Source organism: Hordeum vulgare, chromosome 7H, assembly GCF_904849725.1.
Source record: "Hordeum vulgare subsp. vulgare chromosome 7H, MorexV3_pseudomolecules_assembly, whole genome shotgun sequence".
NCBI classification, from domain to species: Eukaryota; Viridiplantae; Streptophyta; class Magnoliopsida; order Poales; family Poaceae; genus Hordeum; species Hordeum vulgare.
In genome coordinates, this window is record NC_058524.1 from 5,533,207 (window position 1) to 5,604,596 (window position 71,390).

At 44.9% G+C, this 71,390-nt stretch overlaps 5 protein-coding genes and 1 long non-coding RNA gene across 8 annotated transcripts in view; 5 read left to right on the top strand and 1 right to left on the bottom strand.

The window, feature by feature from the left end:
* Window positions 1–10,257, top strand: part of LOC123407950 (polyubiquitin-like) — a 13,078-nt gene extending 2,821 nt beyond the window's left edge. The window contains exons 2-5 of the mRNA XM_045101195.1: window positions 4,475–4,494; window positions 7,032–7,645; window positions 9,802–9,856; window positions 10,158–10,257. Coding sequence (XP_044957130.1) covers window positions 4,475–4,494; window positions 7,032–7,645; window positions 9,802–9,856; window positions 10,158–10,257 — 789 coding nt within the window. The remainder of the gene's footprint in view (window positions 1–4,474; window positions 4,495–7,031; window positions 7,646–9,801; window positions 9,857–10,157) is intronic.
* A 10,800-nt stretch (window positions 10,258–21,057) lies between these two features.
* LOC123410540 (disease resistance protein RGA4-like) lies at window positions 21,058–25,029 on the bottom strand. Its single transcript, XM_045103488.1, has 2 exons — window positions 23,717–25,029; window positions 21,058–23,344 (listed from the first exon to the last, which is right to left on the bottom strand). The coding sequence occupies exons 1-2, from the start codon at window positions 24,937–24,939 to the stop codon at window positions 21,430–21,432; spliced, it is 3,138 nt and encodes a 1,045-aa protein (XP_044959423.1). The 5' UTR covers window positions 24,940–25,029; the 3' UTR covers window positions 21,058–21,429.
* A 5,466-nt stretch (window positions 25,030–30,495) lies between these two features.
* On the top strand, window positions 30,496–31,187 carry LOC123413335. Its single transcript, XM_045106278.1, has one exon. It carries the CDS (start codon window positions 30,547–30,549, stop codon window positions 31,030–31,032), a length of 486 nt encoding a protein of 161 aa, XP_044962213.1. The 5' UTR covers window positions 30,496–30,546; the 3' UTR covers window positions 31,033–31,187.
* A 1,091-nt stretch (window positions 31,188–32,278) lies between these two features.
* Window positions 32,279–34,741, top strand: LOC123413336. The gene is made up of 2 exons (XR_006613726.1): window positions 32,279–33,510; window positions 34,415–34,741. It is a non-coding gene; the product is annotated as an uncharacterized LOC123413336 (long non-coding RNA).
* Window positions 34,742–37,777: 3,036 nt separating this feature from the next.
* On the top strand, window positions 37,778–43,117 carry LOC123413337 (disease resistance protein RGA5-like). Of its 3 annotated transcripts, none has more exons than XM_045106280.1 (4): window positions 37,778–37,886; window positions 37,972–38,647; window positions 38,732–38,880; window positions 39,808–43,117. In XM_045106280.1, the coding sequence occupies exons 2-4, from the start codon at window positions 37,988–37,990 to the stop codon at window positions 42,623–42,625; spliced, it is 3,627 nt and encodes a 1,208-aa protein (XP_044962215.1). In that variant the 5' UTR covers window positions 37,778–37,886; window positions 37,972–37,987; the 3' UTR covers window positions 42,626–43,117. The 3 variants fall into 3 exon arrangements, 2 of the variants coding, with proteins under 2 accessions (XP_044962215.1, XP_044962214.1); XR_006613727.1 differs by having other exon boundaries at window positions 37,972–38,880; window positions 39,808–42,813; window positions 42,901–43,117; XM_045106279.1 differs by having other exon boundaries at window positions 37,972–38,880.
* A 20,315-nt stretch (window positions 43,118–63,432) lies between these two features.
* LOC123407951 lies at window positions 63,433–64,608 on the top strand. Its single transcript, XM_045101196.1, has 2 exons — window positions 63,433–64,245; window positions 64,347–64,608. Exons 1-2 carry the CDS (start codon window positions 63,433–63,435, stop codon window positions 64,353–64,355), a joined length of 822 nt encoding a protein of 273 aa, XP_044957131.1. The 3' UTR covers window positions 64,356–64,608.
* Window positions 64,609–71,390: the final 6,782 nt, after the last annotated feature.

A 71,390-nucleotide genomic window follows, 5' to 3' on the forward strand; every position in this document is an offset into this window, starting at 1 on the left:
GCTTCACAGGAGTTGTGCAGGTCATCTTCCTGGTTACCAACATTTGGCTTCAGGCCTTCAACTCTTCACCCCAAACCTTTTGCTTTATTAAATTATCTACGAATGAATGACCAAATTAGATTGATAAAATCAAACTACATAAACAGAACACCAGAACAATCAAATGTGTAATCCAAAGATAAATGCTTAATTAACAAATCAATTCTGATTTCTGTATCACTAAAATCAGATATAATCCAGATGGATCTAATATATAATACAAAAGAGAACTGGTTTACATAGTAGGTTGAAGATTTTAAGAAAAAAAATCTTTTTTATAGCAGGTGTGTTTGCAAACTAAATGATTTGTATTGCGATTAAACTTGGCATGAACATCCTTGGTTCAGTTCATGCGGCAATGGCACATTCACAAGCCTTTATGCCGGATGCTCTACTAAAGTGGTTTGTGGTTTGTAGTTCAGTTTTATCTCCTTCTTTCTGAGGGTAGCAAATATGCACATGATTTAGCATTTTAGTGGATCAAGAACTTTCCTATGTGAGATTGAGAAAACAAACAGAAAGAAGAGATTGAAAGGGACAGAGATGTCAAGCAGCAGACCGATGTGGGGGGGGGGGGAGGGAGGGAGACAGGAGGGCGTCTCTGGCAGCAGGGAGGTGAACAACGGCAGGGGGGAGACCGATGCTCCGCACGGCCTAGTTTTCCATCGACTGACCGCCCCACGTGTGTCCATGTCCCCAGCGGCGGCGACCTAGCAGAGGACGAAGCGGTTGATCTCCTACCGAGGTCCACACACAAAATTCAATCACGGAAAGAATCAGGACGGAAAGCTGTAGTTTAAAGACTCGTTCGGTAATTCACCCGCTTTTTAAAATTTAAGAATCAACGGAGCATCTCTGCAGCCGCTCCTCAAATTTGAACTACATCTGTGTCCACTCCGGGAGCGGAGGGATGGCGAACGGGCCCTAAATAGCAGAGAAACTAACATAAAACATCCGACCAGCGAACACAAGACTCCTGGTTTCACTTCCAGAATCCAGAGGCATCATCTTTCATAGCATTTGTAGAGTATGTCCATGCAAGGGCAAAATAATGCACTGTATGCCTTGGTTAAGTCCTTTTTGCCTTCCTCACTTGGAGAGTTGTACACTTCAAGCACTTCCTCGTAAAAAGGGGAAAACTAAATTGATGAGTAAAGATTAAAGGTGGCTGTGAAAAGATGAATAACATCATACCTTCTTTGAGCAGGTCTTTGAGATAATTCCAGTGATGCCCTCTAAGAGCATCTCCAACAGACGCCCAATATTAGCGTCGTGCCCAAAAAATCGCAAGTTTAGCGCGCGCGGAGTTAAAAATTACACTCCAACAGACACTGTATAATAGAGCACGCCGTAAAAAATGTTGAACACGCTGGGGAAAACTGAATCGGACGCAGTATATTTCGTGCGCGAGCTCGTGCGCGCTGAAACTCCTTTCCGTGCATGCGCCCGCTGCCCGGCAACCTCGCGTGCGCGCGCCAGCCTGCCAGCCGGCCACGGCGGCGGGGCGGAGCAGGTCGCGGCGGGGCGGAGCAGGTCGCGGCCATGGCGGGGCGGAGCGGAGCAGGCCGCGGCGGGGCGGAGCAGGTCGCGGCCATGGCGGGGCGGGGCGGAGCGGAGCAGGCCGCGGCGGGGCGGAGCAGGTCGCGGCCATGGCGGGGCGGAGCGGAGCAGGTCGCGGCGGGGCGGAGCAGGTCCCGGCCATGGCGGGGCGGAGCGGAGCAGGCCGCGGCGGGGCGGAGCAGGTCCCGGCCATGGCGGGGCGGAGCGGAGCAGGTCGCGGCGGGGCGGAGCAGGCCGCGGCCATGGCGGGGTGGAGCGGAGCAGGCCGTGGCGGGGCGGAGCAGGCCGCGGCCATGGCGGGGCGGGGCGGAGCAGGTCGCGGCGGCCCGGTGGGGCAGGGCGTGGCCATGGCGGGGCAAGGATGATTTTGGGCGTCCGCTGGAGATGGCGGGGCGGGGATGATTTCGGGATATTTTTGAGCGTCTCTTGGAGATGTTCGGTCATCCGATGCTGTAAAACGCTATTTTGACACGGTAAAATTTTTTAGCGCGCGTCTGTTGGAGATGCTTTAATCATGAAGAGGAAAATATGTTCACCATGGGCTGCCACCACGCCCGTTGCAGCCCACAACCATGTCACGACCAGAGCGACCGTTGCTGAGCGGTTTGCTGCCTGCGTGTCAGGACTAACTTCAGTTATAGTATCAGTTTCAGTTATTACAAGAGAGTGCAAGGAAGCCAACGGCTGGGATCACTCCTCGCGTACCGCTTCGGCGCTGGCCGTTGATTAGTTACTGTAGTAATTCTGTTGTCGGTTTATCGTGGTTTAAACCCTTCGCTTATAAAGCAGCCGGGCTGTGGCTGACCTGGTATCGAATCTTCTATTGTTCTGTCCTTCGTGCAAAAGCATATACTTTATAGCTAATGCAAATCAGATCTGAGATGAAATTTCCCAATTTCTTGCATAAAATCCTCCTATAGATCAGTCGAGTCCTGACACTGCGGGCGCGGAGGACCACCTGCGCTTCTGCGTGAACGTCGAGCCGACCGCCGGGTCGACCAGCTCCTACAACCCAAGCTTCCCCGAGGTGGGAACGGCGGGACGCGCTCCTTTGCGGACACCACCATCGGCCGTGTTGTCGCCGACGACGGGTGCTCCTTGTGTTGGTGCAGTTCCCTGCACCTAGCTCTCTCTTTCTCTCTCACGGCTGGAGGTAGAAGAAGAAGTATGAACAGACACAAAAAATGGTGGTTCCCGCGCATGTATGCCCACCGCACGAACGGCTTCTTTCCCTCAAGCTCGAACTCGAGTCCCACGCTGTTACAACGCCCGCTGAGGCTTCTTATAGCCGAGACGCACCAGGGTATGACCCACGTCCCAGCCCACGTCGAGCACTCGGTCCACGCCCGCTCTGCTCGCGCCCACGATGCGCACGCACGCGCCTGGGTCGCAGTGAGCCCGCGGGGTACCGACTCAACGCCACCCCGCTGATCTTGCTAACAGACTAGGTCTACTCCACGTACACTCCGCGTTGGCTCACGCACGCACGTACGTACTAAACGGCCACAGCCACATGACCCGGCTGCTAACCAACTAACCCGGCTGCTAATCAGCTAACCTACCACTAGTGGGGACAGGGCCTATAGCCCCGGCCCGTAAGGGGCTTTAGTCCCGGTTCACCAATCGGGACTAAAGGGGCGGGACTAAAGGCCTAACCTTTTCGTCCCGGCCCTCTTACACGCCGGGACTAAAGGTGCTCCACGTGGGCGCCTCGTAGCGCCCCAGGGGCAGGCCCTTTAGTCCCGGCTCTTTACACGGACCAGGACTCAAGATTTTCAGATTTTGCTGGTTTTTGGCTTTTTTTTTGAATGAAATTATTTTTGGGTTTTAGGGTTTTTAGGGTTTAGGTGTTCAGGAGATTAACGTGATGCCTCGTTTTGTGTTCGGGAATTAGTTTTCATATAATTTAAAATAGAAATAATTATGCATATATATATATAAGATTAACTCATCTTACAAGCGATCATATACAATTATATGGAGATCTGAATTATCGGGACTAGAGCCCGTCTATTCGATTACATGGACGAACATCAGTAATGGCCCTTAGCTACACTATAGCTTCCGTCCTCAGAAATCCCGCAAGCTCCTCTGCAACAGCAATCGCGCGTTGCTTTGGTAGGACCTTCGTCCTCATGGCCTTGTGCTATATAAGAAGAGGAGATGAATATGAATATCAATCATGATAACAAAGAATGACGGGTAAAAATAGAGGTGTGAATGTTCATTGCTTACGTCGATTCTGTGCTCCTTGAACTCAGAGGTAAACGTGCGAATGGTCTCGCAAACATAGTATCCGCATAGATGCGTTCCCCGTGGCTGCTGGTCGCACTTTACGAGAATGGAATATATATAATCAAAATAATAATCTAGCATCATAAATGTATTGAAAATTAATAGAAGTATATCATACTACTACTTACCTGAGCCGCTCTAAAGGTCAGCTTCTCAGTAAAGTTACCGGGAGTCACGCACTTGAATCGATTCCAAACCCTGCCCGACAAGGATAATGATTTGCTAAGTTTTTCATTAATTGATATATCAGAAAATCATCGAAAGATACCGATAGAGCGCAAGAATGATTAAAATTACCCTTGGAGCATGTCCTGCAGGCTTTGGAACTGTTCCAAGGGTCTCGATAATGGGTCGAAGGCATCAACTCTTCCCTTATCAATTTGAATGTCCAACAGAATCCAATGCAAGCTGCACATGTATATATATATATATGTGTGTGTGTGTGTGTGTGTGTGTGTGAGAGTAACTTATCAATTAAACTTATAAGTGAATGGACACAACAGAGTAAAGACCCTCACCTGAAGTTGTATGGAAACAGTATGTGGTCACAGAAATTTTGATCTATTAGAAACCTTAGAAGGTTTTCCTCCGTCTCCTTGGGATAATTAGTTAGCGTCGCTATATGTATTTTATCTGGATCAATAAACCCAATATTTATGATGCTCTTACTTTTACACTCCAGAATCTTCATTCTGCATAATAGAGTACAAGTTAATTATATATAGACAATGAATTGAAATAACTAAACAAGTTATATGTAGACAACGAATTGAAAAGCTTACAGACAATAGCAACTCATAAGCGATTTGTCGAGGGCGTCGCCAATGTACATCTGGAAGAGTTCATCAAAGTCGATATGAATTTCTTTGGAGCGGCCGTAGTACTCCTGTGGGACACTCAGCACGATCATCGTTCTCCCATTCTTTGATTTACTTAAGTAGCATTTATGCAAGTAACGCATATTTGTTGGGAGATCATCTTTGCTGACCAAAGGCTCTCCCATGACAAACTGTGGCTTAGGGGCTACCACAGCCTTGGGTATCCTGTCGTCTTGGGAATTAGCCAGCAAATTTTCAACCGAGATACCACATTCATCCGCCAACTCCTTTGCGTTTTCAAAAGCTTGGGAATTAGTTTGCGCTTTGGGGAGCTCCGTCGCTTAGAAATCATCGACGAAGCGTTCTTGCTGGCACGCTTCCGCTTAGTATCATGTGCGGGCGGCGGCGAAGACGGACGACCCAAGTCCGGCGGCGGTGATCGAGATGGACTCGTGTTGTGCTGGCCGACCTCATGTGGAGGGCTTGGAGGTAATGGAGGTGTAGGTGACCTGCGACGACTCGGAGGCGGTGTTGTCCTTGGGGCCGAGCCTGGAAGCTTGATGTAGTTCTTGTCCCATAGGATGACTCCACCCAGTACTTCTCCGAGTGTCCTCTCATCTTCGGGTCCAGCTATGTCGAGCTCCATATCATTAAACCCCGTCATGATTTCATCCACCCCGACTTTAGCAAAGCCAGGTGGAATCTCACGGCCATGCCAGCGTGCATCAGGGCGAGAAGGTAAAGCTTGTCTGACGGCCACCTTCATGGATATGTTCTTGAATTTCTGATGGAGTTCACATGATGTTGACTCCTTGATTCCATCCACGGGGTAGCCGGGACCGCCCTCTATCATTCTTCGTTCATCGTCGGGCGGGGCCTCAGATTCAGCCACGCTGCTTTTCCGCTTAGATGGGGCGCTGGTAATATCAACTGCAGGATCTTCCTGGCGCGGTACTCCTCTAAGCTCATCAATCTGCTTCTGTTGCTCGTTAATCCTGGCAAGCAACTGGTTGAACTTGTCATTCTCCTCATCCTGCTGCCGCTTCTTTGCTCTCTCTCGGCTTCTGTAAGTGTCTTGGTCTCTGGCAAACCCAAGCCACCACGGGTAAGAAGGACCGAAGCCTCGCGTTCGTCCTCCATGTTCGTCATTGCCGAGGACCAGTGTGAGCAAATCTTTCTCTCTATCTGCAGTGAACTTTCTTCTTCCCTCCTTAATTTCTTTCACTATCCTTTTCCAATTCTCCCTGGGTATCCTAAGATTGTCATTGCAGATGAGGTCCCCTGTTGTTTCGTCGTACGACCCATCATGCGCAAGGAACCAATTTCTTGCTCTCAATTCCCAATCATCACGGAGTGGTTCAGGTACGACGCCTTTAGCTATCAGATCTTGCTCTTTCTTATCCCACTTTAGAATGGCAGTCTCATAGCCCCTGGCCCCAGCTTGTGGTGATATATCTTCTTGTCGGCATTTATCTTGTTCTTTTCTGATAATGCCTGGGCATCTTCTGACTCCTTGTACTCTTGAAATGCCTTCCAGTGATTCGCCTGCTTGGCTAGATACCCCTCGAATACTGGCACTTTCTGTGTCTTCAGATAGTTTTTCCATAGCTTCTTCTTCCAGCTATGGAACAGTTCGACAACTTCTTCAGAGTCCACTGCTTGACTTTGGCCCTCAGTTTGTCTGCGGCGTCTTCATTCTCACATTCTGGCAGGTTGAAATGTGACATGAGATCATTCCAAAGATTATCTTTGTACCTTTCGGCGACATAGTCATTATCGGTTGCCCCTTTGCGCTTGTTCCACTCCCGAACGCTGATCGGGAAGTGATCCCTAACGAGAACTCCGCATTGCTTCTTGAATGTGTCAGCAGCATTCTTAGGAAGCTTGGGTTCGCCCGTAGGAAATATCACCTCAAATGTGTAATGCGTCCGTGCATCCAACTTTCTAGTCGGGCCTCGTTTCGTAGTTTTGCTCGATGTGGAGGCCTAAGAGGGAGAAACATTTGTCAAATGAATATATATGTATACAATATAGAGCTATCTCCAATATTTTTCACATATTACAAGTAATTGTCGAACTTCATATGTATACCTCGCCGGACTTCTCCTCTTCACCGGCTTCTCCATCAGTGGAGCTATCACCTTCTCCGTCATTGGACCTATCTCCTGCCCCATCGGCTTCATCTTCGTGTCGCTCGACCTCCATTCCAATGTCCTGGTTTAGATATAACGATGGAGATTCAGCTGGTTCAACGTCGGGGCCGTCTTTGATTATATCTTCCAGAAGTTCTTCCTCTTCTGACACGATCTTCTGACACGTTGGCATGCAGATTTTCGTGAAGACAACCATTGGTAAGACCACCACTCTCCTGGTGGAGCCGTCTGACACGATCGACGTCATTAAGGAGAAGATTCAGGGCAAGCAAAGGATCATCTTGGATGGGAAACAGCTAGATGGTAAGGGCACCCTTACTGATTACAACATTAAGAGAGGCTCCACCCTACACCTTCGTCCCTGCAAGCATGGTGAGATGCAGATTCTTGTGAAGACACAAACAAGCGAAAACATCAGGCTCATGTTTAAACTTTCTGACACTATTGGTGATGTGAAGGCAATGATTCAGGAGAAGCAGAGGATCATGTTTGAGGGCAGGAAGCTAGACGATGTGCGGTCTACCCTCACAGATTATGATATCCAGGAAGAGTCCACCTTACACCTTGACTTTGGCATGCATATATTTGTGAAGACACCCACGGGCAAGACCATCACTGTTGACGTGGATCGATCTGACACAATTGACAGCGTTAGGGAAAAGATTCATGGAAATCAGATTCTCCTCTTTGGTGGCAAGGAGCTTGAAAGTGGACAGACACTTGAGGATTATGATATCCAGGGAGGGTCAACATTGCATGTTGAGGATCGTCTTACTCAAGGCTGAGTCCATTGGTACCACTAGAACTGTGAATGCTGCTACGATCATATGATAAGGTCATAAGGTGGCTATTCCCTCATAGTTCGTGTTGCACTTGTCCTTGTTTTGTCTGGGAATATACCCAGAACTAATGTGTCATCCTGGGCCACTATCCTTTTATTAACCTTGTGCTTCTTTGTTGGACTGCATCTTTATAATATTAATTGAACCGGAAGGAGTATTGGCTTTGAATGCCCGGGTTCGTGTATGCCAACTTGAGTTATCTATGCTTGTAACTATCAAGTCAGCATCTCTCCCGCATGGTGCATGATGCCTTCTCAGTTCTCATCTCCATGATATCAACCCTTATAAAATGAAATTGTGTCTAGAAAGCAATTTGGTTGTTGTGAGGTATATTTTTTATATAGACTACTTTTTCTCAGAAGTGAATTAGTTGGATGAGTAGAGTTTGTGTGAGGGCAAACGATGAAAACAATAGCTATTTCAATAAAGGTGAGTGGTTATGGTAAGGGACCCTTTGTCTCCCTTGATGTTCAATTTAGTTGTGTGTTCACCAATCACTAGTAGAAAACAGGCCTTTGGTTCGACCCATTACTCCCGGTTGCTTTTTGAATCGGGACTAATGCTTCCATTAGTCCCGGTTCATGAGGCTAGGTTTTAGTCCCGATTTATTAGGAACCTCTAGTCCCGGTTTGTGTTAAAAATCGGGACTACCTGGGTGATGGCATGGTTAGCTCAGGCTGGTGCCCACATGCGAGGGTCATTAGTCTCGGCTGGTGGGACTAGAGATAGATCTTTAGTTCTGGTTTGTATCACCAACCGGACTAAAAGTATCACTATAAATAATGCTTCATCCAGCCCGAGCCCAAGCTCTTTGTTTTTCCTATCTCCCCTTTGTTATCTTTCCTTGCTCGAGTTTATCCTCAATTTCTTTCTAGATTTATCAAGATTTGAAGCACCTCATCCATCCAAGTGTTCATAAAGGTTAACAACTTTGTCCTTTCATCTCTGATTGCTAGATTAGCTCGTGCAATGCTCTATAATTATAGTGATTTGTGGGTTTTAGTTTGGGAGTGATTATGTGGGAGTTTATTTGATTTATATGCAATCTGAGCTCAAATTAACTTTTTAGTTTGCATATGTGTAGGTGTGTTTTACTTAGTGCCTTCCGGTCCACGTTCTAACCACTGTTGATCGCCCACACCGTCTCGTCGCCGGCACCACCTTGGTGATCTCTTGTTCTTATCCTTTTTATTCCAAAAAATCCTATTTGTATGATTTAGATAATTTTCTTACATGTATGATTGTTTTTATACATAGTGTCATGGTTTTGATATCCGTCCCCGTCGGCCCGCGTCCGGTTTATGATTTGGATGTGGTATATTCTCTTTTATAACTACTAGTAAGTATGCACGTGCAACGCACGTCTCGATCAAAGCAGCATGTGAAATTCATATGGTATTGAATTCGGAATTCGTATTAAGATTAATTAACTTTCATGTAACAAAGCTCTCCTGCTTGAAATGAATCTTACTGTGTACTGCCCCTTCGTTTACGAAAAAGATCAGTACAGAGGGAGTTCTGTTTACAATAACACGTGAAAAATAGTGATAAATTCATGTAATAGCATCCATGACAACCATATAGAGTTTTGAATGAGAACAAAAAAGAATGATAAAAAGAGCCTGCATAAAGCAATACACTGCTATATGATCGTGGAACAAAGTAAACATATTTGTGATCTTTAATCTTGGCACATAGCGTTGGCCTAGCTTCACAGGAGTTGTGCAGGTCATCTTCCTGGTTACGAACATTTGGCTTCAGGCCTTCAACTCTTCACCCCAAACCTTTTGCTTTATTAAATTATCTACGAATGAATGACCAAATTAGATTGATAAAATCAAACTACATAAACAGAACACCAGAACAATCAAATGTGTAATCCAAAGATAAATGCTTAATTAACAAATCAATTCTGATTTCTGTATCACTAAAATCAGATATAATCCTGATGGATCTAATATATAATACAAAAGAGAACTGGTTTACATAGTAGGTTGAAGATTTTAAGAAAAAAAATCTTTTTTATAGCAGGTGTGTTTGCAAACTAAATGATTTGTATTGCGATTAAACTTGGCATGAACATCCTTGGTTCAGTTCATGCGGCAATGGCACATTCACAAGCCTTTATGCCGGATGCTCTACTAAAGTGGTTTGTGGTTTGTAGTTCAGTTTTATCTCCTTCTTTCTGAGGGTAGCAAATATGCACATGATTTAGCATTTTAGTGGATCAAGAACTTTCCTATGTGAGATTGAGAAAACAAACAGAAAGAAGAGATTGAAAGGGACAGAGATGTCAAGCAGCAGACCGATGTGGGGGGGGGGGGGGGAGGGAGGGAGACAGGAGGGCGTCTCTGGCAGCAGGGAGGTGAACAACGGCAGGGGGGAGACCGATGCTCCGCACGGCCTAGTTTTCCATCGACTGACCGCCCCACGTGTGTCCATGTCCCCAGCGGCGGCGACCTAGCAGAGGACGAAGCGGTTGATCTCCTACCGAGGTCCACACACAAAATTCAATCACGGAAAGAATCAGGACGGAAAGCTGTAGTTTAAAGACTCGTTCGGTAATTCACCCGCTTTTTAAAATTTAAGAATCAACGGAGCATCTCTGCAGCCGCTCCTCAAATTTGAACTACATCTGTGTCCACTCCGGGAGCGGAGGGATGGCGAACGGGCCCTAAATAGCAGAGAAACTAACATAAAACATCCGACCAGCGAACACAAGACTCCTGGTTTCACTTCCAGAATCCAGAGGCATCATCTTTCATAGCATTTGTAGAGTATGTCCATGCAAGGGCAAAATAATGCACTGTATGCCTTGGTTAAGTCCTTTTTGCCTTCCTCACTTGGAGAGTTGTACACTTCAAGCACTTCCTCGTAAAAAGGGGAAAACTAAATTGATGAATAAAGATTAAAGGTGGCTGTGAAAAGATGAATAACATCATACCTTCTTTGAGCAGGTCTTTGAGATAATTCCAGTGATGCCCTCTAAGAGCATCTCCAACAGACGCCCAATATTAGCGTCGTGCCCAAAAAATCGCAAGTTTAGCGCGCGCGGAGTTAAAAATTACACTCCAACAGACACTGTATAATAGAGCACGCCGTAAAAAATGTTGAACACGCTGGGGAAAACTGAATCGGACGCAGTATATTTCGTGCGCGAGCTCGTGCGCGCTGAAACTCCTTTCCGTGCATGCGCCCGCTGCCCGGCAACCTCGCGTGCGCGCGCCAGCCTGCCAGCCGGCCACGGCGGCGGGGCGGAGCAGGTCGCGGCGGGGCGGAGCAGGTCGCGGCCATGGCGGGGCGGAGCGGAGCAGGCCGCGGCGGGGCGGAGCAGGTCGCGGCCATGGCGGGGCGGGGCGGAGCGGAGCAGGCCGCGGCGGGGCGGAGCAGGTCGCGGCCATGGCGGGGCGGAGCGGAGCAGGTCGCGGCGGGGCGGAGCAGGTCCCGGCCATGGCGGGGCGGAGCGGAGCAGGCCGCGGCGGGGCGGAGCAGGTCCCGGCCATGGCGGGGCGGAGCGGAGCAGGTCGCGGCGGGGCGGAGCAGGCCGCGGCCATGGCGGGGTGGAGCGGAGCAGGCCGTGGCGGGGCGGAGCAGGCCGCGGCCATGGCGGGGCGGGGCGGAGCAGGTCGCGGCGGCCCGGTGGGGCAGGGCGTGGCCATGGCGGGGCAAGGATGATTTTGGGCGTCCGCTGGAGATGGCGGGGCAGGGATGATTTCGGGATATTTTTGAGCGTCTCTTGGAGATGTTCGGTCATCCGATGCTGTAAAACGCTATTTTGACACGGTAAAATTTTTTAGCGCGCGTCTGTTGGAGATGCTTTAATCATGAAGAGGAAAATATGTTCACCATGGGCTGCCACCACGCCCGTTGCAGCCCACAACCATGTCACGACCAGAGCGACCGTTGCTGAGCGGTTTGCTGCCTGCGTGTCAGGACTAACTTCAGTTATAGTATCAGTTTCAGTTATTACAAGAGAGTGCAAGGAAGCCAACGGCTGGGATCACTCCTCGCGTACCGCTTCGGCGCTGGCCGTTGATTAGTTACTGTAGTAATTCTGTTGTCGGTTTATCGTGGTTTAAACCCTTCGCTTATAAAGCAGCCGGGCTGTGGCTGACCTGGTATCGAATCTTCTATTGTTCTGTCCTTCGTGCAAAAGCATATACTTTATAGCTAATGCAAATCAGATCTGAGATGAAATTTCCCAATTTCTTGCATAAAATCCTCCTATAGATCAGTCGAGTCCTGACACTGCGGGCGCGGAGGACCACCTGCGCTTCTGCGTGAACGTCGAGCCGACCGCCGGGTCGACCAGCTCCTACAACCCAAGCTTCCCCGAGGTGGGAACGGCGGGACGCGCTCCTTTGCGGACACCACCATCGGCCGTGTTGTCGCCGACGACGGGTGCTCCTTGTGTTGGTGCAGTTCCCTGCACCTAGCTCTCTCTTTCTCTCTCACGGCTGGAGGTAGAAGAAGAAGTATGAACAGACACAAAAAATGGTGGTTCCCGCGCATGTATGCCCGCCGCACGAACGGCTTCTTTCCCTCAAGCTCGAACTCGAGTCCCACGCTGTTACAACGCCCGCTGAGGCTTCTTATAGCCGAGACGCACCAGGGTATGACCCACGTCCCAGCCCACGTCGAGCACTCGGTCCACGCCCGCTCTGCTCGCGCCCACGATGCGCACGCACGCGCCTGGGTCGCAGTGAGCCCGCGGGGTACCGACTCAACGCCACCCCGCTGATCTTGCTAACAGACTAGGTCTACTCCACGTACACTCCGCGTTGGCTCACGCACGCACGTACGTACTAAACGGCCACAGCCACATGACCCGGCTGCTAACCAACTAACCCGGCTGCTAATCAGCTAACCTACCACTAGTGGGGACAGGGCCTATAGCCCCGGCCCGTAAGGGGCTTTAGTCCCGGTTCACCAATCGGGACTAAAGGGGCGGGACTAAAGGCCTAACCTTTTCGTCCCGGCCCTCTTACACGCCGGGACTAAAGGTGCTCCACGTGGGCGCCTCGTAGCGCCCCAGGGGCAGGCCCTTTAGTCCCGGCTCTTTACACGGACCAGGACTCAAGATTTTCAGATTTTGCTGGTTTTTGGCTTTTTTTTTGAATGAAATTATTTTTGGGTTTTAGGGTTTTTAGGGTTTAGGTGTTCAGGAGATTAACGTGATGCCTCGTTTTGTGTTCGGGAATTAGTTTTCATATAATTTAAAATAGAAATAATTATGCATATATATATATAAGATTAACTCATCTTACAAGCGATCATATACAATTATATGGAGATCTGAATTATCGGGACTAGAGCCCGTCTATTCGATTACATGGACGAACATCAGTAATGGCCCTTAGCTACACTATAGCTTCCGTCCTCAGAAATCCCGCAAGCTCCTCTGCAACAGCAATCGCGCGTTGCTTTGGTAGGACCTTCGTCCTCATGGCCTTGTGCTATATAAGAAGAGGAGATGAATATGAATATCAATCATGATAACAAAGAATGACGGGTAAAAATAGAGGTGTGAATGTTCATTGCTTACGTCGATTCTGTGCTCCTTGAACTCAGAGGTAAACGTGCGAATGGTCTCGCAAACATAGTATCCGCATAGATGCGTTCCCCGTGGCTGCTGGTCGCACTTTACGAGAATGGAATATATATAATCAAAATAATAATCTAGCATCATAAATGTATTGAAAATTAATAGAAGTATATCATACTACTACTTACCTGAGCCGCTCTAAAGGTCAGCTTCTCAGTAAAGTTACCGGGAGTCACGCACTTGAATCGATTCCAAACCCTGCCCGACAAGGATAATGATTTGCTAAGTTTTTCATTAATTGATATATCAGAAAATCATCGAAAGATACCGATAGAGCGCAAGAATGATTAAAATTACCCTTGGAGCATGTCCTGCAGGCTTTGGAACTGTTCCAAGGGTCTCGATAATGGGTCGAAGGCATCAACTCTTCCCTTATCAATTTGAATGTCCAACAGAATCCAATGCAAGCTGCACATGTATATATATATATATATGTGTGTGTGTGTGTGTGTGTGTGTGTGTGTGAGTAACTTATCAATTAAACTTATAAGTGAATGGACACAACAGAGTAAAGACCCTCACCTGAAGTTGTATGGAAACAGTATGTGGTCACAGAAATTTTGATCTATTAGAAACCTTAGAAGGTTTTCCTCCGTCTCCTTGGGATAATTAGTTAGCGTCGCTATATGTATTTTATCTGGATCAATAAACCCAATATTTATGATGCTCTTACTTTTACACTCCAGAATCTTCATTCTGCATAATAGAGTACAAGTTAATTATATATAGACAATGAATTGAAATAACTAAACAAGTTATATGTAGACAACGAATTGAAAAGCTTACAGACAATAGCAACTCATAAGCGATTTGTCGAGGGCGTCGCCAATGTACATCTGGAAGAGTTCATCAAAGTCGATATGAATTTCTTTGGAGCGGCCGTAGTACTCCTGTGGGACACTCAGCACGATCATCGTTCTCCCATTCTTTGATTTACTTAAGTAGCATTTATGCAAGTAACGCATATTTGTTGGGAGATCATCTTTGCTGACCAAAGGCTCTCCCATGACAAACTGTGGCTTAGGGGCTACCACAGCCTTGGGTATCCTGTCGTCTTGGGAATTAGCCAGCAAATTTTCAACCGAGATACCACATTCATCCGCCAACTCCTTTGCGTTTTCAAAAGCTTGGGAATTAGTTTGCGCTTTGGGGAGCTCCGTCGCTTAGAAATCATCGACGAAGCGTTCTTGCTGGCACGCTTCCGCTTAGTATCATGTGCGGGCGGCGGCGAAGACGGACGACCCAAGTCCGGCGGCGGTGATCGAGATGGACTCGTGTTGTGCTGGCCGACCTCATGTGGAGGGCTTGGAGGTAATGGAGGTGTAGGTGACCTGCGACGACTCGGAGGCGGTGTTGTCCTTGGGGCCGAGCCTGGAAGCTTGATGTAGTTCTTGTCCCATAGGATGACTCCACCCAGTACTTCTCCGAGTGTCCTCTCATCTTCGGGTCCAGCTATGTCGAGCTCCATATCATTAAACCCCGTCATGATTTCATCCACCCCGACTTTAGCAAAGCCAGGTGGAATCTCACGGCCATGCCAGCGTGCATCAGGGCGAGAAGGTAAAGCTTGTCTGACGGCCACCTTCATGGATATGTTCTTGAATTTCTGATGGAGTTCACATGATGTTGACTCCTTGATTCCATCCACGGGGTAGCCGGGACCGCCCTCTATCATTCTTCGTTCATCGTCGGGCGGGGCCTCAGATTCAGCCACGCTGCTTTTCCGCTTAGATGGGGCGCTGGTAATATCAACTGCAGGATCTTCCTGGCGCGGTACTCCTCTAAGCTCATCAATCTGCTTCTGTTGCTCGTTAATCCTGGCAAGCAACTGGTTGAACTTGTCATTCTCCTCATCCTGCTGCCGCTTCTTTGCTCTCTCTCGGCTTCTGTAAGTGTCTTGGTCTCTGGCAAACCCAAGCCACCACGGGTAAGAAGGACCGAAGCCTCGCGTTCGTCCTCCATGTTCGTCATTGCCGAGGACCAGTGTGAGCAAATCTTTCTCTCTATCTGCAGTGAACTTTCTTCTTCCCTCCTTAATTTCTTTCACTATCCTTTTCCAATTCTCCCTGGGTATCCTAAGATTGTCATTGCAGATGAGGTCCCCTGTTGTTTCGTCGTATGACCCATCATGCGCAAGGAACCAATTTCTTGCTCTCAATTCCCAATCATCACGGAGTGGTTCAGGTACGACGCCTTTAGCTATCAGATCTTGCTCTTTCTTATCCCACTTTAGAATGGCAGTCTCATAGCCCCTGGCCCCAGCTTGTGGTGATATATCTTCTTGTCGGCATTTATCTTGTTCTTTTCTGATAATGCCTGGGCATCTTCTGACTCCTTGTACTCTTGAAATGCCTTCCAGTGATTCGCCTGCTTGGCTAGATACCCCTCGAATACTGGCACTTTCTGTGTCTTCAGATAGTTTTTCCATAGCTTCTTCTTCCAGCTATGGAACAGTTCGACAACTTCTTCAGAGTCCACTGCTTGACTTTGGCCCTCAGTTTGTCTGCGGCGTCTTCATTCTCACATTCTGGCAGGTTGAAATGTGACATGAGATCATTCCAAAGATTATCTTTGTACCTTTCGGCGACATAGTCATTATCGGTTGCCCCTTTGCGCTTGTTCCACTCCCGAACGCTGATCGGGAAGTGATCCCTAACGAGAACTCCGCATTGCTTCTTGAATGTGTCAGCAGCATTCTTAGGAAGCTTGGGTTCGCCCGTAGGAAATATCACCTCAAATGTGTAATGCGTCCGTGCATCCAACTTTCTAGTCGGGCCTCGTTTCGTAGTTTTGCTCGATGTGGAGGCCTAAGAGGGAGAAACATTTGTCAAATGAATATATATGTATACAATATAGAGCTATCTCCAATATTTTTCACATATTACAAGTAATTGTCGAACTTCATATGTATACCTCGCCGGACTTCTCCTCTTCACCGGCTTCTCCATCAGTGGAGCTATCACCTTCTCCGTCATTGGACCTATCTCCTGCCCCATCGGCTTCATCTTCGTGTCGCTCGACCTCCATTCCAATGTCCTGGTTTAGATATAACGATGGAGATTCAGCTGGTTCAACGTCGGGGCCGTCTTTGATTATATCTTCCAGAAGTTCTTCCTCTTCGAGGTTCCTGATATGTGGATCCATAGTTCTGCAAAAAACGGATTCTCTTAACCTTTGTACCAAAAACCAAAGTAGGAGTACTTTTCCAATTTGAGACTCCTAGATTTCTGCATAGTATTCAAAGTAGGAGTAAATTTCCAATTTGAGCATTCACTAAGCAAAACCAAATCGTAAAATAAAGTAGTATTCAAATTAGCATGCATTCAATTATAAGCTAATACATCATCACTTTTGTCCGTACATCGTCGAATATTATCATTAATACTCCTCGAATACTATCATACATATAGCATCACTAATACATCTAGAACCGTAGCGCCCGACGGGTATCGGCGCGGGCGGTGGACACCCAAAGAGAAGGAACCATCACAGGATCATAGCTCCAGTGAGATCCCCGAAGAACCTGCCAGGTATGCTCGAACCTGCCCTCCAACGCAACCATGTAGCAACGGACGTGCTCATCCTCCTCGCTGACACGGTGACGTACCACCTCCGCGGTGTCCGGAAGCCTCGGCACCCTCACTAGCCCACGCGACCGCCACCAAACAAGGATCGGGTCAACGACGGGCTGGCTCCTCACCAACTACGCCCCCCGGAAGGTAGCACCTCCCAATACCAGCCGGGCGGAGCCCAGTCCCGGACAGGGCCCCTCTGATCAAGCAGGTGTCCTCCGCCGAGTCGATGACGAGGATGCGGGATAGGCATCGTAAAATGAACTAAAAAAATAAACTAGTTCTATTAATTTTCTTGCTAAAAATAAACTATTAACACTTAAGCATATACAATAGCAAAATTAAACTATTAACACTTATTTTTATTTTTCTTCTCCTCCTCTTCTTTCTTCTCTTCTCCTCCTCTTCTTTTCTTCTCTTCTCCTCCTCTTCTTTTCTTCTTTTCTTATACACTATACACTATAGCAAAATTCCTCCTCTCCTTATACACTATACACTATATACACTATACACTTAAGCATATACACTATACAATATACACTTTTTCTTCTTTTCTTCTCCTCCTCTTCTTATTTTCATTTTTCCTAATCTTATTTTCTTATTTTTGTTCATATTTCTTCTTCTTGTAACCCTAATAACAATAGGAATTAAATGACAAAAAAATCTTTTCTTTTTCTTCTTTTCTTCTCCTTTTTCTTCCTTTCTTCTCCTTTTTCTTCTTCTCTTCTCCTTTTTCTTCTTTTCTTCTATACTGGCCGGAGTGTTGGGGAGGAGGGGGCGGGGGGCTTACTGGCCGGAGTGTTGGCGAGGAGGACGGCGCGACGGCGAGGAGGATGGCGCGACGGCGAGGAGGACGGCGCGACGGCGAGGAGGACGACCGACGGCGAGCAGGACGACGGGCAGCCTGACGGCGTCGGTTACGTTCATCGTTGTGCCGCGCCGGGCAGGAGAACTAGAGGAAGAAGAAGAGAAATGGACGAATTGGGTTGGAAATTTTTGAAGCCCCGCTTATATAGGTGGATCTATAGTCCCGGTGCGTGGCTCGGGCCGGGACTAAAGACCCCCTTTAGTCCCGGGTGGTGCCACGACCCGGGACTAAAGGCCTCTTTTCGGGCAGACCAGGAGGCGGGAAGCAGGGGGTCTTTAGTCCCGCGGCGTGTCTCCAACCGTGACTAAAGGGGGTCTTTAGTCCCGGGGCGTGGCTCCAACCGGGACTAAAGACTCTCCTCAGCTGCACGATAAGTTTAGTCCCACCTCGCCCAGCGAGGGGGACTAACACTTGTTTATAAGCCCCGTCGCAGCTTCTCCATCGAGCTCCTCTCTAAAGCAGGCTTACGGGCCTAAACTCACTGAAAATTGTAATTATATTAGAAATTATAGGGAAAATTCAATCTAAATTCAAATGAGAATTTAGGTTGAATTTTCTCTATGATCTCGAATATAGTTTCAATTTTTTTTATTTTCATAAGTAATAATTTTGACTATCCAAACTATTATCTATTTTGTTATTTTCAATTAAAAACTATGTTTATTAAAAATTCTTTTTGCATATTTGAGAATTCCTATTCTCACAAATGACGAGCACTCAATATTTCCTACTTTATAGCGCACGCCATGCCAAAATCCACTGACATGACCTTTTCTACAAACAGGACATATCGAGCGTCTGAAATTTGCCGGCACAAAAATGAATGAACATGCGGCAAAACATAGGCCACTCGGAGGTGTTCCCTGCAAAATCATACACACATATCCAAATAGACAAGCAATAGAGACGAAAAAAATTTGCAAAAAAATTTTGCACCTACATTTTTTACTAACAAATTTTATTACTAAATTTGATACCTAAAGATTTCTTATAAACCATTCCAATACATTTATATACCTCAAAATTCCTACATTCTATTGTATTGAAAAAACCTATTCGCTACCTCAAATTGTGTGTTCTATTGAATAAAATAGACAATTCAAACCTATAACATCTATTGTATTGCAATACATTCTATTGTATTCCAATACATTTCTATACCTCAAAATATAAAAACCTATTCTATCCTATTTTAAAAAACCTATACACCATCTTATCCTCTACAACAAAAGAGGGAGGAGGGAGGGAGGGAGGGAAGTGAAGGGGAGGAGAGAGGGAGGGAAGTGGAGGGAGGAAGGAGGGTGGGAAGTGGAGGAAGGAGGGAGAAGATATGAAGGGAATTGAAGGAAGGGGCTACCTCGGCGGGCGACGACGGTGGGCGAGGGAGGGCGTTGGCGGCCGGGCGCATGAGGGCGATGACAACGGGCAAAGGAGGGCGACGACGACGGGCGCGGGTGGAAAAGAGTGTGAGTGGAGAGAGAGTGGGAGTGTGGGAGTGACAAGGGGGCAGCCGAGGAAGAGGATAAGGCGGGCTTAGCAGCAACGCGGGTCAAGGAACCACACTACTGCTAAGCCCATAAGCAGTAGCACATTTGGAGGACCGACGCCACTGCTATGTGGGACATGCAAGCTTGGCCCGTGTTGGCATAGTAGCAGCGCGGGGCACGGCCCCCGCTACTAATGGGCTTAGCAGTAGCATGTGTAAACGTCCAGTGTTGTTAGTGTGGCCATCAGGTGAGGGCACTGTGTGGCCAGCTTTGCGGTAATGCCCATTAGTCGGGCACGCACTACTGCTAACTATCAATAGCGGCGCCGATCTATCTTAGTGCTACTGCTAATTAGCAATAGCGCTGCCTATAAACCCACGCTAATGTTACTTGCCTACCTATAGGGCTTTCCTGGAGGCCAAGAGCGGACCGACATCCATATTACTACCTAAGTGATAAGTGTCACATGTGTGGCATAAACTAACATCGTCCTTATGTTTTTACAACTAAAGTTGTCATAGAAAAACCTAAAAACGAAATTTGCCACCAAAGAGAAAGTTTTCATGCTTTACAACTAAAGTTGACATCCTTAATTACTAAACTTGCCATCGAAAAACATCAGGGCGGAATTGCTTCGTGCAACATGTGTATCACTTATAACGGTCCTATTACTATTCCTGTGAGTCTTTTAGTCAGCGCACCGCACATGCGTTTTCCTTTTTCTCTCATAGACCCATTTATTGAAAATATTTTATCTCTTAAAACCGTGCGTATAAATCTCAAATTGTTTTCATCGCGGATTCCTTGCATGGTGATTTTAAAAACTAGATCTTACGTTGATAGATTTTGACCATTTTTCATAAAAAACGGACAAAAAAACCAAATCACGAGCATGTTTTTACTTTTCGAATAGACAAAACCATACCTCTCGCGGAAGCAAATCTACGTCTCCACAAGAAGCAAATATGTACCTCCCATGAGATAATGCATTTTTTTTATTTTTTTCGACGGCACATCGGTGTCTCTCGCAAAAACAAATATGTGCCTCCACAAGAAGTAAATCTATACCTCTCATGAAAGAAGAAAATGTGGTTTATCCTTTTTCGAGAGGCATGATTGTGCCTCTCGCGAAAGCAAATCCATCCATCCACAAGAAGTAATATGTGCCTCTCGCGAACGAAAAAATATTTTTTTTGAGTCGCAAAGGCAAATTTGTGCCTCAATGAGAAGTAAATTTATGTCAATGAAAATAGAAAACATTTTCCAACACAATTTGTTTTAAATTTTTTTGACCAAAAACCTAAGAAAACCCGGGAGCAAGCCGAGAAAAACATAAAAAATCATCAAAAAAAGGAAACGCATACAAAATAAACGAATGAAGCATCTAGAGCGTGATACATGGCGGAAAGCGACCTAGTCCTGAAAGAGTACCGGCTGAATACTTTCAGGTTAGTTTTTGTTTTTTTGAGAATTACTTTCAGGATGGTTGGTATATTCCTGGCGTGGGGGTTTGAGCAGACAGTACAAGCCGAAGTAGAAAACCAGTTTCTAATAGACGTGCAAAAGAAAAAGAAAAATCAGTTTCCAGTAGTGCACAACAAAAATGTGTACCCCTAAATTCGCAGAAAATAAAAAAAAAATCTGAAAATTTCAAACGTTTTACGTGCTTACAAAAATTCGTAAAGGGAGAGTGCTACATGTAGTTTTAGCATGTTTGCTATTTTTAGATTACAAAACTTCCTGTGGGTACACCCGGGAGTAGAAAAACCACTGTCTTTCAGAACAGGATGCACATAGAAGAAGAATAACAAATATATATACACTCATTAAAAGATACTCTTTCCATTCCTAAATATATGTCTTTTTAGAGCAAAAATAAGTGAATTTACACTCCAAAGTATGCTCATATTTAGGAACGGAGAGAGTAGATTACAACAATAGAAGACGGACTCTCTGTCCCTGTCCCAAAAACAATCTACATAACTTGGAAAAGGTATATTGACCAAAGTGATCGTGTTTCACAACCCAGCACAGGACAGGAGAACCTCTTGTGTAAACCAAGACTGCAAAGCATATACAAGACTGCAAAGCATATACACGTGAAAAGGAACAATACCTCCAGAAAGAAGGCATGAATACAACGAAGAAGACGGGCAAAACGAACCTTGGCGTTGCTTCAAGAATCAGTAGTCACTGAAGCAGAACGTCGGGCCTCTTAGGATGGCCCCTTGCAGCTTCCTTCCATGCATCTTTTGTTCCTTGATCGACCGCAGAATGGAGCCTGACTTCCTTTAATCCTTCTAGGCGTCTGATTTCGATGCCGGCAAGACCATCTAAAGATTCGCAGATCATATGAAGCGAGGTAAGATGCGGCAGAGTTCCAGTCGCTACGTCGTGCAGGCTCTGTGCGCCGACGAGACATATCCGCCGGAGGCTTGGGAAGTGCTCATGTCGTATTTCAAGAGGCCCGATGTTGTCTTCAATGAGCTTCAGATACTTCAGTGTGTCTAGACGACCACCAGATAGAAGAACACCACGGCTTAGGCTAGTCGACGACAAACACAGCTCCTCGAGTCTGTTCAGCTTTGTAATAAACTGAGGGAATCGGCTGAGATTGCCCCGCAGCTTCAGCGAGGCTAGACTGCCGGGGGCTTTCAGAGAACTCAGAAATGGGTCTGAGCATTCTTGGAAGTCAATTGATAGGGAGCGATGAGGCCATTCGTTCCCATCACGAATGAACACCTTGATGGCTTCTTCAAGCTGGTTCAGGTTTCTTCTCTTTGCAGTGGATTTGCACCATATTTTCACCTTTCTCAGCCGCTTCATGTGGCTCATCAGCTGTGGAAATCCTTCACTCTCTCCCATGACAAATCCTGAAAGAGTCTCAAGGGTGCTTCTCTTAGACAAGTGCTCTGGATTTGCCTTTACGCAGTCACCTTCGATAAGCTGAAACTTGCCATGGAGATGTTTTAATTGGGGGAGCTGGATGACTTCCACTGGCACCTTCTCTATCTTGGTTCTCCTCAGGTCCAGTGTCTCTAACCATTGCAGCCTGGCAATTTTCTTTGGGACCTCACTAATGAGGCCCCCAAGGCTCAAATATTTCAGAAACACCAGGCTGCATATGTTCTGGAGGTGCCCGTCAGTCAGACCATCACATTCTTCTAAATCCAACACTCGCAGTAGGTCATACTTTGCAAAATCCAATGTAGGTTCATTTTTGGCAGCATCCCCAGCAGGGAATACTGCCAAGGTCCGGAGACGAGATAAGCCCTTGGGCAGTTTTGCAGCACAGTAATCATGGAGCGAGAGCCGGCGTACATAGTCCCATTCTTCGGCCGTCTCACTCTCACCACAAAGCAAGGTGATGAAATTCTGAGACATGGACTTGCGGACAATGTACTCGAGCATCATCCCAGGAGGTTGGCATCTCTTAACGTTCCCACAAGTGCTCACTTCCATGGACTGAATGATACTGCGGTCGATCAGGGTCTCCAAATTCTCAATTGCGATGTCTTGTGGTGTGGTGCTCACTGCATCCCCTGGTTGTACATGTACAAGTCCTTCCGCCAGCCACCGCCTGATTAGAGGATTCCTCCTGACACGATGACCACGCGGGAACATACAGAAATACAGCAAGCACTGCTGGAGAACAAGGCTACATAGACTCTCATAGCTGCTGGCAAGAACCCCATGCATTCTTCCCAATGTGTCGTCACACCCTTCTGGAGCACAAAGCTTGCGGCAGGCATCTTCGCATTTACTCTTGGTCAGGTCTTCTTCACTCTTCAGAAACTTTGCTTTGCTTTCAAGGGCAAGCGGTAGGCCGCCACATTTCTCCAGGAGGGCAGATGCTTTCAACTCCGTTGCATCTGCGACTGAATATTTACCCTTGGAAAACACTTCGAAGAACAACTTCCTTGAATCATTGTCGTCAAGTGTTTTCATTTTGTACACACGGCCATTGGCAGAGCTGCAGCGTCTTGCTATTTTCTTAATGGTTGTCGTCACAATAACTCTGCTGTTCACTCCGTTATCCACAGGGAATACAGATGTAATGTTGCACAACTCTTCTGTTTGCATGCCATCAATTACAATCAAATACCTACAAGACGTAAATTCAGGAAATAAAAATAGTAAGTAATATATCCCCTCTCCTCTGCAGCTAAATAGATAGACTAACTAAAGTTATTCTTGAGGCTGACCGAACAATCAGAACTAGATCTTATGAAACAGAGGTGAGCTGAAGTGTTGCCCATTAGATTTCTATGTCAGAATTAATCACTTCATACATACATAAGATTGTTCAAAGCAACTACTTTTGTAAGTCATTGGTTATATATGGAGCACTCATTTAGCTGTTGAAATTACAGCAATGTAGATTTATCAAATTATTCCAGTTTTTTATATGTATAAGCCGTGAACTTATATATGTGTGCTAGAGAAAATTAATCAACAAAAAATAAAAACAGATCACCTTTTATTTTTCAGGTATGATCCTAGACGTTGTTCGATGAGTGTGGTATCATCTGCATCGTCCTTGTGAGTGTCCTCCTGAATAGCCTTGCCCCTGTCAACTTGCATCTTCATCTGGACACTCTTGTTCTCATCAACTAGTGCCATGGTGCTGGTGGAGATACTCGCATTGGCAGTAGCACGACGTAAGTCTGCAGAGTCAACTTGGATAGAAGAGGCTCGCACCATGTTTGCCACGGTGAACGCCGGTGACAAGACGTACAGCAGTATCGTCGCCAGAGTCCACCAAACTGCTTGGAGGCAGTGGCGCCATGTAGTGACAACGTGGACGCCGGCCGAGGTACTCTCACCATTCTCGACTTGCTCAACGCCATTCTCCTCAACCTGTGGGACGACACCGTTGGCATTGGAGGTGGTCGTCCCACTGCGTGTGCCGGCAGGAGCAGAGTCAGCTTGCGGGGCGCTGTCGGTCGAGGTGCCGGCACCATTCTGGAGCACTTGATCGAGCATCTCCTTGAGAACCTCCGGCTTGCCCTTGCCCGCCGCGCAAACCCAAACTCGCAGAGGGAACCGTCGGCGCACATCACCGTGGTCGAACACTTGGTGGGCAAGAAGCGTCTTGCCTAAGCCATGGAAGCCGACGACGGAGATCACCCTGAGCTTCCCATCTGGCGACGTCCCGGGCTCCAGCACTAGCTCAAGAAGCTGCCCAAGGGGCTCGTCCATCCCCACAGCCGCCGCGGGAGCACCGGACCTCGGGTGCGCCCCTGCGGTGGGGATCGACGCCGCGCCGCCGGGTGCCACTGCCGCCTGCGCCGTCTCCTCCTCGATGTAGCGCTTGAGCCGGCGGTGTATCTCCTCGGACCTGGTCTTGAGCTTGCGGATCTTGAAGGAGAACACCGTGCGGGTGTACACCGTGCTCTTGGCGGCGCGGGCGGAGCGGCGGAGGAAGCCCGCCTCGCCGTCCCCCGGCGACATCTCCTGCCGCAGGAAGCGGTCGACGCAGTCCTCGATGTCGAACGCGAAGAGGGTCAGGTCGCGGATCCACGCCGCCCGCAGGTGGCTCGTGTCCTTGCCGCCGCACTTCTTGCGGTGGTCTTGGATGGTGGCCTCGATGTACCTGAGCTCGCACTGGATGGACCGGACATCCCTGCTCCCGCCGAGCACCGAGAGGGCCTTCGGCAGCGTGGTCTTGAGCAACGCGCCGATTATTGCCGCATCCATCGCTCTCCCTTTCCTTGGCCGGGGATCACCGGCACGGTCAATGGCTAGCTAGCAGGTGAGTGTGGCCGGAAGGGAAGCGGATGAAGAGTGGATGGACGGGGATTGGGGGATTTTTTCACTGTTTTGATCTTAAGGCATAAGTTCATCACAAAACGAACTCGGTTTGAAAATATTTCACGTTTTGATCCTTTTGGAAACGTCAGAGACCGTGGCGTTGCAGGCCTTAGCAGAAACGCCAGGAGGGACGTATCACTCGGTCATGGAGAGGACCATAGTCAAGATGCGCTCCAACTGTCTCCCTAATTGAATTGTTGAATGCAGCATCAGCAGCCTCACTCGGCAGTAAGTCCAAGCAATCGGAACGAGTCCATGCAGCCTTATGGATAACTTTGTACTCTGTACGCATCCACTCCAAATGCCTTAAGTATGCCGCCTCGTCAGTGTCTGGTGTTTCATCATTTTCAACTCCATGTTGTCTCTGAGCATTCCACATGTCCACCCAAGTAATGTGGTGCTCCTCCCAATTGATGACAGTCTTATTGCTTTGCCGGTTTGTCCTACAAAGCATTAGAATACTACACCAGTTTCATTTTTTCATGTTAGACATTGATCAACAGGAGAAACACGTGATACAAAAGACTCACTTATGTAGCTTCACACTTGTCTCGACGTAATCCGACGGGTGCGTTGTTGTACCCCGAACTGCTTTGAAACACGATGAGGAAGATGCCACTCCACCGCATAAAAGCATATCATCGGGCACCGCACACGCCAAAGATGCTGGTCATGAAGGCACATGTTGCTCAGAGGATACTGCCTAAGTACCGTGTACGGCCTCCAATTAACCTACATAATAACAAGTCACTCAACCATCCATGAAAAAAAATCAGCAAATTTGATAAAGCATTTACCTGTTCGTAAGTTAGCATGTCAAGCTCACTTATGTATGCCTTATACCGCCCCATAGCCGCGATACTCGTCCATTGGACATTAGCCCGTGTGTGTGCGATAGTGGGGTATCGCTCCTCGTCCCCGTCAAACGGGTACTTTCAGGGTTCTTCCGGAGCAAGGCTGAAGTTCCGACCAACAGGGATACACTCCCACATCCAAACCTGTAGGGCCCAGACGAAACCTCCAAGACAGGACGTCGGCTTACTCCTCATGCATGCTCCATCCAACTACAGATTTAATAAAATGAAAATGCATCATATCCCATTGAATAAAATGAAAATGCATGATATTAAGCCATACCTGACGGTACAAGAAGGCTAGTGCCGCCGAACCCCAACTCCACTTCACATCCCAGTCACGAAGCGGATCCAAGAACATCCATGAGGCTGTGTCCCCAGTGCCATCCGGAAACACCACTTGGGTCAAAAGATTCTAGAGATAAGCTCTCGCGAACCTCTCCACAACAAGCGGACTAGCATCCCTTGGGCATCTGTGAAAATGTCTCTGTATCCAAGAGAACAACACACCGGATGGCCTAGGATCCTTCCTAGTTTCATCAGTCCATGGCTCGGGTTCAACACCAACCAATGCTGCAACCCGTTGTCGCCATCCGGCGGCCCTAACCTTCCCTGTAAGAGCCCTGCCCTCGATAGGAAGCCCGGAGATCATAGCAATATCCTCCAAGGTTATGCTCATCTCACCAAGAGGAAGGTGAAAAGAGTGCGTCTCCGGCCTCCATCGATCCGTAAGTGCTGTTAGGGCAGTGGCGTTCAACCATGGTGGTGTGCCTTTAAAGTTGAGCACAAATTGAAGAAGATCCATTCTTCTAAAATATGGCTCGTAACGAGGGTCATATACAAGAGTTTCATTAGGGTTGTGCCCCCTCAAACGAAGTAGTGGAGGAACCTAAACAAACAAAGGCATAATTTGTTAATGGGCTCAACTTCTGAAAATATACAAATCATGGAGTATATAAAAATAATCATCAATAAAATCATAATTACCTCTCCTCTTTCAACTAGCACCTCACGATGCTTCTGCTCATAGTAGTCATCAAGACCCGGATATTGATCGGGACGAAACATCCTACATAATATGAAGATAATTATTACCGGCCTCTTCGAATAATATGAACTAAACCTAGGCATAAACCTTATGGGGATAATATGAACAAAACCTAGGTTATACATATAGCCACCAAAAATTACACATAGAGACACCATAAACTACACCTATTAACAATCACAAAATAAATTTTACTTCAAAACATACGTACACCTAGTGCAAAAGAAGTCTACACAAATACAAAATCATTGCAAAAACTAATTGGAGGGATTGGAGGAGCTTACCGGCCTCTTCGATTTGCCCCAAAGAACCAACAAAACGGTTGAGGGAGGAGGGAGATCGAAGGGGGGGTCCGGAGGAGGAGGGAGAGCTTTTTCGTGGAAGAGGAGGAAGAAAGAAGTGGAGGTGGAGGAAGGGGCCGCGGGCCAGTTACTTATGAGCCCTGCAACGCCAGGGAGCTTGGCGTTTCTGCTTTGGTCTGCAACGCCAGCCCCCTTGGCGTTTCTGCTTTGGTCTGCAACGTCCAGCAAACTGGCGTTGCACATGAGGCCTGCAACGTCCAGTAGACTGGCGGTTCTTCCGGAATAAAAAATCCCAATTGATTGTCCCCTAAACTATGTAATTTCGATCCAAATTAAACCTTCAGGTCATTTTTCAACAGGCAGTGTTGACCTGATAAAGGATGATCGGGATTGGGCCGGCCCAGTTCCCAGGAGCGTGTGCTGCACGCGGTTACTTCAAATTTTTTCATTCTTTTTTATTCTTGTTTTAAAATTTTCTTTTCTGGTTCTTTTTTCCTTTCGTTTTTATTTTTCTTTTCTGTTTCTATTTTTATTTATATTTTTTTATGATTTCATTTTTCTTTTTACTGTTTCTTTTTTTCTATATTATACAAAGTTTATTGTGTGTTATTGGAATATTCATTGTATATTTAAAAAATGTTCACGGTATATTAGAAAAAAGTTTATCATGCATTATAAAGTGTTAATGATATATTAGAAATGGTTCAATGAATACAAAGCGTTTGCTATGTTTTTGAAATTTGTTATGTGGTATATTACACAATATTCAATGTGTATTTAAAAACTGTTTAATGTATACTAAAAAAGTTCAATGCATATTCAAAAAATGTTCAACACATATTTATAGATTTTTTTTCGAAAACGTTCATCATATATTTAAAAATGATTATTGTTTATATTTAAAAATGTTCATTGTATATTAAAATTCATTCAACGGATACTACAAAATCTTTTCGGTCATTTTGACAAAGACCTTATATGCGACACAGAGCAACATTGGTGTGGCTGATTGTCCAACGCAAGCAGCAGCGGTGGTGGTGCGGCGAGCTCCATCGGCGGCGGCCAGCTCGTGCACGTAGAGCAGCAGCGGCAATTGTGCATGCATGTACGCATCCAGCGGCTGGCTAGCTAGCTCGCTGGTAAGCATACATGCGGTCTACCGCCAGACGCAGCTAGCGTGCAGCGGCGCGAGCTGCGCACTACGCGGCCAGGACGAGACCGGCCGGCGCGGACAGGACGGACAGCAAGGAGGCGAGCAGCGGCATGCATCCGGAATTTTTATTTTTGGACGAAAAAAATTAAAGCGGGTCGGCTCATCAAATGAATCACATTTGACATTTGCTAAGATTTGATTTTGACTGAGATTGCATAGTTCAGGGTATAATCGACCGGGATTTTGATTTAAGGGTTCATTTCGTCCAACCTCTATAAATTCAAGGTTTAAAATAGACTTTTTCCTTTTTGAAATGGAACATCCAGATTCCATAAATCACACTTACGCAGTCAAAACGTTCGCCATCCAAACGTTTACATCATTGGGCAAGTCATCGGCCCAAATTTGCCTCGCAGTCAGCCGTTTAGCACCGTATGCCGTTAGACCATGCGTTAATTTATTACATGCCCAAAGGGCAAACCCAAAAGAACATGAATAAAGTTTGAACTTGCCTTTCGTATCAAAATGCCAAGGAAAGAAACCCTAAGCCTCCTCCCGGATAGGTATAGCCAAAATTATTTTGACGTCCTTTACTTGGAATATGTCTCTGACCAGCTGAAAGGATGTGAATATGGCTTAGAGGGGGGTGAGTATAATTAAGGTTTAGGCTTGAATAAAAGCAGAATCTAACATTTAATTAGTCAAGCACAAAACCTAACACCTCATTTGGATGTTGATATTGGGCCTAGATATTGATATTGGCATTGGGCAGCCCGAATGTCATTGTTCACATGGTCATGGCATTGACTCGCTGAATTAGCCCACAATATTGGCTAGCCCACCTCACAGCCCGCCTGCATGTTCCCAAATTCAGAGCACACAAGCTCGACTTCGTGAGATATTCGGGATTGCTCGCTGGATTTCTTCTTCCCCCATCTCCACCGCCCTCCTCCTTCCCGGCGCAGGTCAGCCACGACAGCGCGGGTCAGCCCCTCTTCACCGCCCTCCTTCTTCCCCCATCTCTTTGACGGATCCACTCCTCCCTGGCATGCCGACCCCTCTTCCCCATCCCTCCGGCGGATCCACTTCTCCCGGCCTTCTTCTTCTCCTCACTCAGCTTCGCCATTGTCGACCCGCCCCCACCCCTGTAGCAATCTCAACTCCCCTCACCAGCGCAGTTGTTCGTTGCGGGCCTCCCCCTTGGAGCAACCCAGCCATCGCGACCCGCCGCCCATCGTCGGCCTCCCTCTCTCCAGCAACCCCGGCACCAGCTCATCCTGCCTCATCGATGACGGGGGATTAGGAGAAGAACCAGGCTGATGGATTAGGAGAAGAAGCAGGCTGAGTCAGATGGCAGCGCAACCTTCCCGCCCCCCCTCCATGGATGCTACTTCCTATAGCCCATGAGCAATTTCAATGTACATAATGGCCCCCCTTCCATGGATGCTACTTCCTGTAGCCAATGAGCAATTTCAATGTACATAATGGCCTTCCAAACAAGCTTGAGAATTGAGCCTCTCATGCAAAGTCCAAGTAAAATTTCTGTGAACATCCAAACACCAGATTTTGGGTGAATGCTAATACCAAAGTCATCTTGATTTGATATTGGGGCCAATTCAATTCCAAGGCCCTGAATATCAACATTCAATCGAGGCATAAAACAACTAGGCTTATCTATATGCACCAACAACTTATGGTAAGCAACATAAAAGTGACACTACTAGGAAAAGTGCTATAGATAATATAGACGTTAATGGCGCATCAGACAAGTGGTGCGCCACTACTATATAGCAGCACCATGTGCAGTTGCGCCACTACTAACAAACTTTTTTTTTTCAAAAGTACTAATGGCGTACCGGGGCAGAGTGCGTCATTACTAGTTTAACTAATAAACTAGTAATGGCGCACCACTCACCAGTGCGCCACTACTATAAATTCTTTTTTACAAAACTACTAATGGCGCATCACCAGCTGGTGCGTCATTAGTAACCAGGGCTACTAATGGTGCATTTTTAGGTGGTGCGTCATTACTAGTTTTGTAAAAAAAAGTGAAAAAGGAGACCACACACCGCACCAACACAAACCCTCACCACTCTCTCCTCCGTCTCCCTCGCCGCCGCCGCCGCCGCCGCCGCCATGCTCCGGCTGCGAAGCTCCATCCTCGCCCATCTCCTCTCTTCTTCTCCGACCGCCTCTCCCGCATCCACTCTCCACCGCCTCATATCCGCCGCCGCGCCCGCCATTCCCCCGAACCCTAGTGGCTTCGCCGTGGAGGAGTACCTTGTCTCCACCTGCGGCCTCACACAAGCGCAGGCCGTCAAGGCCTCCGCCAAGATCTCCCACCTCAAGTCCCCCGCCAAGCCCGACGCCGTCCTCGCCTTCCTCACCGGCCTCGGCCTCTCCGGCGCCGACGTCGCCGCCCTCGTCGCCAAGGACCCGCGGTTCCTCTGCGCCGGCGTGGAGAGAGTCCTGGCCCCCAACATCGCCGCGCTCACCGCGCCGGGTTATCGCGTTCCGTCATCGCGCGCGTCCTCTCGCTCGGCCGCCCCCAATTCCGTCACAGAGCCATGGCAAGTTACCACATTTACGTGCATTGTAGTTCTGCAGCACAGTCATGTATGAGGCAACACAGTGGTGAGGAAGAAACTTACAGTCTCATCTGTGGGAAAAGTGGTAGATCATATGAATTTGTGTGCTTCTCAGGGTGTCATATCGGATATGCTGGTGTTGCTTGGTTGTCTTCACATGGAACATGATGATACAGAGAATTGGTGGTAGCTGGTGCATTATGGTCTCTGCCAGTTGGAGTATTCGTTTTAATGTATGCCTTGTGAAGCTATGGGGTGTGCAAGGGCCAAGGAGTTTTGTGTGCAGTATGTTAACCTGATGATGACTTGCTGGTTTGATAAGGTTTTGTGCTATTTAATTCATTGCTGCTAATTCTGGTGTTCTGATTGTGTTAGTGATTTGCCTTGATGAAGATCAGATAGTGGCCTACCTGAGTTATATGAAACCTATTCGAGATTTATCAAACTGCATGGGAAATAGAAAGGTCCTCCTTCTGATGTGTTTGGGTGTTCTGCCTGTGTATCTACCTTGCAACTGCTATGTGTTCGCAGAGCTTATGCCTTGTTTTACTCTCATTTTTTTTAAACGTTTGCTTTGTGGAGCTTTTGGGTGGGGCTTGCCTTGGGGAGTATTTTGGGCGTTATTTCAGGTCTTAAATAGACTAAGGCCATCTCCATGTTAAGATACTTCTATGTTCTCGCACTGTAATTGTTGAGCTGTGTGAAGCTCACCTCTACTAATTAATTTTCACTACATGGTGAGCTTCAAATCCTTGTGTAGTTTTATGTTTGGTGTTTCTCTGTGTTTTTAACTTATCAATTCTTTAGATCTAATAGGATAGGCCTTGCTTAGGAAGATCATAGTCATTAAGCAGGAGCTATTCAATCATTTAATTGTTTATTGTTCGAACTAAAAGGTTGATTTTTAATCTTTCCTGTTCAGCTGTTTGAGAAACAGAGCCACCTTAGCGACAGTAGAATCGTCCTTCTGGAAATAAGAGATGGTAAGTTACCACATTGCCTGATTGGCTCTTTTTTTTTTGTAACAACAACGAAAAGTATGTTCATATAAACAGCTCGTCAGGGGATTGGTAGTTACTCACTCCCTCCTCTTCAGTTTGTTCCTAAAACAGATAACCAATCTGACCTTGAGGGGCCACATAGAAATGCTGGGCCATGGCTATGCTCCATTTGCTCTCAGCAAAATGATACGAGTTGTATATCCTGTGAGGTATGTGGGGTTCTTCGGGATTTGTCTCTGTATTTCAGTAATGCCAATGAAGCTGAAGGCGGAGGTACATAACACAGTTCTCATTTGCTTTTGTTCCTGTGGTACAGTAGAACTGTTGTTGTTTAGCCTGTTAATTTTGTTGAGTTCCTCTCCTGAATTTTAGTGTGCCATGCCCAATAATTTAATTGTATTGTCTTGTGTTTATTTTCATGCAGCTGTAGTGCATCCTTGCACTATGGACATGTTGTTTTGTCCATTTGGCTGTTGTTTTCTCATACAAGAGTTATCAGCTTCCAATGTAATCACACAATTATTTGACCTGCAGGGCTCATAAGTTTCAGATAAGGAAACAAAGCATTCTGTAGGCTTCAGTTTTAGCTGGTTATGGACATGGGCAACTGACATGCCGAGAAAATAAATTATGTCTTATCTGGGTACTTGGCAACTATCGATAATAAATCTAATGAGAATTCTATTTAGCACAAAATTCAACCAAACCTGGGAAGAGTGAGCTATCCGATGTAATCTGTTCGAGCGGTGGCTTTCTCCCCGGGCTCAAAGGATCAATTATGGTTTAAATCCGACGGAGTAGGCCTATGGAGGGATCTAGCAGTGTTCTGGACAGGTTTCCTCCTCAACTTGGCAGCATCAACTAGAGCAGCCGAACATAAGACACGACTGGCTGGAAAGGGGAGCTCATAATTAACACACCTGTGGGTTTTGCTGTCTCATGCTGGTTTTCTCGGAAATACCAGGCATGGGCAAACACTCTTAGACCCACATGACCTTGATGATGTCGACCTGCTCAGATGATGAATTTGATGAGTCCAGTCCATCCTTGCACGGTGGTCTGCAGGCTGTTCGGTCGATTTGGTTGTTGTGTTTCTGCAAAAGGGAAGCAGGGGTTTAAGATTTTTCTTTTACCGTACCATGCCTGACAATTTAATTGTACCGTTCTATGTTTACTTTGGCAAGGCTGTAGCGCATTCTTGCACATGTTGTCTCGTCAATTTGGCTGTTGTGTCTCAGCTTCCAGTGCGATTCGTTATTTAAATTGTATCCATTTGAGATTTGGTTTCGCTATGCTTTCTTAATGAATATCAAGTGCAACAAATCTGTTGCGTAGTTTGTCAAGCGAGAACATAAACTAATTGTTCAACAGAAACTAGGACACAGAAAGTTGTAGTATATTTTGATGATGTGGACGAGTTTACTCGCAATTTACCTGACGAGTGATCTGGTCCATTTCCTCCAAACTGAGATATAAAGGAAAGCCACGGGCTACAGAAATTTTTGATGAAGGTGATTATCATTTCAATGTGGATGATCCATCTAGTTATGTAAACGTGGTTCACATGTTGTTATATACCTGTGCACTCTGGATCTATCTGCATATTTATTTACATGTTTCTGTTGCCTATGAGTTTAAATTACTTATGTTAAGGCATTCTGTATCCTGTTTCCTGTGCTCATCTATGATTCTTGCACTTACATTTGAATATTGTGGTTATGACACCAATTTTAGGTTACTCACAAATAGGCGAAGATTACTTGATGATTTTTGCTGGTTCATGGCATTAATCGTATTTTATGATATCTCCTAATGTCAGTTTAATACCTCAAGCATTTATGGTACTACAATAACATTATATGCTCTGTTTTCAAGCATACACCTGTCCTTATATACATGTGTTTTTTTTTTTACATAACTTATAAACAGCAAGATTGTGTATTTCTATTCTTTGGTGTGACATATTGTTTTGTTTGATTTATGGAATGTATCCTTAAGGAGATATATTTTTACCAGAAAACGATGTAATTTTGGCTGCCACATGATCTCTTTATATATTTTCCCATTGAGTAAAAATGGCACCAAGGGTACTTCAACCATTCCATGATGATTCTACTTCACTCATATGTAGAAAACAAATCATCATGATTAAATATTGAAAGCAATTTCTCTCAGTGAAAACCTGTTTCAAGATCTGTGGCATTTGTGGCTGTGAAATGGGCACATATTGTTTTCTCTTTTACTGGATCATCACTGACTATTGCACCATAGCTTTTGCTATAGCATATTATGGTTTTGTAGAACTATATACTTTCTAGGATTAATCTCCATTGCATTGGTGCTTTACGGATAGCGCAGCATGTTCTTCTCTGTCATCTTCATATGAAAGATGCAAATTATTTTTCTGAGTCTCAGGAAGCAGGTATGAAGCTGTTGATGAGATGTGGACAGATAATATAGTAGCAACTTCATCTTCTTTAAGTATAGCTGAAGGAAGGTGCTTTGAGCAAGATAAAGCTGAGCGAATCCTGTCACAAGACTCCAAAATGGCGACTGGTATCAGGGAGCTAATGGGACTTCTACAGACGCTTGGGGAACACTATAGGCTATCTTGCTTGTTTAAGTGCCAGGTAGATTAAAGATGTACAGGTTTCAACTACAGAAATACTAACCATCTACCCAACGTTCAAACGAATTCTGTTCACTTAATGTTGCATATGTACGCATGCTTTTGTGAAACTATATTGTTGTTGTGATCTATTGGATATGTAATACTCCCTCCGTTCCTAAATATAAGTCTTTTAAGCGATTTCACTAAGGGTCTACATACGGAGCAAAATGGATTGAATCTGTACTTTAAAATATGTCTATATACATCCGTATGTAGTCCACTAGTGAAATCTGTACAAAGACTTATATTTAGGAACGGAGGGAGTATATTGTTGTTGTTGTTGTGATCTATTGGATATGTAATATATTGTTGTGATCTATATTGTTATTGTCGTGATATATTGGATATGTAATATATTGTTGTTGCTGCTCATTGAAAAAAAATGTTATTGCGAGCTATAAGCCGTGTGTCCCAGGCATCGGCATCCGATTTATAGGGTATGTGGGGCTGTAAGCCGTGTGTCCCAGGCATTGGCACCCGACTTATAAGTTTTTTTCTGTAGTGTGTGCTCTCTATATTCTGTGCGGTAATATATTTTGTAACATGTGCAAATATCAGAAAAGAAAAAAAAAACCTAATATTCATACTAGTGGCGCACCACTCAGCATTTAAGTGGCGCACTGCAAAAAGCACACTAGTGGCGCATCGTCAATTAGTGCGTCATTAGTAAGCTAGAGCACATGGGTAAATATGGCCCCCGAGGAGGCATACTAATGGAGCACCATGGGCTATACTAATAGCGTACTGCCTAGTGCGTGATTAGTATACCAGATACTAATGGTGCACCTAAAATTTTTTAATGGCGTGATGCTAGTGGCGCACCTGTAGTGCGCCATTAGTAGCCAAAACAGGTGCGCCACTAGCAGGCCTTTTCCTAGTAGTGGATAGCAAGATATATAACAAGAAACCATATGGCTACCGCAAAGTAAAGTGCATAAGTAAAGGGCTCGGATAAGAGATAACCGAGGCATGCGAAAACGACGATGTATCCCGAAGTTCATACCCTTGCAGGTGCTAATCTCTGTTTGAAGCGGTGTGGCGGCATAATGCTCCCCAAGAAGTCACTAAGGCCACCATATTCTCCTCACGCTCTCGCACAATGCAAGATGTCATGATTCCACTAAGGGACCCTTGGGAGCGGTCACCAAACTCGTACAAACAAGGTTAGGGCAATCTCCACAACTTAATTGGAGGCTCCCAACAACACCATGAAGCTTCACCACAATGGCATATGGCTTCGAGGTGACCTCAAATGCTCGGGACAATCTCCACAACTTAATTGGTGACCCGACGCTTGCTTGGAGCTTTACACCACAATGATTGAGCTCCAAGGCACCAACAAGCTTCTAGGACGTCAAAGCATCCACAAAGAACAATTTCTAGGGTACCAAGTAAATTCTGACGTGTTTTTACACTAAATTTGCCATGATGGATTAATAAAAATTGCCATGATCCATGCATTAAATTTGTCGTGGTTCTTTACTAAAAAATGTCATAAAAAGTAGTTAAAAATATAACAAAAGTTTTAAATCTAGAAGAAAAAATACATAGAACATGTCATGATAACATTAGTGTAAACACTATGACAACTACAGTATAAACATCAAGGTAACGTTTGACCAATTTTTTTCATCGAAACATATCAACATGGAATACAATTTTTGAAGATCTCGTCGAGACGGATTTATAGTGAAAACGAATTTTTAATTGGATTTTTTAATTAGAAGATAAAACATTTTTAAGCCAAAACCAAAAAGATTCACGCTGCTGTCATCTGTTTTGACGTGACAAAATGGATGATAATGAAGGCGTTTGAGTCATGTTGCTTCGTGGCATACTTATGGACGTTAGCATTTTCATAAAAATAATAAAGATAATCATATCATGCTGGCCAAATGCTTGTTGCTGTCTCATAAAGCCCGTTTAGCTCATGTCGTCGTAACACACGTGCTAGCCGGCCGACCTGGCTCGCACGACCATTTGACCAGCTGTGGCGATATTATTAATTGAGAAGTACTCCTTTCATAGATTATTTTTATTTTCTCAGGTTGAGACAAATGACATATTGAATGTGTGTCATTTGTCACAATCTGTGAGTTATTTTCCTATATTCGTATTTTTAAAATGTTTTATCTCTTAAACCGAGCGTCCAAATCTCGAACCGTTTCCGTCGTTGGGTTTCTCGCGTCGAGATTTTCAGAATTAGATCCCATGTTAATAGGTTTTAACGAACATTTTTTCACGAAAAAACCGAAAAAAAATCGGATGGAAAAACCATGCCTCTCTTGATGGAAAAAACAGAAAACGCGTTGTTTCCGTTTTTGAGAGGCACGATCGTGCCTCTCACGAAGACAAAATCATGACTCTCGCGGAAGCAAAATCGTACCTCTCACAGAAAAACAACAGAAAACACATTTCTTTGTTACATAAGGCATGACCGTGTCTCTCGCAAAAGCAAAACTGTGTCTCTCGCAAAAAAACATGTTTTTTATTTTCAAGAGGCATGGTCATACCTCTTGCAATAGCAAACCGTCTCTCTTGTAAAAAAACAGAAACATATTTTTTTCATTTTTGAAAGGCGCACTCAAAAAAGCTGAAACGCGTTTTTTCGCATAATTTTTGTAAAATATTTTCTTTATAAAAAAATCGTCAAAAAGGTAAGAAAGAAAATTCAAAACACAAAGAAAATCCAATCTAATAAACCGAAAATGCGTAAGAATAATTAAAAAATAATTGAAAAAAAAGGTTCAAAATGAAAACATGATGACGACTGAGAAGGAGGGAGTGATGGCGCCTGAGCATACCTGGCCAAACGGACCGTGCTAGTCGGGCCGGCCCGACAACCCGCAGGCCAGGCACGACACGGGTACGGCCCGACACAACTCAAACGGAACATGTCAGGCACGCGGCACGCCTCGGACCGTGCCTGGGCCGTCCCAATTACTAAACATGTCTCCGCGTGCCGTGCCGGGCCAGACACGTTTAGCACTGGCAGTGCCGTGCCGTGCCGCGCCGCGCCTGAGAGCAATTTTTTTTTTGGAGGATCCCGAGTCCGGAACCTCCCTACCTAAATTGCTATGAGCACCCGGTAGCATCCACTGCTCTCCAGCTCTGGAGTTGCTATGAGCACCCGGTAGCATCCATCGTTGACCTAAATTGGCGCCTTCTTCGTTCCCCACACCTGCTGCCATAGCTCCTCAATCGGAATCTCTTGGTGTACGTGATTCCGCTATCTGCTTACATGTTTGAATTGGTGCTTCGCTTCTCATCCCTGACTAGAATTATCTTTTGCTTGCTTCAGCTACAGGCGGAGATCGATGTTCCGATTTATCGGCGCTTGGCTACAGGCGGTGCTCCGGTATATTGCCGCGTGGCTTCAGCCGGCGACGGCAGCGGATGATTCCGATGCCGCTGTTGCGTCGCCTCAGGCGGCGATGGATTTTCCCGTCACGGCTTCGCTTGGCCCCCTCCACCGGCCGCTCCATTCGTTCAGGACCACCAAGAACAACCTCCCATATGGGGTCAGCGATGGCGAGGTCCGGCGCCTCGAAGCAGATCTCGAGGTATTGTTCACCGAGCTCAAGATCGTGTCTGAGGCGGATGACCCTAGCTTCACGGCCAGGTGCTGGATGAAGGAGGTGCGGGAGCTTCGTTACGACGCGGAGGACTTCTTCGGCCAGGTTCCGCTCTCCTCCGCCGGCGCCGGCGGAAGCGCTCTTCACACAGTCATCCTTTGGATTCCCAGCAAGCTGAAGCGGCGGTGCCAGGTTGCAGAAGCTTTCTCAGATCTGCGGGCTCGTGCCAAGGACGCGAGTCGAAGACGCCAAAGTTTCCAGCTTGGTTCAGCAACCATCAGAGCTGAATTTGGGCAAGCCAATGTCAACCGCTCCCCCAAATTTATTGGTCTTGAGGAGTCCATGGACAAGCTTGTCAAACTGCTGGCCTTTGACAGTGAAGATGCAGAGCAACAAGTTCAGGTGATATCTATCTTTGGATTTGCAGGTGTTGGCAAAACAACACTTATCAGGACCTTCTATCGTAACTTTGGATGGAAATTCCAGTGTCGGGCTTTCGTGCGGGTGTCAAGAAATCCAGATATGAGGATGCTTTTATCCAGCATCCTCTCACAAATCAAGGCACCACCGGTCCATGCCTTTCCTGATGTGCAGGACCTTATGGACATTATGAGAGAATATCTGCAATGCAAAAGGTATATATTCTATCTTTTAAATGTACAAATGGTGTTTTGTTGAAACATATATGAATATCTTGTGCACTGCATCTAGTAACCTTAGAGAGCCCATGCGAATAGACAAATTTGCCTTCCTATGCAACATGCTATCAACCTGCTGCCTTGTGACTATGAGGTTACGGGTTCAAGCCATTGAAACAGCTTTTTGCAGAAATGTAGGGAAAGACTGCGTGCAAAAGACCCAAAGTGGACCATTACGCGGACCTGCACAAGCAGGAGCTACATGCACCAGGCTGCCTTTTATGTAACATGGTATCAAGAGCTTAATCGGTCGTTTTTTTCGTTCTCCGCCCAGTTGATTTTTCATAATGGCCTCATCCTTCTCCATTTCACTCCGGCAACTTGCGAACCTACCATGCCCCTGACTTATTTTGCCGCACTGCCACGTCTCTAAACAGAACTGCTACAATTGGTCTTGTGCTATTTTTTTTTAATGACACGTGGATTTACAGGGTTCTTATTTATTTTTCTAAGAGGGTCCATCTCAGCCCAAGCTAGTTGATCTGAAAATATTATAACTTGGTGCCAAAATGAATGGTTAGACATTTTTTTCATTAATATGGGAATTTGTTCAGTGCTTAGAGATAGATATGGACAGATTTCCTACATGCATCCATTGAACAGTACTCCCGTTTTAAAGATACAACTTATGGTGGTTTAACTAGTTATCTCCTTGGTCTATATGCAAACAAATTGTGCTAAGTTGTTTCAATCTGAGAGATTTCTGAATACGGAATAATATATTTTACTTTAAGATTACTAACAGTAGTCTCAATTTTCTTTTAATTTACGGTTAACTTATTTGTTTTATCTTGGTTATGCTTCTTTTGTTGTTTCCGTGTCAGTTTGACCAAACATGTTTATTGTGAATAAAAAATTCTGCAGATACTTGATTGTAATTGATGACTTGTGGGCCTCCTCAACATGGGATATTATTAGCCATGCTTTTCCTGATGGTGATTGTTGCAGCAGAATAATAGTAACCACAGAAATCAAGGATGTAGCATTGGCATGCAGTAGGTATCAGTTTAAGTACATGTATGAGATGAGTCCTCTGAATGATCATCAATCAAGAAAGTTATTCCTCAGTAGAGTTTTTGGATCTGAAAATGGTTGCCCTCCAGATTTCAAAGAAGTTACATATGAGATCATCCGGAAATGTGGAGGTTTACCATTAGCAATTGAAAATATGGCCAGCATGTTGGCATGTGAACTAGGCGTTGATCAATGGAAGCACGTGCGAGATTCTTTACCCTCTGCTTTGAGTTTGAGGACAAACCCTAGTTCGGAAGGGTTGAAAGAAGTTCTGAACATTATTTACAATAATCTTTCACCATATTTGAAGACATGCTTGCTATATCTTATTATGTATCCAGAGGGCAACACTGTCAGCAAGGAAGATTTAGTGAAGCAATGGGTAGCTGAAGATTTGATCGGTGAAGGGCAAGACAGAGAGAAAACTGCACGGGATTATTTTGATGTGCTTTTCAGTAGAGGAATGATCCAACCTGTTGACAGAAATTATAACGATGAGGTTTTGACATGTACAGTTCACCACATGGTACTAGATCTTATTAGGTACAAATCTCTAGAGGAGAATTTCATCATTAACGTGAGCTGTTTTCAGACAACTCCAGGTCTTCCTGATAAGATTCGTCGACTGTCTATCCAGTTTGGTGGTGCAAAATGTGCAATTATACCGGCAGACTTCATGATGACTCAAGTTAGATCGCTTATATTTTTTGGGTTCTTGAACTGTGTACCTTCTGTTGTGGAATATAAGCTCCTTCGAGTTCTGATTCTTCATATCTGGGCTGATCAAAGCAAAATATTTGACCTCACTAGAATTAGTGAACTGTTTCAGCTGAGATATCTGAAAATTGATTGCAACATCACTGTCCATCTGCCAGATGAGATTCAACAGCTAAAATTCTTGCAGACACTGGAATTGCATGCACCAGTAAATGATATGCCATCGGATATTGGTTCCTTGCCATTACTTCGCACTCTGGGGTATTTTGATCTCAGTAAGAACTCAATGGAGAATGTACAGAGCCTTGCCGAGCTGAACAATCTCCAAGACCTTCAGCTCACTTTGTCTAACATTCCGGAGCCTGATAATCTGAAGAACAATATGCAATGCCTGGGCTCAATTCTCTGGAAACTCAGCAACCTCAAGTCTCTAACTCTAGTACCTGCAGTCTCCTCTCATCTAGATGTTCTAGACGATGCTGGTGGTGCAATCTTGGGTATTTCTGGCGATGTCTTGAGCAGTGTGTCCTCTCCCCCGCCCCTTCTTCAGAGGCTTGAGCTGTCAGGGCGCTGTTGCATCTTTGCCAGCCTACCTGAGTGGACCAAAAAACTTGGCAATCTCTGCATTTTGAAGATTTCAATTAGGAAGTTGTTGAGGAAAGATATTGATATCCTCAAAGGATTGCCAGCCCTCATGGCTCTGTCGCTGTATGTTTGGACTGCTCCTGTAGGAAAGGTTGTCTTTGATAGTGAGGGGTTCTCGGTTCTCAAATTCTTCAAGTTTACATGCGCTGCCCCATGCCTGGCATTTCTGAAAGGAGCCATGCCTAGTGTTCGGGAGCTCAAGCTAGCATTCAGTGCTAACAGAATGGAGCACTACAGCCAGATAATTGCTGGCTTAGAGTACCTGATAGAACTTAAAGAGATAACAGCAAAAGTTGGGGGCACTGGTGCTGATGAATCTGATAAAAGGTACACAGAGTTGGCATTGAGTGGTGCCATTGCCAATCATCCATGCACTCCCATGATCAGAGTACAATGTGTAGATCGGAATTTTTCTGGTGAGGAGGGTACAAGTGCCGTCACACAAGAACAAGAACACTGGACTCTGGAAAAACGACATGAGAAACAAGAGGCCTTGCTTAATCCTCTTCCCATTCCAAGCACACAAACACAATCTAGAGATGGAGGGCAGAATGGAGGAACAGATAGATCAAGCGAGGTGCTGACACAAACAAGAGATGAAGTTCAGGATGAATTAGTAGAAAGATCGATGGAGGTCCTCACACATGAACAGGAACACTTGACCCTGGAAAAACAACACGAGATTCATGAGGTATTGCTTGATCCTCTTCCTGAAGTTCTTTCCACTCCAAGCAGACAGACACAAGTGAGAGAGGAAGTACAGGATGGAGAAATAGAGAGACAAGAGCAAGGACAATGTACCCTGGAACAAGATGGAGTGCTGGATGTACAAATAGGGACATCGATGGAGGTGGTAGCACAAGAAGAACACGATACTATGCGAACACAACACGAGATTGAAAAGGAATTGCTTGATCCTCGTCTGGCACCGGAACAGAGAAGTGCGTTGCTCTCGTTACCTCCAACTCCGAGGGTGCTCTCGTTACCTCCATATCGGACCGGTGCGATGATGAAGGCCGTCATGCAGAGGTTCCGTGCGACAACACCAGTCTCATCCTCCCACTTCCCTCTGGCGCCGCGCTCGTTGCCGCCGCGGCGGTTGGCCCATAAACTCGCGGTCGGCGCGGCAAAGATGGGCAAGAGGTCCAGTGATTTAATAAAGAATATCCACTCTTTCGTGAAGAAGACGCACCCCGCGACGGCGCCACCCTCATCCTCCACCTCCCCAGTGGCGCCACGCTCGTCACCTTCGCCGCCGCGCTCAAGAGCCTGTGAGCCGTCCGACGGAGCTGAGAAAGCCGTCTGACGATTTCATCAAGAGGATGAACCACACCTTCGGCATGCAGCATTGAATAATCCCACCAACCTCCTCCGATCCAAACCCCAAACGAATCAAAGTTTTGTTGGTGTAAAGATATACTATCCTCTTAGTTTTTCTTCTTGGTGTAACGACCGCCGGAGCAGAGGCGTGCTCATCAAACCCACCACATTTTGGTAACTAACTGAATCTGCAGCTCGATCTGCTTCTTGTTTCAGTGGCGGGTAATTAGTCGCTATGAGGTCTTTTGTTTGTTGTTTCAGCTAAGAGTCTGTTGATGGCCATGAAAAAAGTAAAAGTTAGTCGCTTGGATGGTGCAGACGTACGGTGCAATGAGAAATGGACAAGGCAAGATTTGCAACTTGTTAAAGCAAAGCGGCTATAATGTTTTAACTTCACCAAATCACAATTATTCATGTACTTTTGCTTGTAGCAGCCATGGCTTGGTTCATGGCCCATATTGGAGTTTTACGGATTTTTTACCTTTTCTATCTGGATTACTTATCATAATAACTGACTGTTTTCTAATACTAGGTATCTCATCGTCATTGATGATATCTATATTGGCAGGGAATATTAGCAAGTGTGCTTTTCCAGAGAATAACCGTTCTAGCATAGTTATAACTAGTACACATACGCATTATTGACGTTGCAAGGTCATGGCCGCATGTATGAAATGCACTAGTCGGCCGAAAGATCATTAGTCCTGGTTCAAATCAAAACTAGGACCAATGTCAGGCATTGGTCCCGTTCGGTTTGCTGGGACATTGGTCCCGGTTCGGTTCACCTCATTAGTCCCGGTTCGAAGAAAAACCCGGGACTATAGATCCAACGACTTTCACGTGGCGTGCCGTGGATCATTAGTCCCAGTTTGTGACACGAACCGGGACTAAATGGTAGACTATTAGTCTCGGCTTTAGATAAAAATCGGGACTAAAGTGTTGCCTATATAAACCCTCGCCCCTATCCATCATCTCCTCTGTTTTTAGGTGTTGAGGTGTGTCTATGCATTCATGCTCTTGCCACTCTAGTTCATGCACATGAGGTGTTCGATGAAATGTTCGAGCCACACTACTTAAGCTTTCTCCTCTCCAAGCTCGACATTCAAGCTCCATTTTGCTCAATATTTGTCTAGGTTTAGCCGTGCACCAACTGCACAAGTGTTTTAAAAGGTTAGCTACTTCATCCTTTCATCTATCACTTCTAATTTAGCTCATTTCAAATGCTCTAGAAGTAGAGTGATTTGTGAGGGAGTATCCACCATATATGAGAGAAGAAGAATGTCGACTGTTGTTGTGGGGGTCGCTTCTTCTTCTTCTCCTTGTGCTGGATATTTGTTATGCACTAGGGGGAAGTAGGAGTAGCGACCATCATCGACGGTCGAAAAATCAGGTGAGGGAGTATCCACCATATATGAGAGAAGAAGAAAGCCGACTGTTGTTGTGGGGGTCGCTTCTCATTCTTCTCCTTGTGCTAGATATTTGTTATGCACTAGGGGAAGTAGAAGTAGCGACCATCATCAACGGTCGAAAAATCAGCTCAGGGAGTGTCCACCATATATGAGAGAAGAAGAATGCCGACTGTTGTTGTGGGGGTCGCTCTTCCTTCTTCTCCTTGTGCAAGATATTTGTTATGCACTAGGGGAAGAAGGAGTAGCGACCATCATCGACGGTCGAAAAATCAGGTGAGGGAGTGTCCACCATATATGAGAGAAGAAGAATGCCGACTGTTGTTGTGGGGGTCGCTCTTCCTTCTTCTCCTTGTGCTAGATATTTTTTATGCACTAGGGGAAGGAGTAGCGACCATCATATATTTTTTATGGACTAGGGGAAGAAGGAGTGCTATGTGTTTGATCTCTCTCTCTCGTGTTCTTGAGATGTCTTGATCTCGATGTAACATGGGCTTTGCTACTATAGTTGGATCTTATGATGTTCTCCCCCCTCTCCCTCTTGTAATGAATTAAGTTTCCCCTTTGGAGTTATCTTATCGGATTGAGTCTTTGAGAACACCTGATGTATGTTTTGCACGTGTCTATCTGCTGTGATCAACTTGCGGGTTTGTGACAATTGGGAACCTATGCATATGGGTTGGCACACGTGGATTCATGTGAGTACTTGATGTATGTTTTGGTGATCAACTTGCGGGTTCGTGACATTGGGAACCTATGCACAGGGGTTGGCACACACTTTGACTCTCTGGTAGAAACTTTGGGGCACTCTTTGAAGTTCTATGTGTTGGTTGAATAGATGATTCTGAGATTATGTGATGCATATCGTATAATCATGCCCACGGATACTTGAGGTGACAATGGAATATCTAGGTGACATTAGGGTCTTGGTTGATAAGTATCTTAAGGTGTTATTCTAGTACGAACTCTATGAAAGATTGAACGGAAAGAATAGCTTCGTGCTATTTTACTACGAACTCTATGATGGATCGATCAGAAAGAATAACTTTGTGGTGGTTTCGTATCCGACAATAATCTCTTCGTTTGTTCTCCGCTATTAGTGACTTTGGAGTGACTCTTTGTTGCATGTTGAGGGCTAGTTATATGATCCAATTATGTTATCATTGTTGAGAGAACTTCACTAGTAAAAGTATGAACCCTAGGCCTTGTTTCCACGCATTGCAATACCGTTCGTGCTCACTTTTGTTACTTGTTACCTTGCTGTTTTTTGTAATTTCAGATTACAAAAACCTATATCTACCATCCATATCGCACTTGTATCACCATCTCTTCGCCGAACTAGTGCACCTATACAACTTACCATTGTATTAGGTGTGTTGGGGACACAAGAGACTCTTTGTTATTTGGTTGCAGGGTTGCTTGAGAGAGACCATCTTCATCCTACGCCTCCCGCAGATTGATAAACCTTAGGTCACCCACTTGAGGGAAAATTGCTACTGTCCTACAACCCTCTGCACTTGGAGGCCCAACAACGTCTACAAGGAGAAGGTTGCGTAGTAGACATCAAGCTCTTTTCTGGCGCAGTTGCCGGGGAGGTTAGCGCTTGAAGGTATATCTTTAGATCTTGCAATCGAATCTTTTTTGTTTCTTGTTCTTTCGCTGAAAATTACAAAAAAAATGGAATTGAGGATGCCTCATATGCTCCATCTTTTCAATGTCTTTCGTGAGCATGATGGGAAGGAAAATTGTGCTCAAGTGCTGAAAGAAGAATTACATAGAATGCTTGGCATATAATATGTGAATGATGAGCATGATTGCAATGTCCTTAGCATGAATTCTTTGAATAACCATGATGCTAATGATATGCAAAGCCACAAGCTTGGGGATGCTATATTTGATAATGATGATCTTTTTAGTTCTTCCACTTTGAATGATCAAAATCATTTTGATGAAAGCATGCCCCCTATCTATGATGATTATTGTGAGGATACTTATGCTTTAAAGAAGAGGGATGATAAAACTTGTCATACTCTCGAGAACCCCTTTGCTAAACCTTGCTTTTTCATTGTGGACACAATTTGTAGTGCTCAAGTCTTTTACGATACTCCCACCACTATTCTTGAGAATAGATTTCCTTATGTGGAGAGTAGTAAAATTTCTATGCTTGGAGATCATGAAAAGAATGCTTTAGGTGCTGGTTATATTGTTGAATTCATTCATGATGCTACTGAAAATTACTATGAGAGAGGATCATATGCTTCTACTTATTGCAATAGTATCAAGCTTCCTCTCCATATGTTGAAATTTTTGAAGCTATGCTTATTTTGCCTTCCTACGCTAGTTGATTCTTGCTCCAATAAATTGCCCCCTGGCGCTCCCCCGCCCTAGGTCTTTGGCCTATAAATTCCCTAAAAATCCAGAAAAAATCAGGGCATCCACGAAAACACTTTTTCGCCACCGCAAGCTTCCGTTTCCACGAGATCTCATCTGGAGACCCTTCCCGGTGCCCTGCCGGAGGGGATTTTGGAGTTGGAGGGCTTCTACATCAACATCATCGCCTCTCCAATGACTCGTGAGTAGTCTACTTCAGACCTACGGGTCCGTAGTTAGTAGCTAGATGACTTCTCTCTCTTGTATCTTCAATACAAAGTTCTCCATGATCTTCATGGAGATCTATCCGATGTAATCCTCTTTGACGGTGTGTTTGTCGAGATCCGATGAATTGTGGATTTGTGATCAGATTATCTATGAATTATATTTGAGTCTTTGCTGATTTCTTATATGCATGATTTGATATCCTTGTAAGTCTCTTCGAGTCTTGGGTTTTGTTTGGCCAACTAGATCTATGATTCTTGCAATGGGAGAAGTGCTTGGTTTTGGGTTCATATCGTGTGGTGATCTTTCCCAGTGACAGAAGGGGCAGCAAGGCACACATCGTGTTGTTGCCATCAAGGGTAACAAGATGGGCTTTTATCATAGATATGAGATTGTCCATCTATATCATGTCATCTTGCTTAAGGCGTTACTCTATTTCTTTGGACTTAATACACTAGATGCAGGCTGGATAGCGGTCGACGTGTGGAGTAATAGTAGTAGATGCAGAAAGTATCGGCCTACTTGTTTTGGACGTGATGCCTATAGATATAATCATTGCCTTAGATAACATCACGACTTTGCGCGGTTCTATCAATTGCTCAACAGTAATTCGTTCACCCACCGTCTACTTGCTTTCATGAGAGAAGCCACTAGTGAACACTACGGCCCCCGGGTCTATTCACAACTATCGTTTCCACTTTCACTTTTACTTTGCTTCGTTTACTTTTTTGCTTTCAGTTCTCACTTTGCAAACAATCTATAAGGGATTGACAACCCCTTCATAGCGTTGGGTGCAAGCTCTTTGTGTTTGTGCAGGTACTTGTGAACTCTCCTCCTACTAGATTGATACCTTGGTTCTCAAAACCGAGGGAAATAATTACCGCCGCTGTGCTACATCACCCTTTCCTCTTGAAGGGAACACCAACGCAAGGCTCCAAGGCCACGGGGAAATCCTTTGCATATTTGCCAAGGAAGTCCCTATAGGCATAGCCGCAACAGCAGGATTCCTGGCGCCGTTACCAGGGAATGTCAGTTGTCGCAGTAGCAGAAGGATTTCTGGCGCCGTTGCCGGGAAAGGTCTGTTGTCGCAGTAGCAGGGTCGCTCTTCCTTCTTCTATTTGTGCTAGATATTTGTTATGCACTAGGGGAAGAAGGAATAGAGACCATCATCGACGGTTGAAAAATCAGGTGAGGGAGTGTCCACCATATATGAGAGAAGAAGAATGTCGACTGTTGTTGTGGGGGTCGCTTCTCCTTCTTCTCCTTATGCTAGATATTTGTTATGCACTAAGGGAAGAAGGAGTAGCGACCATCATCGACGGTCGAAAAATCAGGTGAGGGAGTGTCCACCATACATGAGAGAAGAAGAATGCCGACTGTTGTTTAGGGGGTCGCTTCTCCTTCTTCTCCTTGTGCTAGATATTTGTTATGCGCTAGGGGAAGAAGGAATAGAGACCATCATCGACGGTCGAAAAATCAGGTGAGGGAGTGTCCACCATATATGAGAGAAGAAGAATGCCGACTGTTGTTGTGGGGGTCGCTCTTCCTTCTTCTCGTTGTGCTAGATATTTGTTACGCATTAGGGAAAGAAGGAATAGCGACCATCATCGACGGTCAAAAAAGCAGGTGAGGGAGTATCCACCATAAATGAGAGAAGAAGAATGCCGACTATTGTTGTGGGGGTCGCTTCTCCTTCTTCTCCTTGTGCTAGATAATTGTTATGCACTAGGGGAAGAAGGAGTAGCGACCATCATCGACGGTCGAAAAATCAGGTGAGGAAGTTTCCACCATATATGAGAGAAGAAGAATGCCGACTATTGTTGTGGGGGTTGGTGACCCACAAGTATAGGGGATCAATCGTAGTCCTTTCGATAAGTAAGAGTGTCGAACCCAACGAGGAGCAGAAGGATCTGATAAGCGGTTTTCAGCAAGGTAATAACTGCAAGCACTGAAAGTAGCGGTAACAAGTGATGGTGTAGTGAGGTGAAACGTAGCAAGCGAAAAGTAACAAGTAACAAGTAGTAGCAATGGTGCAGCAAGTGTCCCAATCCTTTTGTAGCAAGGGACAAGCCTGAACAAAGTCTTATAGGAGGAAAAACGCTCCCGAGGACACACGGGAATTTCTGTCATGCTAGTTTCATCATGTTCATATGATTCGCGTTCGTTACTTTGATAGTTTGATATGTGGGTGGACCGGCGCTTGGGTACTGCCCTTACTTGGACAAGCATCCAACTTATGATTAACCCCTGTCGCAAGCATCCACAACTATGAAATAAGAATTAAGACAACGCCTAACCATAGCATTAAACTAGTGGATCCAAATCAGCCCCTTACGAAGCAACGCATAGACTGGGGTTTAAGCTTTTGTCACTCCAGCAACCCATCATCTACTTACTACTCCCCAATGCCTTCTTCTAGGCCCAAGTATGGTGAAGTGTTATGTAGTCGACGTTCACATAACACCACTAGAGGAAAAGACAACATACATCATATCAAAAATACCGAACGAATATCAAATTCACATGACTATTATCAGCATGACTTATCCCGTGTCCTCAGGAACAAAAGTAACTACTCACAAAGCATAATCATAATCATGATCAGAGGTGTAATGAATAGCATCAAGGATCTGAACATAAACTCTTCCACCAAGTAATCCAACTAGCATCAACTACAAAGAGTAATCAACACTACTAGTAACCTTACAAGTACCAATCGGAGTCGTGAGATGGAGATTGGTTACAAGAGATGAACTAGGGATTGGAGAGGAGATGGTGCTGATGAAGATGTTGATGAAGATGCCTCCCTCCGACGACAGGAGTGTTGGTGATGACGATGGCGATGATTTCCCCCTCCGGGAGGGAAGTTTTCCCCGACAGGATCGTCCTGCCGGAGCTCTAGATTGGATCTGCTCAAGTTCCACCTCGTGGCGGCGGCGAAACCACGAAAAAGCTCCCGTTTGATTTTTTTTCTGGAACGAAACCCTTCATATAGCAAAAGAGGGGGGCCAGTGGGCCGTCAGGGAGCCCACAAGCTTGCCAACCGCCACCAGGTGAGTGGCGGTGGCAGGGCTTGTGGCGCCCTGGTAGCCCCCCTCTGGTACTTCTTTAGCCCAGTATTTTTTATATAATCCCAAAAAATTCCATGTAACTTTTCAGGGCATTTGGAGATGTGCAGAATAGTGGACTAAGATTTGCTCCTTTTCCAGTCCAGAATTCCAGCTGCCTGAATTCTCCCTCTTCAAATAAACCTTGCAAAACAAGAGAGAAAAGACATAAATATGGTACCACAAAGTAATATAGCAGCCCATAAAGCAATAAATATCAACATGAAATCATGATGCAAAATGGACGTATCAACTCCCCCAAGCTTAGACCTCGCTTGTCCTCAAGCGAAAACCAAGTTCCATAAACATGTCCACATGTTGAGGGATGAAGGTGTCGATAAAGCATAATACAGATATGAGGGCTTCATGATCACACATAGAACAACAATACATCATAAAGATTCTTATGGGAAAGTAACAATTCCTTCACAAAGCAAAGAATGAAGCAAAAACCTTACCGAGAAGTAACCAACAACAATCCAAAGTCATTGAGGCAATTGCAATTTATCACAACATGAAAAAGATTCAAATAAGAGCTTGTAAGGGAAATCCACATACTCAATCATCTCTTTTGTTTTCCATAATTGTTACAACTCACGTGGTACTCATGGTGTCAAAGTTTCAGCTGGACACAGAGGAAGATAGGGGCTTATAGTTTTGCCTCCCAACGATTTACCTCAAGGGTAAAGTCAACAATAATAAAGCATAAGTACTCAACTCCAAGTTGATATATGAATATAGATCTTTCCCAAGCATGTGACGGTAGCCAAGACAAAGGCAAAAATAGGGAATTGGTGAAGATCACTATGACTCTTACAAGGGCAAAAAGTAAAGGTACAAGATAGGCCCTTCGCAGAGGGAAGCATAGGTTTTCATGCGCTTTTGAGGTTTGAATGCGTGTCCTCTTAGTGCGGAGGAACGTCACTTTATATTGCCTCCTGTGATAAAGAACTTTATTATGCAGTCTGTCGCTTTTATGTCTTCCTCATCACAGGTTCGTACAAAGCTTATTTTCCACACACTAATAGATCATACATATTAGAGAGCAATTTTTATTGCTTGCACCGATGACAACTTACTTGAAGGATCTTATTCAATCCATAGCTAAGTATGGTGGACTCTCATGGCAAAACTGGGTTGAAGGTTTATGGATGCACAAGTAGTATCTCTAGTTGGTGCGGGAGTTTTGGCTAATATAAGGTGGAAGCAATCGTCACATGCTAATGGATCTCTAATCATATAACATTGTTTGGAACCAAGCAAACACAATTCATTATGTTGTCTTCCTTGTCCAACATCTACTCCTAAGCATGTAATAGTTTGGTGAGTGCTCACAATTGTAAAAAGTGTCTAAGATGATATATTTATATGTGAACCTCTCTTTCCTTATTACTTCTTATTAATTGCAACAATGACTGGGGTCTATGTTGATTTATTCTCAACAAGTTTCAATCATCATACGTGTCATATGTGAAGTTATCACTTTCCATAAGGTCGTCTCATGATCTTTCATGCTATCGTTCTTTTTATACTTTTGATCATGGCACAAAGCAAAGCCCTTGACTGAGATACTCTTTATTATATAGCTCGCAAGCTCGAATACATCGGGGGAGAGACAAAAGAAAAAGACTCAAACTAAATACTAAAGACTTATTCCTCTAAGAGAAGAAATAAAACTGAAAAGGAAAGAACTAAAACAAAGGTAAAAGCAAAAGATATAAAGGTGATATGATACGAGGGCAACTCCCCCAAGCTTGGCAGAAGCCAAGGGGATTGCCCATACCAATGCTTAGTTGTCTTTCTTTGGTGGTGAAGGTGTGGAGTTGTTGACTTAGTCTGATCCTCCATCTTCCAAGGCATAGGTGCTCCATCATGGCAGGATGAACGAGTCGCCGGAATCCTCAAATCTGCAGCCAACCTTATTGATTTAAATCTGTACTCATACTCACAGTTTTGGTTCTGCAGGTCATAGATCTGGCCCTGAAGTTAATCAACCCTGTCATAGAGCCCGGAGAGGTGTTTCCCAATGTCAATGGCATCCATCTTGTGATTGCTAGTGAACTCCGTGATCATCATGTGGTTGGCGTTGAGTCCACGCTCCACCATCCCTTGACACTTGAAGACTTGTTGCTCCATTGCTTCGAGCCTCGTCTCCACGCTTCCGATCTTCTTAGGCCCCTCAACATCACGGATGTGCAACATCCCCTCGCTCATCTTGATAGATTGAGGGTGTTTCAGCACTTCCGTGAGGTAGGGATTGATGACTTTCTCGAAGATCTTGTCTTTAGGAGCGTTTGGGGAAGTCATGATGATCTAGATCTGCCACAGAAACAGGCTCGTAACGAAAAAAAGAGGAAGACTGCGTGATACGGAGATCAAAACCTTCGAGCGAATATATATTGATTTTTTCTGGACCAGAAGGAGTGCTCCGCAAGAAAATGGAGTCCGGGAGGCACACGAGGTGCCCACAAGCCCTCTATCCGCCACCAGGGGTGTAGGTGGCGGCTTCCAAGCTTGTGGCCGCCTCGTGCGCTCTCCGGACTGCTTTTTATTTTTCTAATTTTCTAAAAATCCAAAACGGAGGAAATTTCCTATAGGAAAAGCATCGGAGTCCAATTTCTTACCGAAATAGATACGTCTTCGTTTTCAGGGTCTGAAACAAGCTGATAAACATCCCTTATGTACTCCTGTGGAGTTATGACATTGATGATATTTGTCTCAACATTTATGGGAGTACCAGAGATGCAATGCTTGATTCTTTGCCCATTTACCACTCTAGGAAAATTTCCTTCCGTGTTATTGATTTTGATGGCACCGGAACGATATACTTCCTCGATAACATAAGGACCTTCCCATTTAGAGAGAAGCTTGCCTGCGAAGAATCTTAAACGAGAATTGTATAGCAGGACATAATCACCTACATTGAACTCTCGTTTCTATATTCGTTTATCGTGCCATCTCTTAACCTTTTCCTTGAACAACTTGGCATTCTCATATGCCTGGGCCCTCCATTCATCAAATGAGCTGATATCAAACAACCGCTTCTCACCATCAAGTTTGAAATCAAAGTTGAGCTCTTTGATTGCCCAATAAGCTTTGTGTTCCAGCTCAAGAGGTAAGTGACAGGCCTTACCGTAAACCATTTTATACGGCGACATGCCCATGGGATTCTTATGAGAAGTCCTATAAGCCCATAGTGCATCGTCAAGTTTGCTAGACCAATTCTTTCGAGATCTATTGACGGTCTTCTGTAGGATCAATTTGATCTCCCTATTACTCAACTCCACTTGACCACTAGACTGAGGATGATAAGGAGATGCAACTCTATGGTTGACATCATACTTAGCGATCATCTTGCGGAAAACACCATGAATGAAGTGTGAACCGCCATCAGTCATCAAATATCTAGGGATTCCAAATCTTGGGAAAATGACTTCTTTAAGCATCTTAATAGAGGTATGGTGATCAACATTTTATTGGGGATAGCTTCTACCCACTTAGTGACGTAATCCACAACAACTAAGATGTGAGTGTACCCATTGGAACTCGGGAAGGGTCCCATATAATCAAAGCCCCAGACATCAGATGGTTCAATGACAAGTGAATAGTTCATAGGCATTTCTTGACGCTTAATGATGTTCCCTATTCTTTGGCATTCGTCACAAGACAAGACAAACTTACGGGCATCCTTGAAGAGAGTGAGCCAATAGAAACCTGATTGCAATACCTTATGGGAAGCTCTATCTCCAGCGTGGTGTCCTCCGTAGGCTTCAGATTGACACTCCTGCAAGATCTGTACCTGCTCATGTTCAGGCACACAACGTCTAATAACACCATCTACTCCTTCCTTATAAAGGTGAGGATCATCCCAAAAGTAGTGTCTCAAATCAAAGAAGAATTTCTTCTTTTGCTGATAGGTGAAACTGGGTGGTATGTATTTGGCTACGATATAGTTTGCGTAATCAGCATACCACGGTGCACTGTGTGAAGTGCGGATGAAATTTAATTGCTCATCAGGAAAGCTGTCATCAATAGGTTGTGGGTCATCAAGGACATTCTCTAGCCTAGACAAGTTACCTGCTACAGGGTTATCAGCACCCTTTCGGTCAACGACGTGCAAATCAAATTCCTGTAGCAGGAGAACCCATCTGATCAGTCTAGGCTTAGCGTCCTTCTTCTCCATAAGGTACTTAATAGCAGCATGATCAGAGTGAATAGTGACTCTAGAGTCAACTATATAAGATCTGAACTTTTCACATGCAAACACGACTGCTAAAAACTCCTTTTCCGTAGTGGCATAGTTTCTTTGGGCACTGTCAAGAGTTTTACTAGCGTAGTGAATGACATTCAACTTCTTGTCAACTCTTTGTCCTAGAACAGCACCAACAGCATAATCACTAGCATCGCACATGATTTCAAAGGGCAAGTTCCAGTCAGGTGGTTGAACAATAGTGCGGTTATCAAAGCCTTCTTTAGTATTTCGAAAGCTTCCTCACAATCCTCATCAAAAACAAAAGGTACATCCTTTTGCAAGAGGTTGGTAAGGGGCCTAGAAATCTTAGAGAAGTCTTTAATGAACCTTCTATAGAAACCAGCATGACCTAGGAAACTTCGTATACCACTGATATCTGTGGGGCAAGGCATTTTCTCAATTGCATCAACCTTAGCCTTATCAACTTCAATGTCTCTTTCAGAAATTTTGTGTCCTAAGACGACACCTTCATTAACCATAAAGTGGCACTTGTCACAATTCAAGATGAGGTTGGTATCTTCGCATCTCTGTAAGACTTGATCAAGGTTGCTGAGGCAATCATCAAAGGAAGACCCATAAACGGAGAAGTCATCCATGAAAACCTCGACAATCTTTTCACAAAAGTCAGAGAATATAGCCATCATACATCTTTGAAAGGTGACAGGTGCATCGCATAAGCCAAAAGGCATACATCTATAAGCAAAGGTACCGAAGGGGCAGGTGAAAGTGGTTTTCTCCTGATCAGATTGTGCAACAGGTATTTGCGAGAAACCTGAATAACGTCTAGAAAGCAGAAGTGTGTGTGTTATGATAGCCTTTCTAGCATTTGGTCGATAAACGACAAAGGATAATGATCTTTCCTCGTTGCCTTGTTCAGTTTCCGGAAGTCTATCACCATCCTATAGCCGGTAATAATCCTTTGTGGGATTAGTTCATCCTTATCATTAGGAACGACGGTGATACCTCCCTTCTTAGGTACGCAATGTACTGGACTTACCCAATCACTATGAGCAACAGGATAAATGATTCCTTCTTCCAGAAGCTTTAATATTTCTTTTCTAACGACCTCTTTCATCTTAGGATTTAATCTCCTTTGATGATCAGCAACTGGTTTAGAATCAGGATCGGTTTTAATCTTGTGCTGACATAGAGTGGGACTAATACCCTTAAGATCATCAAGAGTATATCCGATAGCAGCACGGTGCTTCCTCAGAGTTTTTAGTAACTTCTTCTCTTCGTGCTCTGAGAGGAGAGCACTAATAATAACAGGATATATCTCCTACTCATCAAGATAGGCATACTTAAGAGTATCAGGCAGCTGTTTAAGCTCGAACACAGGATCACCCTTTGGTGGGGGAGGATCCCCAAGCAGTTCAACATGCAGATTATTCTTGAGAATAGGATATTGTTCTAAGACAATTTTATCTATCTCATCTCTTTCCTCCATATGCATATCATTTTCATGCTCAAGCAGATATTGCTCTAAAGGATCCGTAGGAGGTACGACAATAGAGGCAAGAGCAATGGTTTCATCCCTACCAGATGAACCTTTTTCATGGGGTTGTCTTCCAAACTTGGAGAAGTTAAATTCATGAGACACACCCTTGAAACTAAATGTGACAGTCTGCTTAATGCAATCAATGTGAGCATTGACAGTGTTGAGAAAGGGTCTACCAAATATGATGGGACAAAAGTTATCTTGTGCAGTACCAAGGACGAGGAAATCAGTAGGATACTTCGTATTACCACACAGGACTTCTACGTCTCTCACAATTCCCAGAGGGCAGATAGTGTCCCTATTAGCTAGCGTAATAGTGACATCAATGGGTTCTAACTCAGCAGGTGCAATCTCATCTTTGAGTTCATCATATAGGGATCGGGGTATTGCACTAACACTAGCACCCATATCACATAAACCATGGTAACAGTGATCTCCTATCTTGACAGAAACAACGGGCAGGCCAACTACAGGTCCGTATTTGTCTTTCGTGTGAGGTTTAGCAATTCTAGCGGAGTCCTCACAGAATTTGATAACATGCCCATCTACGTCTTCGGTTAAGATATCTTCGATAATAGCAATACTAGGTTCAACTCTAATCTCCTTAGGGGGGTGCAAGTGGTCTAATGTAACCCCTACGTATCACAGTTGGAGCTTTAGAATAATCCTTTATCCTAGCAGGGTATGGTGGTTTCTCAGCGTGGGCACAAGGAACAACAGGATCACTAAAAGAAATGACTTTTTCCTCAACTAGATTGGTTTTGACTAAGTTGCTTTCTACAGGAGGATGATACTTAAACCACTTCTCTTTGGGAAGATCAACATGAGCAGCAAAAGATTCACATACAGAAGCTACTATCTCAGAGCAAGTCCATACTTGGCGCTAAAATCTCTAGAAGTGTTTGTCTCAACAAAAGATTTAACGAAATCAAATTGGAAATTCATACCTGACTCCTTACCTTCCTCCAGCTCCCAATCTTCAGAGTTACGTTTGATTCTTTCCAATAAATTCCACTTGTGGTCAATATCCTTCTTCATAAAAGAACCGGTACAAGAAGTGTCAAGCATGGTACGATCTTCATGAGAAAGCCGAGCATAAAAGTTTTGAGTGATGATTTCTCTCGAGAGCTCATGATTGGGGCATGAATACAACATTGATTTAAGCCTCCCCAAGCTTGAGCTATGCTTTCCCTGTCACGAGGCCAAAAGTTATAAATAAAGTTCCGATCACGATGTACTAAATGCATAGGATAGAACTTTTGATGAAATTCCAATTTCAACCGATTGTAGTCCCATGATCCAGTATCATCACATATCATATACCATGTCAACGCCTTATCCTTCAAAGATAAAGGAAAGACTTTCTTCTTTACCTCATCCTCAGGCAAACCTGCAAGCTTAAATAAACCACAAACTTCATCTACATAGAACAGATGCAAGTCTGGATGTGAAGATCCATCTCCTGTGAAAGGATTAGCCAGCAGTTTCTCAAGCAAAAACCTTACCGAGAAGTAACCAACAACAGTCCAAAGTCATTGAGGCAATTGCAATTTATCACAACATCAGAAAGAGTCAAATAAGAGCTTGTAAGGAAAATCCACATACTCAATCATCTCTTTTGTTTTCCACAATTGTTACAACTCACGTGGTACTCATGGTGTCAAAGTTTCAGCTGGACACAGAGGAAGATAGGGGCTTATAGTTTTGCCTCCCAACGATTTACCTCAAGGGTAAAGTCAACAATAATAAAGCATAAGTACTCAACTCCAAGTTGATATATGAATATAGATCTTTCCCAAGCATGTGACGGTAGCCAAGACAAAGGCAAAAATAGGGAATTGGTGAAGATCACTATGACTCTTACAAGGGCAAAAAGTAAAGGTACAAGATAGGCCCTTCGCAGAGGGAAGCATAGGTTTTCATGCGCTTTTGAGGTTTGAATGCGTGTCCTCTTAGTGCGGAGGAACGTCACTTTATATTGCCTCCTGTGATAAAGAACTTTATTATGCAGTCTGTCGCTTTTATGTCTTCCTCATCACAGGTTCGTACAAAGCTTATTTTCCACACACTAATAGATCATACATATTAGAGAGCAATTTTTATTGCTTGCACCGATGACAACTTACTTGAAGGATCTCATTCAATCCATAGCTAAGTATGGTGGACTCTCATGGCAAAACTGGGTTGAAGGTTTATGGATGCACAAGTAGTATCTCTACTTGGTGCGGGAGTTTTGGCTAATATGAGGTAGAAGCAATCGTCACATGCTAATGGATCTCTAATCATATAACATTGTTTGGAACCAAGCAAACACAATTCATTATGTTGTCTTCCTTGTCCAACATCTACTCCTAAGCATGTAATAGTTTGGTGAGTGCTCACAATTGTAAAAAGTGTCTAAGATGATATATTTATATGTGAACCTCTCTTTCCTTATTACTTCTTATTAATTGCAACAATGACTGAGGTCTATGTTGATTTATTCTCAACAAGTTTCAATCATCATACGTGTCATATGTGAAGTTATCACTTTCCATAAGGTCGTCTCATGATCTTTCATGCTATCGTTCTTTTCATACTTTTGATCATGGCACAAAGCAAAGCCCTTGATTAAGATACTCTTTATTATATAGCTCGCAAGCCGAATACATCGGGGGAGAGACAAAAGAAAAAGACTCAAACTAAGTACTAAAGACTTATTCCTCTAAGAGAAGAAATAAAACTGAAAAGGAAAGAACTAAAACAAAGGTAAAAGCAAAAGATATAAAGGTGATACGATACCAGGGCAACTCCCCCAAGCTTGGCAGAAGCCAAGGGGATTGCCCATACCAATGCTTAGTTGTCTTCCTTTGGTGGTGAAGGTGTGGAGTTGTTGACTTAGTCTGATACTCCATCTTCCAAGGCATAGGTGCTCCATCACGGCAGGATGAACGAGTCGCCGAAATCCTCAAATCTGCAGCCAACCTTATTGATTTAAATCTGTACTCATACTCATAGTTTTGGTTCTGCAGGTCATAGATCTGGCCCTGAAGTTAATCAACCCTGTCATAGAGCCTGGAGAGGTGTTTCCCAATGTCAATGGCATCCATCTTGTGATTGCTAGTGAGCTCCGTGATCATCATGTGGTTGGTGTTGAGTCCACGCTCCACCATCCCTTGACACTTGAAGACTTGTTGCTCCATTGCTTCGAGCCTCGTCTCCATGCTTCCGATCTTCGTAGGCCCCTCAACATCACGGATGTGCAACATCCTCTCGCTCATCTTGATAGATTGAGGGTGTTTCAGCACTTCCGTGAGGTAGGGATTGATGACCTTCTCGAAGATCTTGTCTTTAGGAGCGTTTGGGGAAGTCATGATGATCTAGATCTGCCACAGAAACAGGCTCGAAACGAAAAAAAGTGGAAGACTGTGCGATACGGAGATCAAAACCTTCGGGCGAATATATATTGATTTTTTCTGCACCAGAAGGAGTGCTCCGCAAGAAAATGGAGTCCGGGAGGCACAAGAGGTGCCCACAAGCCCTCCATCCGCCCCCAGGGGTGTAGGTGGCGGTTTCCAAGCTTGTGGCCGCCTCGTGTGCTCTCCGTACTCCTTTTTATTTTTCTAATTTTCCAAAAAATCCAAAATGGGGGAAATTTCCTATAGGAAAAGCATCGGAGTCCAATTTCTTACCGAAATAGATACCTCTTCGTTTTGAGGGTCAGAAATTGTTGAAAATTTGTGTTGTGTCTTTGAATGGTGCATTTTGAACACACTAAAAGTATGTAGTTCAATTAAGTTCAAAAAAATAAAATCCCTTTGTAACAGATGAGTTCTTGTTCGAAACCCTGATACTTCGAGATTGATTGTTCGTTTTGTACACGAAGTGGATCCAGTTTTAAAAAATATTAAGTAAATGCACGAAAAAGACCAAATAAAGATATTAATTAAAATGAAGTTAGAAATTGTTGAAAAATTGTTAAAATACTTAATAGAAAACAAAAACAAGAGTCAGCTAAAAAGAATCAACTAAAACATTAACTAAAATGAATGAATTAAAAATAATCAACTAAAATATCAAAGTGCTCATTTGTTAAAAATAATCAAGTAAACCATTAACTAAAAAGAAACAAAAAAAATCAACTCAAAAGTATTTTCATAAAGTTTTTTGGTTAAAAATCTGTAATAGAAAACTAAAATAGAAGAGAAAAAAATTCAACCCAAAGAATTCAAATTTGAAAACTAAATTTTAGCTGTAAGTAGAAAAAAAAATTTAAAGAACAAAACAAAAATAATGGAAAAAATTGAAACTATATGAGAATTTATAGAGAAATTTCAACCCAAATTCAAAGTGGAATCACTTTAAATTTAGGTTGAAATTTGTCTTTAATTTCACATATATTTTCAGTTTTTAATTTGGAGTACGTTTAGGCCCGTAAGCCTGCTTTAGAGAGGAGCTCGAAACAGCATGCGCAACGGTGGTTATAAAGCACTGCCGGCGCTCCTCGCTAGACGAGGTGGGACTAAAGGTTTGCACTGCATCGCGCCGGAGCCAGCCCAGGCCTTTAGTCCCGGTTCGTGGCACGAACTGTAACTAAAGACCCCCTTTAGTCCCGGGTCGAGCCATGACCCGGGACTAATGACCCTCGTTTCCCGCCACTCCGCCTGCCGAAAAGGGGTCTTTAGTCCCTGGTCGTGGCTCGACCCGGGACTAAAGGGGGTCTTTAGTCCCGGTTCGAGCTACGACACGGGACCAAAGCTCCTCGTATATAAGCGGGAGTTGGAATTTTATGATGTCCAAATCACGGTTTCGATCTATTCTTCCTCCTCGCGACGCAGACGCCCTCGACGCCGCGAGGCTGCGCGACTTGATCTTCCCCGACGCCATCGCCATCTCCGCGCTCCTCCCCGCCGCTGCCTCCCTCGCCGTCGTCGTCGTCGTCATCGCCGCCGCCTCCCTAGCCGTCGCCGCCGCCCCCTGCCCTCCCGACCGGTAAGCCCCTTCCCCTCTCCGCCCCGCTCCGGTAAGCCGGCCCCATCCCGCTTCGGTAAGCCCACTGCCCTCCAGGCGCCGCCCATCATTTGGATTTAGGGCCATCGATCGGTTCAAAGATGCATGTCATCTTCAGATGCATATATGTTAATAAGAAAATCAAGATATGTTTGTTGAAGATCTTTTGATGGGCTAACTAGAAAGAAGAAAAAAAATCATGTTCGAAAATTTCATGTAAGTAGGCACATTAGGTTTGAATTAGACAACTAATGGTTTCAAACAACTTATTTAAACTTTGGAGAGGAAAAAAAGGGCACATACATATTTCACCAACCTACAAATATCATTCTTTTATTGGTGCTAATGCATAAAACAGTAGTGAGTTACTCAGTTTTGCTTTCTAATTAGTTGTGCTAAGTTTTGCCGGAATGTCCGAGTGGCCTATACTAGTCATAAATCCGTGCGCCAGCACGGCCTAGATATTATATGGATGCGGAATTATTAACACAACTCTAATAACATGTAAAATATATGCAATATTATAATTTCCAAACAACATATTGAAGAACAAATTATTTGGTATTCAAACAATGATAACACAATATAATCACCTTTATTGGTAGGCTTCATGATTAGACGTATTGCATCCATTTTCTGTTTATGTGGCACAAACTATCATAATTGATAGAAATGAATCCTTCCCATCATTATGAGAAGTACATCTCTGTGAATTTTCAGCCACCAAAGAAGGAAGGACCGGACAAAATGTGTATTAATTTGATCCTTATGGCTAGCTATATACACGTCTGCTTGACTTATAAAAAAATACATTAGAATTCATCCACATGGTAGCTTATATGATACCCCTCAATAGAAGTTGGGAGAAATATGCACATACACTCACTTACTACTTGACAAAGTGTGAATCGCAAGCTTATACAATATGGACTAGCATTTTTTAAGATAATGTATATATCATCAAATAGTATTGCATAAACTGAACTATTATAACATAGTGTTCTTCAATGATAATTCTAGTGCCTACTGCATATGGTATATAGTTACAAATAGTATTGCATAAATTGAATTATTATAAGGGAGTGTTCTTCAATGATAATTTCAGTGCCTACTGCTATGTTTATACATAGATGTTCAATCCTTTCGATATAGTGTCACGATTGTTGTTTATATATTTACCATATTAAAACAGGAAATGTTTAACGATGAATATTGGGAGTGTGAGTATTGCGGCGACTGTCGGGGTATGTGTGATTCACCTCACCTGCGAGACGATAGGTTCTTTAGCATGAAGCTTGATGAGAATGAAGATGTGTTCCTCCCTTGCCATGCAAGAATATATGTGTTGAAGAGGCTCGGTTTCGAAGACCACGAGAGAATTGAGACGAGGAGCGATAACCTGAGGACTATACATGGTCACACATTTGTTATCAAAGTATTTAATTCATTTTTTCAAACAGAATTTGGGTGCCCAAAGTGGGAAGATCTTTGCAAGGCATATGGATTTCAGGAGGGTATGGAAATAACCTTCGATCTTCGTCCTGAAGATAATATGCCAGGCAACATCGACATTTGGGTGGTTGTCGATGATATGCTTCCTGTTTTACCTCCATGTGAGTTTCTCAACCATATTTGTCAAGTAATTTGCATTTATATTTAGAAATAGTTGGTGTTCATCCATATACCAAATTTGTTAAATTATAATTTACATCTTATTTCGTTTCTTCGACTGAATTACGGAAATTAATTGACACGACACACTACACGTATGGATCGCATCTAACTTGGGAGGAGAATGATGTTCTTCTCCACTTTCTTGTTGCTGGTGTTCTGGTTTCTAGGGATACCTTCTCGTATAATTTTGGAATTGGCCAAAATTATACGTTTTACATGGCACTAGTGCATAGGTTGAAGCCGGATGTCATTCGCTGAAATATTTTGGTAAGAGTTTCCTAATTAAGTACGCTCTAGTATTGCATAAATGGTGTTGATTATATTGCTAACTAGGTTATTATTATGTTCTTCAATAGCAACTGCCACATGATGTAGTGCCTCTGATGATGCTCCCAGAAGATCAAATAAAAATTAGAAGCCCACTGAGGGCTGAGTTCGATGCTCCATACTCGAGTAACCTCAAATCAAGATAAAAAAGGCTCCAAATTGAAGCATGGAGAGAAATAAAAAAGGTTCACAAGACACAAGTTGGAGACCGTTGGATCTCTGTGCTTCATCATGGAGACATATGTGTTATTTTGTTTTATGACATTATACCTAAGAGCGAGGACTAAGTCTTATGAGAGACAAGTTATTCTGGTTTATATTATTACTTGACACCATCGATTATGAGACATGCATATGATGATTATATATTATGATGTTTCTCTGTTTTATTTTATGTGTATCATATGATAACTTGGTATATGATTAAGATGATGATGAATTGTTAGATGATCGATTAGAATACTATTGCCATTCAACGTAAATGATATGAAATGATATAATGTAAGATGCATATATGTGCATGTAACTCGTGTCTACATTTTGTAAATATGTTCGACAAAGCACGACGGATGAGATGGTGTAATATATCCGTGACGATGTGCAATATATATGTAACAAATAAATGGGAAAATATGGGGCAGCAAAATAGCTCATCCAATTTAGTGCAAAACCCTAAACCCAAAAATTGCTTAAAAAATAGCGATGAAATAGCCCCGGTTCGTAATACGAACCGGGACTAATACCCCTCCCCCTCGCTCCCAGCCCCGCCACGTGGAAAGTCATTAGCCTCGGTTCGGGGCCGAACCGGGGCCAGCATTAGTCCCGGTTCGCGAACCGGGACTAATGGCCCAACCGAACCGGGACTAAAGACCCTTTTTCTACTAGTGATGCAACCCGTAAGTGTATGGGTCAAGAAGGCTTTTTGGGTCCGAGGATAGTCCCGATATGCTGGAAGAAGTTTCAAATGAAATTTTGAAAAAAAAATGTGGTGCACTAGAGGAACTCGGTAACTTGACCAGTTTGAACGAGCTTGATGTACATGAAGGCAGGTTCCTCTCCTCACTAATCAAGCTTGGTAGCTGCAAGCTACAGTCTTTTAGGATATGGAGGAAGTGCCCTGATGATGTCAAGTTCTTAGAATCATGGTCTCCTCCGCCATTTTCCCTCCAAAGATTTGAGATGAGTGGCTGCTACAGTTTCAAGTGGATTCCATGCTGGATTTCACCAGCACTGACCAGTCTTGCATACCTAGAAATTAATATAGTGGAAGTAACACAGACGGATCTGTGCATACTTGGAGAGATGCCTGCCTTGCTTCACCTGAGGCTAACATGCCAGACTTTCAGAAAAGAAAGGCTTATTTTTTACGGCAGAGGATTCCAGCATTTGAAGGGGTTTGTTTATGATACTGCTGTATTACCATCGGGAAACCTTCTGTTTGTGGAAGGGGCACTGCCAATGCTTGAGGATCTTAGCCTAATCTACTGTGTATCAATGGTTAATGCCTATGGGTTTTTCTTGGGTATTGAGCACCTCTCAAGACTGAAAAATGCACAGGTTCACCTCTACAAAGAGGACGCGGCATCTTCTGATATCGCTTTCGCAGAAGCTACTATAAAGAATGAAGCAGATGACAATCCCAACCGTCCCAGAGTAACTCTGGTAGAACATGTAAAGGGAGAGGATTATTGCTCTGACGGTTGTCCTAACAGAATCGTGACAGATCAAGGACTATATGCCAATACAACTAACCAGAAGGTATTGATCATTTTTTTAATCAAATTTTAGTGGTTCATGGTTATAACAATCACTCCATTGAGACGCCTATTTCTCAGCCGCGTGTCTCTTACCCTTTTTAGGGAACTTAAATTCATGAAATACTACAAGTGAGGTGCCGCGCTGCTGCCCGCTCGACTGCAACACGGTGGTGAAGCCTGGAACTATGATGGAAGTTCGAACAAAAGGGGGCCGGCCCCGGATGGAGGGGTCATAATTGCTGTTTGCTATGTTGTACTAGGAGGATTTTATTTTATTTTTTTGAACTCGGATCACATTGTTTTGACTGGTTATTCTTATTATGAATCAAGCTCACCTCTTGGGGTGGAGCTTTGTTTGGTCTTATTTACTGGAGTATATTTTTTGTGTTGCAAGCTTACCTAGGCTGCGTTTGGTTGCAGGGACATGTTAGGCTGGTTGAGCCGTTGAGGGCATCCCCATCCCTGTTTTGAGGGAATATTCTTGACATCTGACTGCCCCTGTCCTCCCTCGTCTCGGACCCAAACAGGTGGCATCCCTCGCACAGAAGGGATATTCCTGTCCTTCGAAGGATATCCCTGCAACCAAACGCACCCCTAGTGACATTACATACTCATCATCCGTTAGTTCAAGCTGAAAGAGATGGATTGGTCTTATTTACTAATATTACTTTCTTCTTGCGGTTCCGTTTAAGCCTGGGTAAACTTGTTTATCATTGCTAGCTCGTGCCCATCATATTACCCATTCATGCAACCCTGGTAACATAGATCTCTCGAGCTCTTCTTTAAAGCATCGTTCGTCTAGCATTGTTGTTGGCAATGGCACACACTTACCCATTCATGCCTCTTGCTCCACCACCCTTCCGCCACACAACTTCGACCTCAAAGATGTTCTCTTCTCCCCCCATATAGTTACTAGTCTCATCTCTGTTCGTCAATTCACCAAACATAATTCATGCTCCATTGAATTTTATCCATTTGGTTTTCTTGTGAAGGATCTTCGAACTAGGAAGGTCATCATGATCTCCGCTAGCTCCGGCGATCTCTATCCCTTCTTCGGCAACAATAAGGCTTGGCGCACCGCCCTCTCCACCACCGTCTCCACTGCCGATGTGTGGCACCGTCGGCTCGGCCACCCAAGCCCCCATGTTACTTCCTCCTTAGCGTCGCATGATTTTCTTTCTCCATGTAATAAACCTATGCACACAGCATGCCAGGCCTGCCAATTAGGACGCCAACCATGCCTTCCCTTCCATTCTTCTCCTAGTCGCACTTTTGCTCCGTTTGAGCTCCTACATTGTGATCTATGGACAAGTCCCGTTGTAAGCTTCTCTGGTTATCAATATTACCTGATTGTGTTGGATGATTATACGCATTTTTCCTGGTCATTTCCCCTACGAATCAAGTCCGACACATCGACCACCCTCCTTCGCTTTTTCTCTTACATTCGCACCCAATATAATGTCATCGTTAAAGCTTTGCAATGTGATAATGGTGGCGAGTTCATCAACTCCATCCTCCGCTCCTTCTTCTCCACCAACGGAATTGCTTACCGGTTCTCCTGTCCTCACACCTCGCCCCAAAATGGCAAGGCTGAGCGGCTCCTTCGCACAACCAACGACATTGTTCGCACACTACTTCTCCAAGCTCACCTTCCCCCTCCCTTTTGGGTCGAAGCCCTCCACACCGCAACGTATCTCCTCAACCGTCGACCGTCCCGTGCCGTTCACGATCACACCCCATACTTCCTGCTCCGTGGCGTGCACCCCACCTATGATCATCTTCGTGTGTTTGGGTGCCTATGCTTCCCAAACCTTTACGCCACGTCGCCACACAAACTCGCTCCATGCTCTGCCTGTTGCGTCTTCCTCGGGTACCCCCTCGAGCACAAATGATACAGATGCTACGACCTATCCTCCCGCCGAGTTATCGTCTCTTGTCACGTTGTTTTTGACGAAAATGTGTTCCCATACGATCACACAAACACACCCTTGGTTGCTCCTTCTCCAGCCACAGAAAATCCAACCCGAATCTCAACCGAAATCCCACCTACCTCGTACCCGGACCTACCACCCCCAGCCGACGGCACACCCCTATGCACGCCAATCGTGGGCCGCCAGCCTGCCATATCCCCACCTGCGCCTCGTGCGCCTCCCGACCCGCGCCTCCCGACCGAATCCCCTCGCCATCCGCGCTGACCCCACCTGCCTCGGATCGCTCCCATCCCCCACATTCTGCCGCCACTACCCAACCACCTACATCCACGCGCCAAACGACCGCACCTGCCGCCTCTTCCAGCGCGCAGTCCTCGGATCCCGGACCTTCCTCTTCCGCACCCGGTCCCATGACATCTACCTCGCTTCCTGCGCCCACCACTCCTATGCAGCCACGTCTTCCTGCAAACGCCCAACCCGTTCCACCGCCACAAAATTCCCATAAAATGCGCACTCGCGCCAAGTCCGGTTTTTGCCAACCACAACGCCTCTTTCTTTCCCATACAACCAACACCATCTCGCCTATTCCTCCCACATACCGCTCGGCACTAAAGGACCCCCATTGGCAACATGCAATGTGTGATGAATATGATGCTTTAATCAACAACTCGACGTGGTCTTTGGTTCCCAAACCTGCAGGTGTCAACGTGGTCACTGGCAAGTGGATATTCCGTCACAAGTTTCACACCGACGACTCTTTGGCGCGCTACAAGGAAAGATGGGTGGTTCATGGATTCACTCAAAAGGAAGGCGTCGACTACGACAAAACATTCAGTCCGGCTATTAAACCGGCCACCATTCGAGTTGTGCTCAGCATCGCCACCTCCAGCTGGTGGCCCATACACCAACTCGACGTCAAAAACGCCTTCCTTCACGGTGATCTCAAAGAAACGGTATATTGCGCTCAACCTTCTGGTTTTGTCGACCCAGGAAAACCAGATCACGTCTGCCTCCTGCATAAGTCTCTCTATGGCTTAAAGCAGGCCCCGCGCACTTGGTTTCATCGCTTTCGGTCCTTTTTGCTTTCTCTTGGTTTCCACTTTTCCAAATGTGACTTCTCTCTATTCATTTTGAATCAAGGGACCTCCATTGCATACCTCCTGGTCTATGTCGATGACATCATCCTAACAGTCAGTACACCACAATCTCTCCACCATGTCATCACCTCTCTCAAACGAGAGTTCTCCATGACCGATCTCGGTGAGCTCCACCATTTCTTTGGCATTAATGTCACTCCCAACACCTCCGGCCTGTTTCTTTGCCAGCAACAATATGCCCTAGAGATCCTTGAGCGTGCTAAGATGCTCAACTGCAAACCCGTCTCCACCCCCGTCGACACACAATCCAAAGTCTCCGCCCATGTCGATCAGCTACTCGACAATCCCACCCTCTACCGTAGCCTTGCCGGTGCCCTGCAATACCTCACTCTAACACGGCCTGACATCTCCTATGCCGTTCAGCAGGCGTGTCTCTTTATGCATGCGCCGCGCGATTCTCATATGCAACTTGTAAAACAAATCCTACGGTACATACGGGGCACTACTCACTTCGGGTTGCATCTCTACAAATCATCCTCGCATGATCTCATTGCCTATACGGACGCCGATTGGGCTGGGTGCCCGGACACCCGACGTTCCACTTCGGGGTTCTGCGTCTTCCTCGGGCATAACTTGCTGTCCTGGTCATCTAAACGGCAAAACACAGTGTCTCGCTCCAGTGCGGAAGCGCAGTATCGCGGCGTAGCAAACTGTGTTGCCGAATCATGCTGGCTCCGCCAACTGCTCCATGAACTACACTGGCCTTCCACACGTTCGACGTTGGTCTACTGTGACAATGTGATCGCTTCCTACATTGCTACGAACCTGGTGCAACATCAGCGCACGAAGCACATCGAGATAGACCTTCACTTCGTGCGTGACCGTGTCAATCTTGGTGAAGTTTGAATCCTTCATGTTCCATCAAGCTCCCAATACGCTGATGTCTTCACCAAAGGGCTCCCATCACAACTATTCCAGGAGTTTCGCACCAGCCTAAACATCCATTCCCATGAAGTTCCGGCTGAGGGGGGGTGTTAACACATGTTGTACCACTAGTGTTGTAACTACACTCCATGTATATAGCATCCACTACCCCCATGCCCTGGCATGCATGCCACCTAGATAGGGCCATGTAACCAACCCATGTGTATAAGAGAGAAAGAGGTGAGGAAGGCTCAATACACAAGTGATAATCTTTTCTTCCTACTCTCTAGAGCGGCGAGGTCTCCTCCTTCGAGCAGGCCGCGGTGACGATGGTCACGTTGAACCCTCCGATGGTTTTTCGAAGATCTCGAAGTGGTCCTCTATCTCCGGGGAGAACTCGCAGAACTCCGTCGCCATGAAGAACTTGACGCAGTTCCCCTGCTCGAAAGCCACCTTGGAATCCAGCATCGACATCACCGTCAAGACCCTGACCAGGAAGTTGTACATCCCGTGCCCACGGATGATGCTCTGCCTTAGGGACACAGCGTCTTTCTGGAATACAGTTTGCACGGCATAATAATATGAAAATGTATTTTTGTCTAAAAAAAGAAGACTCCTTCTGTTGCTAAATATAAGGGGACTGCCCTGCGTCGGCGTGCCGGTCTAAAGCACGGGAATCGTCCGATCCGTCATATTGGATCCCAGCACAACGGGGTTGGGCCATGCGGTGGTTACCTCTTTCGTTGAGGGTGCAGTCATGCACCGTGATCCACCGGCCTTGGATCCCAGCACTATTTGGGCAATGGATTCCCACAAGCTTGTTGAAGACCGCGGGAGGGTCCACTCCTTGTGGGAGTGTCGAAGTGCAGTGCGGATGGCCATCTGTTCCTCGGTACTACTCCCTCCGTCTAAAAATACTTGTCCTAAAAATGGATGAATCTAGACTTATTTTAGTTATAGATACATCCATTATATTTATTTTTAGGTCAAGTATTTCCGGACGGAGGGAGTACAAGGGATGAGATCCCAGTCATCGGATCTAAACATGTTTGAGACGGATCAAGTGGACGGCACGAAGGAGTATGCCTGAGGTCGCCAGAGAGGAGCTTAGTCTTGTGGAAGGGGAGGTGAGTGGTACTGTGAAAAGAAGTTCCTTTTAGGTTGACAATTGTCACAAACTGGTGCATGGTGTAGCTGCTTTAAAAAATGTTGTGGTTTCACGTTGCCATTTTACGCGGTGTTTGTTGTTGTGGTTTATCGCGAACCAACGGGTTAGAGGGACAGTGGTATCCTCAGCCCAGCAGAGTTTAAGTCCTGGTGCTTTCAATGAAAAGAAATGTTCCGGTCGACGACGAGGCGTCTACGATGACTTTGTAAATCTCAAAATGATATACCGGCTCAGTCTTTTAAAGGTGCTCATAGGGATAGGGTGCGCGTATGTACGTACATAGGAATGAGTGTGTGCACGTGTACATGATGAACGACACCAATAAATCAGGGCGGATATGGTAGTATAGATCAAAGTATTCTGTTAATTAATCAAAACTTAGCAGAAAATACGAAGGATACTCGTGTATGGCTGGTCCTCATGGTACAACAAGAAGGAATGGCATGAGGCGGAGGCTTCGTGGGTTGTCGCCTGGTTGTCTCTATCTTGTATCCTATCCAAGCACGTATGGTCGGAGCAGAGCCCATGCCTTTATTCCGGTGCCGATGCCCTCAATAGAGGCCATTTTTTTTTTGTTATAACCTTTAAGACAAAGAAAATACAGATCCGACCTTCGTTTCAATTTTTTTTTCTAATTTAACCTCTTTACGGGACGCCAACGTCCGTGATGTCTGGGTTGCACTGCAGACGCCAGGGACCCTGGCGTCTGGTGGTGCCCCGCTTGATCTGCCCCCCGTTGAGCAGATGACGTTGCAAAGGGTCCAGACGCCAGGGTCCCTGACGTCTGCCCTGACCCAGACGCCAGGAACCCTGGCGTCTGGCTCGGGTAACTTAAGTAACCCCCTGGCCAGAACTCATCTCTCTCTCGCCCCCTCTTCCCCTCACACCCTCCCCCCTTGATCTACTCCCTCCTCCACCAAAATCACTAGATTGGATCCCCCAAAGCTTCGTTGAGGTAATCTCCCCCAATTCCTCCATTTTTTTTGTTTGAACATCTTATTTTGATAGTTTTTTTTTTGAATATTAGGTTATGTTTGATTAGTTGATTTTGTCTTAGTATTAGAGATTGTTTTGTAGTTGTTAGATGATGTAGTTCTTATATGTTAGATTAGGTTAGGTTATATTATGTATTAGATGATGTATTAGGTTAGGTGATATAGTTTTGTAGGCATGTATTAGATTAGGTTAGGTTATACTATCGATTAGATAATGTATTAGGTTAGGTTAGATGTTTGATGATGTATTAGATTAGGGATTGTTTTGTAGTTGTTAGATGATGTACTTCTTATAGAAGAGTTTAAAATATATGATAAGTGGGTCTTTTTCTTTCCCCCATTTTATGTTTGTTTTAAGTAGGTGTTGTTGAAGAGGACATTTAGTTGTTCTTAGAAGATTTGTAGGTTTCCTGAGTTGTTCCTAGAAGATTTCTAGGTTTCCTGAGTTCCCTTTATTTTGACTAGTTGAATGCCCGTGCGTTGCCACGGAGCAACAAAATTAATTGTCACTTAATTATCGTTGACCGCCGAATCCAATCCGACCGTGCTAGTTTTCTTGCAACCATCGTCAAACAAACGCTCCACTCCTTGCCCCCTATTTTTATCACGCACTGGGATGGTCCAGAATCGTCCTCCTGTTTCCCTAGGACCCCCTCTACTAAAAGTGCTCCTGTCATGAAATATTTCTTTTACCTTCTTCTCATTAATAAAAATAAAATACACTCACACTTGATTTGTAGCTGAACATATTATCATAATGATTCAATAAAAAAGTATCCCCGTGATCTTGATAAGATCTCGGACATGAGGGGTCTTGCCATCTTGGCCACCGAAAAAATGAAAGCACATTTTCACTGAATAATATTTAAGCATGTAGATAGTTAAATACCTACGTGTTGCAAGGAAGCGTCAAAAAAATACGAACAACTGAACATCTTCCCTTGAGGGGTCTTGCCATATTGGCCACCGAAAAAATGAAAGCACATTTTCACTAAATAATATTTAAGCATGGAGATAGTTAAATACCTACG

Bases quoted from the DNA above. Each gene is read 5' to 3' on its own strand.
- LOC123413335 (XM_045106278.1), top strand. From the start codon at position 30,547: ATGCTCCGGCTGCGAAGCTCCATCCTCGCCCATCTCCTCTCTTCTTCT.
- LOC123413337 (XM_045106279.1), top strand. From the start codon at position 37,988: ATGTTCCGATTTATCGGCGCTTGGCTACAGGCGGTGCTCCGGTATATT. The intron at 38,881-39,807 runs GTATATATTCTA...AAAATTCTGCAG, and splicing joins GAATATCTGCAATGCAAAAG to ATACTTGATTGTAATTGATG.
- LOC123410540 (XM_045103488.1), bottom strand. From the start codon at position 24,939: ATGGATGCGGCAATAATCGGCGCGTTGCTCAAGACCACGCTGCCGAAG. The intron at 23,345-23,716 runs GTGATCTGTTTT...TACGTCTTGTAG, and splicing joins TCATACCTGAAAAATAAAAG to GTATTTGATTGTAATTGATG.
- LOC123407951 (XM_045101196.1), top strand. From the start codon at position 63,433: ATGCTGGAAGAAGTTTCAAATGAAATTTTGAAAAAAAAATGTGGTGCA.